The sequence below is a fragment of the Saccopteryx bilineata genome, chromosome 2, assembly GCF_036850765.1.
Source record: "Saccopteryx bilineata isolate mSacBil1 chromosome 2, mSacBil1_pri_phased_curated, whole genome shotgun sequence".
NCBI lineage: Eukaryota > Metazoa > Chordata > Mammalia > Chiroptera > Emballonuridae > Saccopteryx > Saccopteryx bilineata.
Genome location: NC_089491.1, coordinates 171685030 through 171745977, shown reverse-complemented (window position 1 = coordinate 171745977; position 60948 = coordinate 171685030). Strand labels below are relative to the sequence as shown.

General features: G+C 47.0%; 3 protein-coding genes and 1 non-coding gene across 7 annotated transcripts in view; 2 read left to right on the top strand and 2 right to left on the bottom strand.

Moving 5' to 3' along the window:
* Nucleotides 1-10072: 10072 nt before the first annotated feature.
* Nucleotides 10073-34879, top strand: COPZ1 (COPI coat complex subunit zeta 1). The gene is made up of 9 exons (XM_066258514.1): nt 10073-10165; nt 23710-23778; nt 26523-26604; nt 27210-27301; nt 28418-28473; nt 30487-30564; nt 30730-30781; nt 32342-32380; nt 33488-34879. The coding sequence occupies exons 1-9, from the start codon at nt 10148-10150 to the stop codon at nt 33533-33535; spliced, it is 534 nt and encodes a 177-aa protein (XP_066114611.1). The 5' UTR covers nt 10073-10147; the 3' UTR covers nt 33536-34879.
* On the top strand, nt 17436-17543 carry LOC136327933 (U6 spliceosomal RNA). Its single transcript, XR_010729986.1, has one exon. It is a non-coding gene; the product is annotated as a U6 spliceosomal RNA (small nuclear RNA).
* Nucleotides 34880-45393: 10514 nt separating the features above from the next.
* GPR84 (G protein-coupled receptor 84) lies at nt 45394-47478 on the bottom strand. The gene is made up of 2 exons (XM_066254863.1): nt 47294-47478; nt 45394-46812 (listed from the first exon to the last, which is right to left on the bottom strand). Exon 2 carries the CDS (start codon nt 46802-46804, stop codon nt 45593-45595), a length of 1212 nt encoding a protein of 403 aa, XP_066110960.1. The 5' UTR covers nt 46805-46812; nt 47294-47478; the 3' UTR covers nt 45394-45592.
* A 6917-nt stretch (nt 47479-54395) lies between these two features.
* Nucleotides 54396-60948, bottom strand: part of ZNF385A (zinc finger protein 385A) — a 26507-nt gene continuing 19954 nt past the window's right edge. For all 4 annotated transcript variants that reach the window (XM_066258510.1, XM_066258511.1, XM_066258513.1 and 1 more), the window contains 5 exons: nt 60669-60831; nt 57950-58192; nt 56165-56334; nt 55873-55968; nt 54396-55715 (listed from right to left, as the gene is read on the bottom strand). In XM_066258510.1, the coding sequence (XP_066114607.1) occupies nt 55485-55715; nt 55873-55968; nt 56165-56334; nt 57950-58192; nt 60669-60831 (903 nt within the window). In that variant the 3' untranslated portion in view covers nt 54396-55484. The remainder of the gene's footprint in view (nt 55716-55872; nt 55969-56164; nt 56335-57949; nt 58193-60668; nt 60832-60948) is intronic.

Below are 60948 nucleotides of genomic sequence, written 5' to 3'. Positions count from 1 at the left end.
ATTTCACTGTCTGAACACAAAGTACCTTTCCAGTTTTATCTCCGTTCCTTCCCCTATTTGAGTCCTATGTCTCATGACATCAATCTCTCAAAGATTTCTTACTCATCCTGAAGACATTCATTATGTTAAGTAAAATAAGCCAAACAGAAAAGGACAAATATATGATTCTACTTACATAGGTATTGGAATAGTCAAATTCATAGAAACAGCCTGACCAGGCAGTGGCGCAGTGGATGATAGAGCATCGGACTGGGATGTGGAAGGACCCAGGTTCGAGACCCCGAGGTTGCCAGCTTGAGTGCAGGCTCATCTGGTTTGAGCAAGGCTCACCAGCTTGAACCCAAGGTTGCTGGCTCCAGCAAGGGGTTACTCGGTAGGCTGAAGGCCCGCAGTCAAGGCACATATGAGAAAGTAATCAATGAACAACTAAGGTGTTGCAACGCGCAATGAAAAACTAATGATTGATGCTTCTCATCTCTCTCCGTTCCTGTCTGTCTGTCCCTGTCTATCCCTCTCTCCAACTCACTCTCTGTCTCTGTAAAAAATAAATATATAAATAAATAAATAAAATTCATAGAAACAAAATAGAATAGTGGTTACTCAAATGCTAGTGGGGAGGGGAGAATGAAGAGTTATTTTTTAATAGGTACAGAGTTTCAGTTTGGGATAATGAAAAAGTTCTGGAGATCAATAGTGATGATGGTTACATAACATAAGTGGATATGCTTAATGCCATTGAACTGTACATTTAAAAATGGTTAAGCCTGACCAGGCAGTGGCGCAGTGGATAGAGCGTTGGACTGGGATGTGGAAGATCCAGGTTTGAGACCCTGAGGTCGCCAGCCTGAGCGTGGGCTTATCTGTTTTGAGCAAAAGCTCGCCAGCTTGAGCCCAAGGTCGCTGGCTCCAGTAGGGAGTTGGAGGCCCAACTTGGTCTGCTGAAGGCCCGCGGTCAAGGCACATATGAGAGAGCAATCAATGCAACGCGCAACGAAAGGCTGATGATTGATGCTTCTCATCTCTTCGTTCCTGTCTGTCTCTCTCTCTGACTCTCTCTGTCTCTGAAAAAAAAAAACATAAAATAAAATAAAATCCCTATGACCAATAGGTTACACAATTTTTAAAAAATGGTTAAAATGGGCTTGACCAGCGGTGGCACAGTGGATAGAGCGTCAGACTGGGGCACAGAGGACTCAGGTTCAAAAATCCCCAGTCACCGGTTTGAGCGCAGGCTCATCTGGCTTGAGTGTGGGATCATAGACATGACCCCATGGTCACTGACTTGAGCCCACGGTCACTGGCTCGAGCAAGGGGTCACTCACTCTGCTGGAGCTCCTGGGTCAAAGCACATATGAAATAGCAATCAATAAACAACTAAGGTGCTGCAAAAAAGAATTGGTGCTTCTCATCTCCCTTCCTACCTGTCTGCTCCTATCTGTCCTTCTCTCTGTCTCTGTCACACATGGACAAAGAAAGGTTAAAATGGTAAATTTTGTGTTATATATAAGAGTTTTAAAAACTTGGTGTGGTGCCTGACCTATGGTGGTGCAGTGGATAAAGCGTCAACCTGGAAATGCTGAGGTCGCCGGTTCGAAACCCTGGGCTTGCCTGGTCAAGGCACATATGGGAGTTGATGCTTCCAGCTCCTCCCCCCCTTCTCTCTCTCTGTCTCTCCTTTCTCTCTTTCTCTCTCTGTCTCTCCCTCTCCTTTCTAAAATGAATAAATAAATTAAAAACAAAAAACTTGGTGTGGTGCCTGACCAGGCGATGGCACAGTGGATAGAGCGTCAAACTGGGATGCAGAGGACCCAGATTTGAGACCCTGGGGTCACCAGCTTGAGCGCGGGCTCATCTGATTTGAGCAAAAGCTCACCAGCTTGGACCCAAGGTCGCTGGCTCGAGCAAGGGGTTACTCAGTCTCTCAACGAAAAACTGATGATTGATGCTTCTCATCTCTCTCTGTTCTTGTCTGTCTGTCCCTGTCTATCCCTCTCTTTGATTCTCTCTGTCCCTGTAAAAATAAATAAATAAATAATAAAAACTTGGTATGGTGAACACAATATAGTATACAGATAATGTGTTGTGGATTTGTGCACCTGAAACTTGTATAATTTTGTTAGCCAGTGTTACTCCAATAAATTCAGAAAAAGGGAAAGGCCCTGACCAGTTGGTTCAGTGGTAGAGTGTTAGCCTGGGTGTGAATGTCTTGGGTTCAATTCCCAGCCAGGGCACACAGGAAGAGTGACCATCTGCTTCTCCACCTCTCCCCCCACCTCCCACTCTCTCTTCCTCTCCTGCAGCCATAGCTCTATTGATTTGAGTGCATTGGCCCTGGGAACTGAGGATGGTTTCATGGAGCCTTCACCTTAGGTGCTAAAAATAGCTCAGTTGTAAGCATGGCCCCAGATGGAAAGAGCATCGGCCCCAGATGGAGATTGTTGGTGGATCCCAGTGGGGGTGTATGTGGGAGTCTGTCTCTCTATCTCCCCTCCTCTCACATAAACAAACAAACAATTAAAAAAATTAAAAGGTGGAAAAAGATTTCTTACACAGCCTCCATACCTGTATTCCTACCAAACCCTATCAGCATTTAATCAATGCATGAATGAATCAAAATGTAACTCAATACCCTTTTTTCTCCTGGACTTTGACCCCCCCCAGGGATCACTCTCTTCTCAATTTCTATGCCTCTTATTTGGCACTTAATACTAAATTGCACTTTAACACTGCTCATTTGTCTTTGTGTCTTGCATTTTCATAGATGTTCATTTTATTCAGTAAACACTATTTGAGTGTTTCCCATTTGAGGGCTAGGTGCTAAGGAAATAAAATGAATGGGACAAAGTATGCCTCATCCAGATGGCAAGTCTGGTGAGTTAGACTGATGTGTGAAGGCATAGCTATGACCAGAATGAATGATGGCAGCAAAGAGGAAGTGTCCAACTCCGCTTGGAGAAGATGTTGATTTTGTCCTTTTAAAGAACAGCTGTGGCCTGACCTGTGGTGGCACAGTGGATAAAGCGTTGACGTGGAAATGCTGAGGTCGCCAGTTTGAAACCCTGGGCTTGCCTGGTCAAGGCACATATGAGAGTTGATGCTTCCAGCTCCCCCCCTTCTTTCTCTCTGTCTCTCCCTCTCCTCTCTAAAATGAATAAATTAAAAAAATAAAGAAAGAAAGAACAGCTGATTTTTCTCTTTTTAAAATAGCACACACACATTTTAGAACATCTAGAAAAGATGAAAACGTTGAATAAAGTCTTAGCACTTTTTTCAAGTCTTAGCACTGAAATACCATGGTTGCGGGTTTGATCCTGAGTCAAAACACATACTGGAAGCAACCAATGAATGCACAACTAAGTGGAATAATGAATTCTGTCTCTCTCCCTTTCTGTGTCTCTCTAAAATCAATCAATAGGCCTGACCTGTGGTGGCGCAGTGGATAAAGCGTCAACCTGGAACACTGAGGTTGCCGGTTCTAATCCCTGGGCTTGCCTGGTCAAGGCACATAGGGGAGTTGATGCTTCCAGCTCCCCCCCTTCTCTCTCTCTCTCTCTCCTCTCTTTCTAGAATGAATAAATAAAATCTAAAAAAAATATATTAAAAAAATAAAATCAATCAATAAAAACAACAACAACAAAAATAAAGTCTTAGCACTTTAAAACAGCTATTGGTTACATTTTGCTATATTTCTTTCCAGTCTGTCTTTTCCTCTACACATTTTTAATACATTTTTATAACCATTTATACATGACCTTATGGTGTGTGTGTGTGTGTGTGTGTGCGTGCCTGTGTGTGTGTGTGTGTGTATACACACACAGTTGACCCTTAGACAATGCTGGGGTTAGGAATACCAATACCCTGTGCAATCAAAAGTTCATGTATAATTCTTGACTTCCCCCCAACTTAATGTTGACCTTACTGATAACAGAAGCAGTTCATTAACACATATTTTGTATGTTATATGTATTATATACTGTAACCTAATAATAAATAAGCTAGAGAAAAGGAAACGGTATTTAGAAAATCATAAGGTGTCCTGGCCGGGTGGTTCAGTTTGTTAGAGGATCATCCCCATATGCCAAGGTTTGACCCCAATCAGTGCACATTAAAAAACATCAATAAATATACAAATAATTTGAACAACACATCAATGTTTCCCTCATGCTCTATCTCCTTTCTTTTCTCTCTAAAAATCAATCAATCAATCAATTTTAAAAGGAAGAAAAAAAATCATAAGGAGTGCTGGCTAGGTAGCTCAGTAGGTTAGAGCATCATCCTGATACGCCAAGGTTTGGGGTTTGAGCCCAGTCAGGGCACTGATGAGAATCAACCAATGAATGCATAAGTAAGTGGCACAAAAAAATTGATGTCTCTCTGTCTAAGATAAATAAATAGTTTAAAAAAGGAAAATCATATGGAAGAGAAAATATATGCACAGTATTTATTGAAAAACCCCATATAAATGAACCTGCACAGTTCAAACCCATATTGTTCTAGAGTCAACTGTGTGTATATATACTGCTCACAAAAATTAGGGGATATCTCAAAATGAATATGAAGCAATAAAAAAAAGAAGCATTTGATTTTTTTTTATTAAACAAGAACACAGAAAAGCAAAAGACAAGTCAAAGAAAGTTGTTTGATTATGCAAATGAGATTCAAAACTAACTTATTTCATTGGTGAAAATGCACGATACAAAAGGCTGAAAGTACTGGAGTATCTGCATGTTCCCTGGTCCCCTAATTTTTGTGAGCGTGTATATATATATATATATATATATATATATATATATGGCGTGGGGAACATATGGATTTTTCATTTAATTGGTTCTTAATGGTTTTCAAGTTGAAGGGGAGATGAAAGCAAAAGAAACAAGAATGATAAGTTCTCATTTTCCTTTCAGTTGTAGTCCAAAGAGGGTACAAGGACTTGCCAGAATTCTCCCACTTTTTTTTTTTTTTTTTACAGAGACAGAGTTAGAGAGAAGGATAGATAGGGACAGACAGACAGGAACAAAGAGAGATGAGAAGCATCAATCATTAGTTTTTCGTTGTGATACCTTAGTTGTTCATTGATTGCTTTCTCATATGTGCCTTGACCGTGGGCCTTCAGCAGACCGAGTAACCCCTTGCTTGAGCCAGCAACCTTGGGCTCAAGCTGATGAGCCTTGCTAAAACCAGATGAGCCCGCGCTCAAGCTAGCGACCTTGGGGTCTCGAACCTGGGTCCTCCACATCCCAGTCTGATGCTCTATCCACTGTGCCACCGCTTGGTCAGGCCAGAATTCTCCCACATTTATTTATTTATTTATTTATTTATTTATTTATTCATTTATTTATTTATATTTTTCCGAAGCTGGAAATGGGGAGGCAGTCAGACAGACTCTTGAATGTGCCTGACCAGGATCCACCTGGCATGCCCACCAGGGGGCGTCGCTCTGTTGCATCCAGAGCCATTCTAGCGCCTGAGGCAGAGGCCATAGAGCCATCCTCAGCGCCCGGGCAAACTTTGCTCCAATGGAGTCTTGGCTGTGGGAGGGGAAGAGAGAGACAGAGAGGAAGGAGAGGGGGAGGGGTGGAGAAGCAGATGGGCGCTTCTCCTGTGTGCCCTGGCCGGGAATCGAACCCAGGACTCCTGCACGCCAGGCCGATGCTCTACCACTGAGCCAACCGGCTAGGGCCTGAATTCTCCCACTTTTAAAGCAAAATGTAATGACAAGAACTAATTCCTCTCATCTAGTTAGTTGTCTTCTCCCATGCCACAGTTACTCAATAGGCTAGAGAGCTAAGAATCAGTCATCTTTTGAAACAATGTCTGCCTATTAAAACGCTGTATGTATGTCAGTTACTCCACAATCAAAGAAAGAGGAGCCAGCCTGACCAGGTGGTGGTGCAGTGGATAGAGCGTCGGACTGGAATGTGGAGGACCCAGGTTCAAGACCCCGAAGTCGCCATCTTGAGCATGAGCTCATCTGTTTTGAGCAAAGCTCACCAGCTTGAGCCCAAGGTCGCTGGCTTGAGCAAGGGATCACTCGGTCTGCTGTAGCCCCCCAGTCAAGGTACATATAAGAAAGCAATCAATGAACAACTAAGGAGCTGCAACAAAGAATTGATGTTTCTCATCTCTCTCCCTTCCTGTCTGTCTGTCCCTCTCTCTGACTCTGTCTCTGTCACAAAAGAAAGAAAGAAAGAAGAAAGAAAGAAAGAAAGAAAGAAAGAAAGAAAGAAAGAAGAAAGAGGAGCCAAAGTTCTCCCCCAAACCAACCACATAACACATTTTTCCTCCTCATGGTCCCTATTGATCATCTGGCACTGGTGTAGGGTACTTCAAGTAGAACCAAGATACTAGATAGGCTGTACCACAAATCAGAGGAGTGGATTGTGGGTAAAAACATGGTTTTAGAACCAGACCTCCTGTGCTCAAATGTATGTATGGCATGGGATGCCTAAGACCCAGGTTCGAAAACATTAGGTCTCCAGCTTGAGCAAGGGCTCACCAGCTTGAGCACAGGGTTGCTGGCTTCGCTGGAGCCCCCTGGTCAAGGTACATATGAAAAAGCAATCAATGGCCCTGGCCGGTTGGCTCAGTGGTAGAGCGTCGGCCTGGCATGCAGGAGTCTCGGGTTCGATTCCCAGCCAGGGCACATAGGAGAAATGCCCATTTGCTTCTCCACCCCCCCCTCCTTCCTCTCTGTCTCTCTCTTCCCCTCCCGCAGCCAAGGCTCCATTGGAGCAAAGATGGCCCGGGCGCTGGGGATGGCTCCTTGGCCTCTGCCCCAGGCGCTAGAGTGGCTCTGGTCTCGACAGAGCGACGCCCCAGATGGGCAGAGCATCGCCCCCTGGTGGGCGTACCGGGTGGATCCCGGTTGGGCGCATGCGGGAGTCTGTCTGACTGCCTCCCCGTTTCCAGCTTCAGAAAAAAAAAAAACAAAAACAACAATCAATGAACAACTAAGATGCTGCAACTATGAGTTGATGCTTCTCATCCCTGTCCCTTCCTGTCTGTTGTTCTCTTGTAAAAAAAAAATAAAAATGTATGTATGGTGGCCAATTCACACTTGTAAGGTCTTAATTAAATTATTTTAACTGCTCCCAGCTCCACCATTCTCATCTATTTCATAAGGTTTTTGTTTTTGTTTTATTTAACAAGAGGAGGGGAGGCAGAGACAGACTCCTGCATATGCCCCAACCAGGACCCACCCTGGCAAGCTCACTAGCGGGTGATGCTCAGCCCATCTGGGACATTGCTCTGTTGCTCAGCAACTGAGCTCTTCTTAGCACCTGAGGTGGAGGCCATGGAGCCATCCTCAGCGCCCATGGCCAGCTCACTCCAATAAAGCCATGGCTGCAGGAGGGAAAGAGAGAGAGAGAGAGAGAGAAGAGAGAGGATATGGGGGAGGGGTGGAGAAGCAGATTGGCACTTCTCTTGTGTGCCCTGACCAGGAATTGAACCCAGAACATCCACATACCAGGCTGACACTCTACCACTGAGCCAACTGGCCAGGGCCTCATGAGTGTTTTTTTTAAAAAGTATTAAATAATGCCCTGGCCAGATAGCTTGGTTGGTTACAGTGTTGTCCCAAAGCACAGGGGTTACTGGTTTGATCCCTGATCAAGATACATACAGGAACAGATTGTTCGTGTCTCTCTCTAAAATCAATAAAAATAAAAACAGTATTAGCCTGACCTGTTGTGGTACAGTTGATAAAGAGTCAACTTGGAACACTGAGGTTGCTGGTTCAAAACCCCGGGCTTGCCTGGTCAAGGCACTTATGGGAGTTGATGCTTCCTGCTCCTCCCCCCTTCTCTCTTTCTCTCTCTCTCTCTCTCTTGTAGCATCCACCGGGTACAAGAACAAACATCGGAGACTTTCAGGAGTATAGATGTAACTTTATTGGCCAGTTTTACCTGCGCAGGGGCAAATTCCCTAGGTGTCCAGAGACACTGTGCTCACAAGGAGCTGCAGATGGGAATAGCACCTAGCGCTCACAGCTAAATCTTTTTATAAGCTAAGCAAACAAGCCTAATACAGAAGCAGATGTGGCGGTAACCTATTTGCTAAGGGGGCTGCACATAGCATAGCAACAGGGGCTGGGGTCTAGCTCATTGGCGAATTCCAAACCTAAACTTCTGATAAGGGTCTTTTAACCAATAGAATGCAAATGTTTGTCTCTTTTTCTTTTTCTTTTTTTCTTCTCTCTCAGCCTCCCAGAGTCCCTATCTGTCTCTGCTTCTTGAACGACCTTAGGCATGTTATTCCTAACAGAATAGGAGCAGGACCTGCCTGTAACCCTTAAGTTCTCTGTTCCATTAGTGCCCTGCTTATTTTCTGATCTTCTCTTGGTCCTTACATCTCTCTCTCTCTCTCTCTCACACACACACACACACACACTCCCTCTCCTATTTAAAGTGAATTAAATACATATGTAAATGAAATATTTTTTAAAAGACAGGGAAAAACAGTATTAAATAATGTATTCAAAGATTTGGCATGTGCCTGACCCGATGAATAAATGTTAGTATTATCATTAAGCTGCCAAGTCAAAGACAACCTTGTGTTGCCAGGCACAGAGCTAAATGTTTGAATAACTTTGGAATAGATAAAGGCTAAGTCTTAGCTTCTTTCAGTTATGAGGCTTGTCACCTGGGATTTTATCAGAAAATCATATACTCTTCTTCATAGCAAATGATGGCTGTGTAATTTGTTTTGTATTGTTCTATACTTTTCTCTTAGGTCCTCTGACTGTACTCTAAAATTATTAGAAAAACTCCTGGGAAGGTTTGAATGTTCTTCTTGGAGAGCTCTTAAAGACATAATGTCAGAGACGGGAAGAAAAATAAATTTGGTGATAAGATATGGCAATAGAAATGTCCTTGACCTGAGGGTGTACGGGGAGGGACCAAGGAATAGAGGGGTAAGGGAAAGCTAAACTTCATCAAAACCCTTCCCTATTGTGAAATCCTTGCATTCGGTAAACTTTTTTCTCATTTTGCACCAGTTTCTCCCTGCTGGAGAACCACAGACCCTGTTCCCTGTATCCTTCCTTATCCTGGACCCTCTACTACTCTGTCCCTCCTACTCTTTTCCTCAACTCTGGGTCCTTCCCTGGGTTCAGCACAGCCTGGCACTCGTTTAGGGGAGATTATTAATGTAGCAATGAATTTGCTGGTGACTTCGGTTTATCTAGTTAACACTTTGGGCATCCCTTGGCTTTATTCTGTGGTTGTGCAGACTTTCTGTGAAGATGCTTAGTGACATGAGCTAACAGTATTTGCCAAATCAACCGTGGAGATCAGGGGCCTAATGGCAGCCTTAGAATAGGGATTAGGGTAGGGTTCCGGCTGGAGTTGCCAGGTGTTGGGGTTTTTTTTGCATTTTTCTGAAGCTGGAAACGGGGAGAGACAGTCAGACAGACTCCCGCTTGTGCCCCACCGGGATCCACCCGGCACGCCCACCATGGGGGGGGGTGCTCTGCCCACCAGGGGGCGATGCTCTGCCCATCCTGGGCGTCGCCATATTGCGACCAGAGCCACTCTAGCGCCTGAGGCAGAGGCCACAGAGCCATCCCCAGCGCTCGGGCCATCTTTGCTCCAATGGAGCCTTGGCTGCGGGAGGGGAAGAGAGAGACAGAGAGGAAGGCGCAGCGGAGGGGTGGAGAAGCAAATGGGCGCTTCTCCTGTGTGCCCTGGCCGGGAATCGAACCCTACGCTCTACCGCTGAGCCAACCGGCCAGGGCTGGAGTTGCCAGTTTTAAGGGCTAAGGAGACATAGTGCCCCCTAAAGGGAGTGCACATCGAAGCCGCTAAATCGGGCGGACGATACACGTGCTCTCCGCCCTGCCAATTGAAAATTAATATTCGCTTCCTCTGTTCCCCATGGAAACAATCCCTCCTGGACCTCCCGCCCAATCAGTTATGAGGTTTTGGCATTTTATTGAGTGTTTAAACTGACAATCAAATAACTGCGCTTTCTGGCTGGACACTTTGCTTCCGCTAAGCAAACTAGTACACTGATTGGTCAATAAAGTAATAACTGGCCCTTGGTAGTCCAATAATCCCCATCCTGGGCGGGGTGTAATGAAGACGTAAGGCCAATCAGCGGCGGCGTTGCGTTTGCGGCTCCACGTCGGCACCAGCTGCGGGGCAAGATGGAGGCGCTGATTTTGGTAGGAGCCGGGGCTGCTGAGTTGCTGCATTGTCCACAGGGGCTGGGAGTCGGGATTCAGTCTGACTGGGAGGGGATAGAAAGGGGAATTCCAGGTAATCTTCGGGGACCGAAAGTTCGGTCAGCCCCTGGAGTAAGCATGTGGCCTAGAGAAGGAACTAAAGCCTCGGTTTAGAGTAGGAAGCTTAGCTATGGAGAAGGCGAAATCGGTGGAAAGTTGAAGGGACCACATGGAGATCTTAGGGACGCAAAGGATCGTAAGCGTACTGGATTGGGGCTTTTCAGGTTCCGCTGATTCTGAGCATTGTGGAGGACATCCTGGTTTGAGTTGCCCCCAAAATAGAGTGCAGGTGTTTGTTATCACAGCCTTCTGTTGGTTGTCAAAATTTGACACTACATTGGTCATTGCCTGTCACATTCCTTCAAAACACGGTTTTCTTTTTACTTTGGTTTCCTATTAATCCATTTTATATAGAACGGTTATGATAACCAGTATTCCATCAAAGGTCTGGAATACCTGGTAGAGTTAGCGTAGATTGTGGAAGATTTCTCCAGACTCCTTATTCTGCTCTCCTTTCCCCTACCCATTTAACTTGAGGAATTCTTGTTGTATCTGGGATGCTAGCTCACTCTTTAGTTCTATGAGAGTTTTGGTGGTTAAACGAGTGTATAAGCTCCCTTGTCCATATGGTCTTTTTTGCTTGTTCAAACAACACCTTTAAAATTGGACCAGAGCATTTCTCTCAAAAATGTCCCATCTGTTTTGCATTTTGGAGATGTTAACATGGATGTGTCGGTAGGAATTTAGGTTGAAGCTACTTCTTTAATTGAGTTGAACTCTAGGGCTCGCTTTTCTTTTCCCTTCAGCTCTAATACGTGTACACATTCAGATCCTCATCAGGTAGAAGAGAATAACAGGTTTCGGCTTCCCTTTTTCTTTTCTTTCCCTTCCCTTCCGTTCTTTTCTTTCTTCTTTTCTAAGTGAGAGGAGGAGAGATGAGAGACAGATTCCCTCATGTGCCCTGACCAGAATCCACCCAGCAACCCCCGTCTGGGACAGTGCTCTGCCCATCTGGGGATATGCTGGCAACCCAGCTATTTTTAGTGCCTGAGGCAGAGGCTCCAGGGAGCCATCCTCATCGCCCAGAGCCCATGAACTGGAACCAATCGAGCCGAGCTGTGGCTGTGAAAGGGGGAGATAGAGAAAGAAGGGCGAGAAGGGAAAAAGCAGATAGTTGCTTCTCCTGTGTGCCCTGACTGGGAATTGAACCCAGGACATACACATGCTGGGCCAATGCTCTATGTACCACTAAGCCAACCAGTCAGGGCAAGCTTTTCTTTTCAAAATAGCAAGGATAGGGATGATTCCTCATATGGGTTGGTCAAGTCTAGACAGAAAGCTTAAAATTTGAGTTTTTAAATTTTTACTTATTTTTTTTAGTAGTTTTTAATGATATGTATTTCTATCCCAAGCAGTTCACCACTATTAACCAGTTAAAAAATTGGGATAAGTTCTAGGGAATTGGTTTCTTTGGAAGTTTTTAGAAATTTTAGACATTCCTACATCTGTTTAGAAGGGAGCCTGTTTATAGGTAGGGTGAGGGAGATGATACTTGGGGAGCTAAGTTTAGTGGTGAGTTGAGGGACTATAAGTAAAGTCTTTCACATTTTCTCTTACCTCAGTTCTTTATCTCTGCTTCCTCAGTGAAGTGTATTTCAACCTGTTTCTTTCTTATATCCATTTAAATCTCTACCTAAGATGCCACATTCGCCTGACCAGGCGGTGGCGCAGTGGATAGAGCGGGCGGACTGGGATGCGGAAGGACCCAGGTTCGAGACCCCAAGGTTGCCAGCTTGAGCGCGGGCTCATCTGGCTTGAGCAAAAAGCTCACTAGCATGGACCCAAGGTCACTGGCTCGAGCGGGGGGTTACTCAGTCTGCTGAAGGCCCACGGTCATGGCACATATGAGAAAGCAATCAATGAACAACTACGGTGTCGCAACCAAAAAAACTGATGATTGATGCTTCTCATCTCTCTTCGTTCCTGTCTGTCTGTCCCTATCTATCCTGACTCTCTGTCCCTGTAAAAAAATTAAAATTAAAAAATAAGACGCCACATTCACAGAGCCCTGCTAACCTGGTCAGGTGTCCCACCCCAGAACTTTGCTTTAAAAACCATAATGAGGCCCTGGCCGGTTGGCTCAGCGGTAGAGCGTCGGTCTGGCATGCGGGGGACCTGGGTTCGATTCCCGGCCAGGGCACATAGGAGAAGTGCCCATTTGCTTCTTCACCCCCCCCCCTTCCTCTCTGTCTCTCTCTTCCCCTCCCGCAGCCAAGGCTCCATTGGAGTAAAGATGGCCCGGGTGCTGGGGATGGCTCCTTGGCCTCTGCCCCAGGCGCTAGAGTGGCTCTGGTCGTGGCAGAGCGACGCCCCGGAGGGGCAGAGCATCGCCCCCTGGTGGGCGTGCCGGGTGGATCCCTGTCGGGCGCATGCGGGAGTCTGACTGTCCCCATTTCCAGCTTCAGAAAAATACAAAAACAAAACAAAACAAAAAAAAAACCCATAATGATTCAACCTGATCTATGATGGCGCAGTGGATAAAGTGTCAACCTGAAATGCTGAGATTGTGGGTTCAAAACCCTGGGCTTGCCCTGGGTCAAGGCACATAGGCGAGTTGTTGCTCCCTACTCCCCCCCCCCTTTCCTCTCTAAAAAATCTGTAAATAAAATCTTAAACAAACAAAAACCCACACATACTGCTTCTTTTTCATGATGAACCTATGTAGTGGGGTTAGGGGAAACCAAGGTATAGGAGAAAGGGCTTGCTTATAGAAGGACATTGTCAAAACTAGATTAGATTTTAATTCCTAACCCTGTATTAAATCTCTCTTTAATGTTACCTCCTCATCAGCTTCCACCTCTTCAATATACAAAATTGTACTTTGACCATCAGTTATATAATGCTTTTGTTGGGGACAAAGTATCAACAGGTATCAATTCTTGTGCTGGTCTCCAGAGTCCTTAGGATATTAAACTCTTATTTTCCTTTGTCTGTGTCAGCTCTTTCCAACAGATTTTTCTTCTTTTTACAGTTTCAATATATTTTGGGCTCCCAATTAAGAACTTGTATACCTCCTGATCAGGCATGGTGCAGTGGATAGAGCATTGGCCTGGGATGCCAAGGACCCAGGTTCGAAACCCCAAGGTCCCCAGCTTGAGCGTGGGCTCATCCAGCTTGAGCACGGGCTCACCAGCTTGAGTGCAGGATTGCTGGCTTGAGCGTGGGATCATAGACATGATCCCATGGTTGCTGGCTTGAGCCCACAGGTCACTGACTTGATCAAGGGGTCAGTTGCTCTGCTGTAGCCCCCTGGTCAAGGCACATATGAGAAAGCAAACCAATGGACAACTAAGGTGCCAAAATGAAAATTGATGCTTCTCATCTCTCTCCCTTCCTGTCTGTCTGTCCCTTTCTCACTCTCTTAAAAAATAAAAGAATTTGTAAGCCTTTACCACCATTCTAGCCCTTCTCAGCTGGATTTCTAGGAGAAAATTAAGTTTTAATGACCTAAGACATTCATTGCATGTAATGAACTGCTCTGTATCCACAGTGGCACTAGTTTTGTGCTATCTCTCAGAGGAGTGAGAAAACAGTCAAGTCACATCAGTAATTTTCAGCATTCAGTGGTTCAGATGAGGAACTCTTATTGGAAGTTAGGTGATATTTCCTAAGTGTTTTATTCTCTTCTCATTACCCTCACATACTGGCTCACAAAATTTAGCTCCATCTGATTCAGAGTCACCCACCCTCACTGTTCCTTTTAAATTCTTTCTTGTTTGTCTACTCAGCAGTATCTCCTGATTATTAGGTCACCGTCGTCATTATGAAAAGTATGAAGAATCCTTGGATCTTATCTTAGCTGTGCACTGAACTACAGAGTTTATTGTAACTGGATAGTATTCAACTCCTTAGGGAGAGAACTTCTAAAGATCATTTAGCTTCTTCCTTTCACATTTTTATTACCTGGTTTGACCAGACCTCTGGGGAAGTCTGATCAAAGCATATTCTTTCCTCACCTCTACAGGGCACATAGCCATAGAATATTGAGAAAAAGGGAGGGATAAGCTAGAGGACGTCAAGAAGAACTATCAATTGAAATTTGGTCTGATTATGGGTATATCTAAATACCAATAGGTTTCATTCATTTAAGGATTTTAATATGGGTCACCTTTTTTTTTTTTAGCAAGAGGGAGAGAGAGACAGACAGGGAGGGACAGACAGATAAAAAGGGTGAGAGATGAGAAGCATCAATTCTTTGTTGCAGCACCTTAGTTGTTCATTGATTGCTTTCTCCTATGTGACTTGACCCCGGGGGGGCTTCAGCCAAGCCAACGACCTTGGGCTCAAGTCAGTGACGATGGGGTCATGTCCATGATCTCACTCTCATGCTGGTGATCCTGCACTCAAGCTGGATGAGCCCGCGCTCAAACCAGCGACCTTGGGGTTTGGAACCTGGGTCCTCAGCATCCCAGGCTGACACTGTATCCAGTGTGCCACCCCCTGGTCAGGCAGGTCACATTTCTTAAATTAAGTAAGCCAGCCCCAGCTCTTAAGCACATTTATCTAATCTTTCTCAGGTTTTCTTGTAGTCTCTAAAGAAAGAGACACCTTTATCTCCTTCTGTTCCCAGTACTTAATAATGATGTTCCCAGCTTGCATCTTTGGACTTCGCCTCCTCTCACCTGCTGTTTTCTGCTGGTTATCTCTTCCTTGTGTATGGAGAGGGATGTTTGCAGGTCACCATCCTCTATTAATAACGTGTGGAATCTTAAAGATAATGGCTTATCCCCTCCCTCACTTGGTTTACTGTTTTTCTCAAAGCGGAATTACTCTAGCAGTCTAGATCCTTAGGTCCTTCATTTATCCTAAGCCTCTCTGGATTCACTGAGAGTGCTTTACTAGTGCTTATGGACCAGACTTCTTATTTGTATCCTTTCTCTTCTCTTAATATTTTTATCCTAAAAAAATGACCAAGCCTGACCTGTGGTGGCGCAGTGGATAAAATATACACCTGGAATTGCTGAGGTTGCCGGTTTGAAACCCTGGGCTTGCCTGGTCAAGGCACATAATAGGAATTGATGCTTCCTGCTCCTCCCCCCTTCTCTCTCTCTCTCTCTTTCTCTCTTTCTCTCTACCCCCCCTCCTTCCTCTCTAAAAAGAATGTATAACCCCCCCTCCCAAATTAAAACATTAAAAAAGAATTTTAAAAAAGACCAAATCCGCCTGACCAGATGGTGGCGCAGTGGATATAGCTTCAAACTGGGATGCAAAGGACCCAGGTTTGAAACTCCCAAGGTCGCCGGCTTGAGCGGGGGCTCATCTGGTTTGAGCAAGGCTCACCAGCTTGAGCCAGACGTCACTGGCTTGAGCGAAGGGTCACTCGCTCTGCTGTAGCCCCCCGGCCAAGGCACATATGAGAAAGCAATCAATGAACAACTAAGGTGCCGTAATGAAGATTTGATGCTTCTCATCTCTCTCCCTTCCTGTCTGTCTGTCCCTATCTGTCTCTCTATCTCTGTCACACAAATAAAAAATATATAGGATACATTTAAAAAAAAAAAAAAAAAAAGACCAAATCCTGAATTCTAAGCAGCCTTATTTAAACATCAGGGCATGCAAAGTGCATAAGAGTATGCATATATATGGAGGAGGAAACTACACAAAATACATCAATGACTTTTTTTTTTTTTCACATAAATGACTTAAAGGTTGATATTGCTCTGTGGCCTTTACTTCCTGAATCATCTTAATGGGGCTTTTGTTAAATTCCTTTGGCACTAACAGTAGAGGTACTTGGCCTAAATGATCCCTCTTCCTGCTCTGGGCAAAGGTATCAATTACATTAAGCCCCCAAAGCACTCCCATCTCCTTCCTGGCAGTCCCCAGTGCCCCTCTTCCAGCTGCGTCCTTGTGGGTGCCTGGCCCCTCCATTTCTTTAGGAGAAGGAGAAGCAATCTCCTCGTCCCTGCACTGTGGACATATATTTCTCAGCCAGGGTGCTAGTAGTGCCAGCACTGCCCCCGGTGAGGTCCCTGGCAGCCATAAAAATTTTTATTGTGATTATGTTGGTGTTGGGGTGTCCATCTGGGTTATTGCACACCTAGTTTAATTGATTGAAGTTTAATTTATTGACACTTCAAATTAAATGATCAGAATAAACTGTGCTGTTACTCTGGCCAGCTTGTTTTAATGGTTGATTACTGGAAGCAGACCTCGGCCTGAACTAAAACCCCTAAAGAGCAATTGACGCTGCTACTAACTCTCCAAGAAGACCTCGTTATAGATTTCCAACGTATTTATATTTACCCTCTCCTTCACAGTGGTGGGAAAGAGTTGGTCCCTGGCAAGGTATAAATTATGTCAAAGATCTAGGGAAGCTGTCACACAGTCAGAAGAGGAGGAGGGGCCTCCACTCGAAGAAAGCCAGACCCTTGAGAAGCCAGGTCTTCCCTGGGAGGTAAAGGATGAATGCAATTATCCAAATATTTGAGGGAGCATAGTGACAGATTTAGGATGTTTTTCATCTAGATATTTGCTACTGTTTTTTACTTTATACTCCACCAACATAACTTGGTTAGACAGGATATTGACAAACTAGTTATGGAAAACGAAACTAAAGAAGCAAAGGAAACAACAGGAGTAAAGAATCAGTGCCTAACTATCCATTTATGCTAGAGTGATTAGGAAGACAAAGGCAGAGTGCCCATGGGTAGGCAATGAAGGTGGATCAGAAAGTTCTTAAGTCCATGAGCATTTTAAGATGCCTCTATTGGTAATGACCTGCCCACATTCTGCCTTTCCTGATTCTGCACAGAATAGGCTTTCTTTTAGATCAGATTATTAGCATTCTCCTGTCTTTAGATTCTTTAGCCTATGTCATCTCTTCTGGTGTTTGACCACCCCATCTCTTCAGGAAATCTTTGCTGTTGTATAGCCTGAGTCTTACATGCTGCAGATGAAGCCTAGGTCTTCTTAATTTGGCTTTTTAATTTTCCCTCTACCCAGGCAGTTCATCTCCATTCAAAGCCATTGGCCTGTATAGCTCTATCTACCAATTTTCTCTATCCTTTTCTCTTTTTTGTATAGTTTTTAGAGGGAGACTGAAACTAGGGGAGAGGCTAGCAATTCTGCCTCGGGTTGATCTGTGGGAGCATAGACTGAAAGATGAATATAGACTAACAATTCAGTCTTTTAAAGGCTTGTCTTTTTGGTGCTCACTTGGACAGCACATAATCTAAAATTGGAACAATAACAGAGAAGATTAATATGGCCACTGCATAAGGATAACACACAAATTTGTGAAGTGTTCCATATTTTTTAAAAAAGTAGCTTTTTGTTTTCAGGAGCAGATGGAGGGGAGGTGTTGGGAATAAATTAGTATATGGATCATGACCAAGGACTCATCAGAAATAGATCTATCCCTATTTGATGGTTCCCTTTTTTGAGTGATGTTTAAGTGAGGGCTCCTGAATTACCAAACTGGGATGGCAGAATGTTCTAATGTTGCTCCCAAGCCTCAGGTGCAGAGTACTCTGATTTCTGCTTGTGCAATTTATTTCTCTTCCAAGTAAGTGCTGCTTGCTTTGTCCCACATTTCTGCAATTGTTTCACTTCGCTAATAGTAGTTGAAGAATTAGGGACTGTGTGACCTCTAGACATAAAATTCTCAAGCAGACTGGCTTTCTGAATTTTAATAAAGGACCTGAGATTTTGCATTCCTGAAGAGCTCAGGGGCTTGGTTATCTTTGTCCTTGCCTATCTGTTTTACAGCTGCCAAATTTAGTCATTGAAGCTGGAGGGGTGTGATGCTGTACTTGGCTCCCCCTGCTGGCTCTGTTAGTTTTCTCAATCATATTTACTAAACTTATGAAGGCCACACACATATTTATTGAAGTCATTTCTTGGTGCCAGGCAGAAGAAAGGGGATGATTTACAAACATCTCACTCATTTTCCCTTTTTTTCATTCCTTCTCCATATCATTGTATTATCTTCAGAGAGAATCTCATTTAATTCTAATTGTAGGTCTGTGAACTTCAAATCATAACAATTTGTGAATGTCTTTTTCTGTAACAGGTTTCATCAATTTCATAAGCTTATCAAAGGGGTCCTGCTGTACTTCAAAAAAGTATTACCATTAAAAAAAAAAAAAGTATTACCATTAACTAATCTAGCTCCGGTCTCTAATTTCTCCAGTGAGGAAGCTGAATCCTAGAAAAAGGCAGAACTTGAGGTAATGGCTGATCCAGACTAATATAAAGATTTTTTTTTTTTAGAAGTTTAGGGACATTTTATCCTGTAATGTCAGAATTCTTGGTGACTGTGCATTCATGTTTTATATCTATGTCAATAGGAAGATTCTTTCTAGATATCTCTTCAACTTTCAGTTCTTCCTTCCCAGGATATGTTCAGGAAACTGCTAGCTCCAGTTGTAGCAGAATGGAGAATTTAAGCAACATAACCAGTATTTGACTTCATGTCATCCACTTCTTTGGTACCTGTGGCTTCTATTCTTTACTGAGCTATACTTCTTGAATCTAAGAAAACCCCTGGGTAGTATGCAAAAACTGCTCGTTCCTGTCAGAGTCTTTACCTAAATTTTTTTCTTTTCATCTGAAGTCCCTAGGCTTGTGGCTGGCAAATTGTAGCCTTCAACCCCAAAAGTTTTTCATTTTCAGTAAGTTGGCACAGTCTGACCAGGCAGTGGCGCAGTGGATAGAGCGTCGACCTGGGACGCTGAGGATCCAGGTTCAAAACCCCAATGTTGCTGGCTTGATTGTGGGGTTGCCAGCTTGAGCATGGGATCATAGACATGACTCCATGTTTGCTGCCTTGGGCCCAAAAGTCACTGGCTTGAAGCCCAAAGTCTCTGGCTTAAGCAAGGGTCATTGGCTTGGCTGGAGCTCCCCGATCAAGGCATATATGAGAGGCACTCAATGAACAACTAAAGTACCACAACAAGTTGATGCTTCTCATCTCTCTCTGTCCCTGTCTGTCTCTGTCTTTTTCTCTCATGAGCTTAAAAAAATGTTGCCACAGAGTCAGGAAGCAAATACCTGCTTAGGCCATGTAGAGCTGTGTTTGGTATCTAGGAATTTCTCCTTCTAGTTTTTACTGTCTTGGCTTTACTTTATAAATAGAGTTGAGGGAAGAGCATCTTGTTTCTAGTTGATAAAGATCTACTGCCAAGCCAAGGTACTACTTTTTGGCATGGCCATAAAGATTTCTTTATAAGTAGGGAATGGAGAACTTTCTAGGAATCTCAACCAGATTCTTACTTGTGCCCTTTCAGCTCTGTGGATAGCGTCCTTTAACTGCACGAAGGCTTCTTGGTCCCCCTTCTCCAAATGAATCAAAGTAATTAGTCATAGCCCCCAAATACCCTGTCTGCCTTCTCCAAACAACCCCTCCCCAGACCTCTTCTGATGACATATGACTTACTCCAGAATTGTTCTCTTAGTATAGTAAGTAATGTATAGTATTATACATTGTGAACACTTAATTTAGTACTTTTTCAGAACCCATCTTTTCTAGTTTGGCTTACAAGACACACAAATAATTTTTATACAGAACTGCCTTTTTCATACTTTTTTTTTATATTAAATTTATTTTTTTTATTTTTTACAGAGACAGAGAGTGAGTCAGAGAAAGGGATAGACAGGGACCGACAAACAGGAACGGAGAGAGATGAGAAGCATCAATTATTAGTTTTTCGTTGAGACCCATTAGTTGTTCATTGATTGCGGGCCTTCAGCAGACCGAGTAACCCCTTGCTGGAGCCAGCGACCTTGGGTTCAAGCTGGTGGGCTTTTCCTCAAACCAGATGAGCCTGCGCTCAAGCTGTCGACCTCGGGGTCTCAAACCTGGGTCCTCTGCATCCCAGTCCTACGCTCAGTCCACTGCGCCACCGCCTGGTCAGGCGCCTTTTTAATACTTTGGTAATGACTGTAATCCTTAGTAAGCTGCAGGTCATCCGAAAACTCACAGGGGGCAACACTAGGAATGACTCTCTAATTCTCCGTGCTGGGGGAGGGGATACTAGGAGTTGCTGATTTTTTTACCAGGCTTCAGAATCCCCTGTTTGAGATCAAAGACTCCTTTGTAACAGGCTATTTGCTTGTTCAGTGTTGTTTCAGCTCTCCTGAGGAGTCCAGTCTCCGTTTATCTTGATAATAAAAAAGTACATGAAAATCTATCTGAGCCACCCAACCTCCCACAAACTAATCTGCCTACACATCATTTCCAGGCACCATTAGCATTTGAGGTGAAGTTCTGTTATACACTCAGGCTGTGGCTCTCTGAAAGTCAGTGCATCACAGAACTTTGTCTCGAAAGCTTTCTAGCAGCTACCCATTTGGGAATGGGAGGGCAAAGTAGACTTTTAAATTTCTTGAACATGGCCCTACAAGAAAGAAAGCTTGTAGGATCTTTCTTAATAATTAGCATTTAATGTGTTATAAGGTCAAGCCTAGTCCATTGTTGAGGAAGCTCGTTTCTCAATAGCTGAGAGTTATTTATAAACTTGCCCTTTGCAAAACTTAAAAATAAAATTACATTATCAGTAATAGCTTCTGAGACCTTTAAACTGACTGGTTTTACGGTGTGAGAGGAACCCCTGGCCTTCCCCACTCCTGAGAGGTAAAGGCCACAGGCTGGAGTGGAACCAGCTGCAGTCAGGAGGTGGCAGGAGAAGTAAAGGAGAAGCTGGCTGGCTCCAGTTGTAGCAGAATGGAGAATTAAAGCAGCATTTAAGCTCTCGCCTAAATTCTTAGGTTGTTTTTTTCGTGAGAGGGACAGATAGACAGGCAGACAGGAAGGGAGAGAGATGAGAGGCATCAGTTCTTTGTTGTGGCACCTCAGTTGTTCATTGACTGCCTTCTCATATGTGCCTTGTCTAGCCTAGCCAGAGACCCCTTGATCAAGCCAGCGACCTTTACGCTCAAGCCAGCAACCATGGTGTCACGTCTATGATTCCACACTCAAGCCAGCAACCCCATGCTCAAGCTGGTGAGCCTATACTCAAGCTGGCAACCTAGGGTTTTCAAACCTGGGCCCTCTGTGTCCTAGATCAGCGCTCTATCCACCGTGCCACCGCCTGGTCAGGCAAATTCTTAGTTTTATCTAGTGTAGTTATTCCTTTGAAAGTTTGAAATGGCCAGCATTTTCTTTAGTGCCTTGTCCCTTTCAGAGCTGTCATTAATCAGATCTGGTCTTCTCCTTACCTTCCTTTGCCTGTCTTTTATCCTTCCCAGGAAGAGCCAATATTTTTATTTTGGGGGTTTCCTTGATACCATCTTCTAGAAAGCTAGTGAAAACAGCCAAGAGCAGAACCCAGAAATCTGTTTCTCTTTTTTGCCAGCTGTTTTAGGCACTTACACTTCATTGGCCACAAAGGACATTGATTCTCCTCGTTGGCAGGTAGCCATAGGGTTTTTCTTTTCTTTGGTATCCCATTCTTTCTAGGGATGCCAGACACTATGGCTGCAGTTACCTATGCCAGCTCAATATCTAATTTATGCCATTAGGAAGCTCTCGGAGGTTGCTGTGAATATGGAGAGAGAAACAGAGCCAAAGATTTCCAGGGAATAGATTGTGGGGGAAAATATTTCTTCTAACTTCCTTCCCTGTGGATTTTTTCCCCCTCTGTTAAGGAAACTCATTCCCATTGGTGTTTCTCTTTTGGTGAATTGAGGGTGCCAGTTGCTATAGAACTGAGCCTGCTTTGTGGGAAGATGTCTCTGTAGGGACTTATGAGATTAGGAGTTAGGAAAACTTTTTATTGATGACCTATTAGATGAGACTCTAGAGACTTCCCTCTGCTAGACACAGAGGTTCTTCATTTGAGAGAGGAATTTCTCATGTCTTGTTTATTCCAGAGAGTAATGTATATAGGGGTGGGCACTCTAAGGAGTGTTTATCAGAGGAGAGATAAGTTGATAGTAATATCACCCAACATGGCCACACTAGATAATCTACTTATATCTGGAAGTCTAATTATAAGAGGGTCCCTAGACATATGCCACATCAAAACAGTTTTACTTTATTCTGAAGCTAACTATTCTCATAATCATTCAACAGATACTGAGAGTTTAGTATGAGTCAGACATTGTTTTGGACACTGGGATAAATCAATGAACAACAACAAAAAAATTGCTGTCCTCAAGAATTCAAGTGGGGAAAGCTTACATTCTTCATCTGTTGTTAAAAGACCGAGTTTCCTTTATTCTCATTCTTAACTCCTTGAGCTAGGGTTGGTTCTTCCCATGGAACCATAAACCTCCTAGAGCCTCATGGGATAGTTTTTACCTTTATAGACACTGCAGTTGCTGCTCCTTGGTAATGATTCTTTTCTCCTCACTCTTGGGTCTTTGTTAAACACATACTTGGAGAGTATATTTGACTCCTGTGAGGACTGTGGGTTTCCTGAGTAAGCCAGGAAAGGGAGGTAGCAAAGCAACAGTCATGTTTTATAACAAAGGGGAGGGATAGCAATGTTAAGTAAAGTAATACCGATTAGAAAATCAAGGAATGTGAGCCTGCAAACACCTGTACACATACCACTGCCTCCCCTCCCTTCTTCTTCCTCTCCTGGTTAGCTGATTCTGTAGAAGTTGCAAGAGTAGAGGAGCTTTTTGCAAAGTGATATGCTTTGTAGCTATTTGAGTTCAAGTGTAACTATTAAGACTAAAACTGCAGCTCATTTATGAGAGACAGTGTACTCAAAGTTTGATTCTTGATAGTGTAGAAACATCCCCCCTGCTATTCTTAATCTCCAGGCCAAAGAGTGTTTTCTTAGATGGATCCTCTTCTCATTGCTTCTTAACTTCCCCAAAATATAGATTGTTTTTTGTCCCTGCAAGTTAAGTGATGGTGGTTGGGGTGTAGTTGAGGAATTGGAATAATAGGCGAAGTCTTGGGAGATGGATGTCTCACTGGGCTGCACTCAGACTGGTTGTATATGTGTGTGTACACACTGCAATGACATTTCCCTCTGCTCAGTGTGTGGGTGGTTTACGAAAGGCTTGCTTTATGCCTCTGCATTGCTGCTGCATTGGGACTGCAGAAACTTCCAAGTACATTAGGGCATTCAATCCTGTTTTCAAATAGCCTTGTGTAGTGCCTGTTAATTAATCTGACCACATTTCATACTCACTTGTTCGTGGGAGACCAGTGAAGGGGAGTAATTTGGAAATAACTGTAGCATAATATTTGGGAATAACAGCATGATCTACCTTGATTAAGCACTCTATGGGTCTGGCTCAGAGAAACTGTTTATCTGATGCTGCTTTGGAGCCCTTTATTAAAATGCCTCCCTCCCTCAATTTACTTCATTTACCACTTGGTCATTCTCAGTGGAAATGTCAGTATGTAACCAGGTTGGGATAGGGGGACACACACAGCATCCCAGTGGGACTAGGAGAAAATATCTGGTTTGCCAGTGATGGAAGGAGCCTTCAGGACTGAAGGTATGTTCATATCTCTTCAGGAACCCTCTCTGTATACTGTCAAAGCCATCCTGATTCTGGACAATGATGGAGATCGACTTTTTGCCAAGGTAAGATTTCCTTTCAAGTTAGTTTAGGAGCAAGACAAAGACTAATTTTGAGATTTGAATTTTGTATCTTACCCTATTAAGTCATATTCCTTGATAATGTAACTGAGAATTCTCCCATCTTTCCCATGCCTACTACAGATAAAACCTAAACTGCTTCTTTCTTAGTTGCCTGTCTCTACTTGCTATATCCTCAGATTTTGACCTCCTTTGTTATCAGCATCAGAACAGAGAACACCTTTTTAAAACTTATTATTCATTGAGAGGAGGGGAGGTGGAGACAGACTCCCGCGTGAACCCCTACCAGGATTCACCTGGCAAGCCCAGTAGGGGGTGATGCTCTGCCCATCTGTGGCATTACTTGTTGCTCAGCTACCAAGGTCTTCTTAGCACCTGAGGCGGAGGCCATGGAGCCATCCTCAGCACCTGTGGCCAACTCGCTCTAATCGAGCTATGGCTGCAGGAGAGGAAGAGAGAAAGAGAGAGAGAGAGAGGGAGAGAAGCGAGAGGGAGAGGGGTGGAGAAGCAGATGGGCGCTTCTCTTGTGTGCCCTGACCGGGAATTGAACCCGGAACTTTTTTTTTTTTCAGAGAGAGAGAGAGGGATAGACAGGGACAGACAGACAGGAACGGAGAGAGATGAGAAGCATCAATCATTAGTTTTTCATTGCATGTTGCAACACCTTAGTTGTTCATTAATTGGTTTCTCATATGTGCCTTGACCGCAGGCTTCAGCAGACCAAGTAACCCCTTGCTAGAGCCAGCGACCTTGGGTTCAAGCTGGTGAGCTTTTTGCTCAAACCAGATGAGCCCGCGCTCAATCTGGTGACCTCGGGGTCTTGAACCTGGGTCCTCGGCATCCCAGTCCAACGCTCTATCCACTGCGCCACCGCCTGGTCAGGTGAACCCGGAACTTTCACATGCTGGGCTAACGCTCTACCACTGAGCCAACCGACCAGGGCCAACAACTTTGGAACCTTGGTTTCTGAACAAAGCAGTGATGTGAGAAGCAGCCTGCCTGTGCCCATCAGTTCTGTCCCTTTCCCTTCTACCTTGTCACCAGCCTGGGTTTTTCCAAGGAAATTTCTTGTAGTTCCAGGCCCTAGGCCTGCAGTTACCACCAAGGTTATTACCTCCTGGCTTTCCCAGTGTGATGTTTCTAACTTTGAATCTATTTAAAAAGAAAAGACAGGACACTCCTCTGCTCTCCTTTTATATTCTCCCCCTCCTGTAGAAATTTTTTCTGTCCCTGATGTATTAACTCCGGGTAAGCATAGCATAAATCAATCAGCAGGTAGAGATTAGTTTAGCATTCACCAGCTGTTCCTCCCTGTAATTGGATGTAACTATGCAGGACACCTTTTGAAACAGTTGATCCAGTTACTAAATGCCAGACCTGTCATAGGTCTTCAGCTGACTGCAACGGATTAGCCCCTAAAGGGCTGAGCGATTTAGCAGCCTGCATCTCTGCCCTCTTGCCGGGGAGAGCTTGGGAGGGGGCTCAGCAATGTGCTAGATTGCCTCTTCCTTTGAATTTACAGAAAAGAAAGCTCAGATATGAGAGAGCATAGGGTAGGGTTTGCCTTTCTTTTATTTTTTTCTTTTTAGAAAGAGACAGACAGGAAAGGAGAGAGATGAGAAGCATCAACTCATAGTTGCAGCACTTTAGTTATTCATTGATTGCTTCTTGTATGTGCCTTGATGGGGTGGTGGGAGGCTTCAGCTGAGCCAGTGACCCCTGCTCAAGCCAGTGACCTTAGTCTTAAGCCAGTGACCTTTGGGTTCAAGCCAGGGACCCTGGGATCATGTTGATGATACCATGCTCAAGCTGGTAAGCCCATGCTCAAGCCATTATGAGCCTGCACTTAAGCCAGCAACCTTGGGGTTTTTAATCTCAGACCTCAGCATCCCAGGTCAATAGTCTTCGGTTTGCCATTTATTTATTTATTTGCTATTTATTTGTTATTTATTTATTTATTTTAGAGAGAGGGAGGGAGAGAGAACTCACACGTGTATGTGACAGGAACATCCATCTCCTGACCAGGGATCTAACCAGCAGCCTCTGCGTTCCTGGACAATGCTCTAACCAACTGAGCTATCCTGGCAGGGCCCGGTTTGCCTTTATTTTTGTAGCCTTTCTCTATTCGTTAGCATCGTACAGTGAATAAGGGTCTGCAAGAAGTGTTCTGTGCTGTTAATGCCTTTTGTGTTCTCTAACACTGCTCCCTGACACAGGGTAGCTTCTAGTAAGCTCTTGATGAGAGTGATCCCATGATTGCTCTCCTAAGATACAGGCAGGGAAGAACATCATTGTAGTACTTATAAGGCCTCTGTCCTTATAGTCTTAGAAATGTGAATGTAGCCCTGGCCTGATAGTTCAGTTAGTTAGAGCTTTGTTCTGAAGCTCAGAGTTTTCTGGTTCAATCCTCAGCCAGGGCACATATAGTAACAGATTGCTGTTCCTGTCTCTCTAGCTCTCTCCCTTCTCTCTCTAAAATCAATAAAAATAAAAAAATAAAATATTAGAAATGTGAGGTGGAGTTGCTTAGAGCAGGGTCCTTAAAAATTTTTTTTTGGTTACTTACTGCCCATTTCCTGTCTCTGTAGTTCTTCCTTCTTCATGTCAATATTTCTCCCTTAACCCATGCCTTGAAATAGAGAAATCCAAGATCCAGGGCATAACACAGTCACTAATCATTCTGGGCTCTCAGCTGTAATGACCCAACCCGTTCCTTTCCCTCTGACCAGTACTATGACGACACCTACCCCAGTGTCAAGGAGCAGAAGGCCTTTGAGAAGAATATTTTCAACAAGACCCATCGGACTGACAGTAGGTCATTTTCCTTTCACTACTCCTGTGCTGGGGAACCGTGGTGGGAAGGGGGTGGCAGCAGGACTGCGGAGAAAGATAAAATGACTGCCTCCTTTTTTTCTTTTTTCCTCCTCCCCTCACATAATAAACTCTTCAGAAATGTAATGGGGAGGTGAGTGTACCTCACGCGGGAATACCATGCTGGAAGGTTGGCTGTTAGCTACCTGTCTAGTCCCTGGATTTATGAGCCTCACTTGACAAATTTAACTGCAGCTCTGCTTATTGTACCGCATCCATTAGGGCAGGTAAATGGAAGTCTGTAAAGGTGACCGCTCTGCATTTTCACCTCCAAAGGATCGACTAGTATCCTGTCTCTTATACAAAGAGGGAAATAAGAGTAGTGGGGGGAGGGTGCTTAGAGGAGAAGATACATTTAAACTTCCCCAAGTTTATACTTCCCTTCTGCTGCTACCTGAAAATAAAAAACAGGTCAACTTCGATCTTTAGGGGCCATTGACCTATATTATCTGAGCCCAAAACAGCTGGATACCAGGAGTTCATGGTAACTCCTATCCTACATCCTTGTCTCAGACTACCCACCGTTTCTACCTTTCCCCCTCCAGGTGAAATCGCCCTCTTGGAAGGCCTAACAGTAGTATACAAAAGCAGTATTGATCTCTATTTCTATGTGATTGGCAGCTCCTATGAAAATGAGGTGAGAATCCCCACCCCTCTTTGCTATTTCTGATCCCATTACCTAAACCAAAGGCAGGACGTAGTACTGTTTGTGGCCTTAGGAGTACCACATCCCTTTGGCTTCTGACTGGGCTAATGAAGTTGTCATATATTCCTACTGGCTTCACAAATGAATCAACCTAGAATAGAAGTTTTTTCCAGAGCTTTATCTCCATGTAGGAGATACCACATGTATTTTAATACATATTAACATACAACATCAGTGACCTCCAGATAGTGTGTTTTAAGATGGATTTCTGGGGTATGGTCAAAGTGGGGGGATGCTTGCTCCTGCTGTGATGGTTCCACACCTGACTGACTTTCTGTCAATTAGCCAACATTCTGAATGGCTATATCCTTGAGACTTGTACACTCTGGAAGATTGGGTGCTTCCTCTGCATAGGAAAAGTTATTTACCTCAGGTAGGAAGTTCTAGGAAGGAGAGTAGGTAAGAAAAAATAAGCCCCTACATAATTTGAGGCAAATGTAAAAGTTTGAGAGAACCAGCTCTTACGGAGCTCTTATTATTATAAGTGCTTTGTAAAGTACATTGTTATTTAAATCTTACAGCACTTCTGTGAGTTGTAGGCATTGGTGTCCTAGTTCTGTAGATGAGAAACTATATGAAATTACTAGTATATAACCACTGTTGAACTACAAAAGTGGCAGTTTCATGTGGTTCAACCTAATTTTCCCAGGCTTACACATCTAGAAAATGGCTCAGCTGGGATTAAGCCCAGATCTGTCAGACTCCAAAGCCCATGGTCTTTCCACCAAATCTCTGATCTCAGCTATTACTTGATTAATGATTTCTCTACTTAAGACATCCAGTAACACATACAGTTGGTAAATACATGTAGACGACTCTGACAGGAAAGCTCTATTTGAACAGTCTGGTCAAAGAGAGACAACAAATTGTGGGATCATGTGGCAGAATCTATTTCTGTTTTGCTCTCACTTCCACCTTATGCTTTTATGCTTTTGGTCTTTTGTTAAAGTCTTTGTCTTTTGAGGGTTAATGAATTAGAGGCTTTTGTTTTCAGGTAGCAGCTTTCAGGGCCTTGAACCTTATCCTTCTGCTTCTGTCTCCCAACAGCTGATGCTCATGGCTGTTTTGAACTGCCTTTTTGATTCGTTAAGCCAGATGCTGAGGTGAGCAGTCCATTCTTGCCATCTGTTTTGTAGAAAAAGTCACTATTCTTCAGGCCCAGGCATTTGTGGGTCATCAGCAGAGGCTCTGGGGTGCTGATTTACCTTGAGAAGTTGGGCTTATTATTACAGAGTAATACACACTGATGGGAGGACTGGATGGAGGGGAGAGTATGTCCCTTTGGAATAATTCTCCTAAGAAAGGGAATTGGCAGGGAGCAGAATCTTCAACTCGATGTCTACTCTATTCCCCAGTGGCTATGTCAGAGTACTAAACATCCTCAAAGTACTGCCCTGGATTTCATTCTTTACCTTAGAGGTAGGAAAGGGGCAAACCTAGGGAAATGTCCTAGATAAAACATTAATACCTTGGGAATGGAGGCAACGCTCCTAATTTTTCATTTTGAGCCCTAAGTTTTTCTCTTCTGTAAAACAGGAAGAATATGCCAATTACCCTCTCCTCCCCTTCTACCACTCCACCAGTCCTCTGTTCCCACGTAGATGAGCAGTAGAAAAGATAAGAGGCCTGGCCAGTTGGTTCAGTGGTAGAGCATCAGCACAGCATGTGGATGTCCTGGGTTCAATTCCTGGTCAGAGTACACAGGAGAAGTACACATGTTTCTCCACACCACCCCTCTCGCTTCTCTCTCTCTCTTTCTTCCCCTCCTGTAGCCATGGCTGAATTGGAATGAGTTGGCCCTTGGCACTGAGGATAGCTTCATGGCCTCTCCTCAGACACTAAGAAGAGCTCCATTGCTGAGCAATGCCCCAGATGGGCAGAGCAGCACCCCCTAGTGGGCTTGACAGGTGGATCCTGCTTGGGGTGCATGTGAGAGACTGTCTGCTGCCTCCCCTCCTCTCACTGAATTAATTAATTAAACAAACAAATAAATAAATAAAAGATACTTTTCCTGAAAACATACAGAGCTCTGAACTTCATTCCCCTAGCAGCTCCCAAGTGAGACCAGCACAGACAGCCATTGGAGAAAACAACAGGCATTCTCAGCCCCACAAAATCAGCAGGGTGAATGGCTCAGATTTCCTCAGGAAAGGGGTGATTTATTTCTTAGCCAGGTGAATGAATAGACTTTATTTCAGGTAATCTAGTGAAAGAGTAAGACTGATGGATGTGACTGGCCACAAGCACCAACCATCAGATCTGAGGCTGGTGGATGCAGGCCTTGACTGTTCCCAACCCCTTGTTGGGTTTCTTTTCAAGATCTGAGGAGAGCTGATGAGAGGGGGGATGGAGGGGAACAGTGAGAGGCTTAGAAGGTTTGTCAGGGCTTGAGTGCAAATAGAGTTTGCACTCATCCGTCCCCATCTCCTACCACCTCCAGATTGAGTTTTAGCTCCGTTTATTTCTCTTTTTTCTGCCCACTGATGTCAGCATTTATGAGCAATGTCATGAGCAGCATCATGGTGGGTAGGAAAGAAGGAATAGCTCTGGATAATCAACACTTGAATAGTCAGACATTAACTGTATTTTTCCCCCTCTTTTTGTGCAAGAAGGAAGGGCTTAGGATAGAAGAAACAACAGAACAACTAGGCAGGGCTGCTTTGGCTCTCTAGAAAGGTTATGGGAAAGAAGTGAGCCAAGGTGGGGTTGCTGTCAGCTTACTGGAGAGTCAAGAGAAAGGGGGCCTTGGGGACAGGTTGAGGGTTTAGCCCGGGATGAGCTGCTGCTGCCCATTGCTCCCTTGGTTGGGAGTCTTGTGGGGACCGTTAGAGTTTAGGAGATGCATGTGGAAGAAAAAGGCTCGGGAGTGCTCCCGGGAGGGAGGGCGTGTGCTTAACTGCATTGTTTGAATCTGTTGACATTCCTGATCTTTTGTCAGCAAATAAGAGTAGGAAGGGGTTTAGAATGGATTAGCTAAAAAGTTCTTATTTACCTTATTTACTTCTTTGTGTGGTTGATGGAGACATTTATTGGTCTAGTGTAGAATCCCAACCCAGACAATGTCTTAGGAATCCTTTCACACATGGGCTGGTTTTTCTTTTTTCTTGGGTACTCAGAAAAAATGTAGAAAAGCGAGCTTTGCTGGAGAACATGGAGGGGCTCTTCTTGGCTGTGGATGAAATCGTAGATGGAGGGTGAGTTCTCTGACTTGCCTGGATCTCCCTGGATTCAGGGTGTGTGGGGCTGGGGGTGCGGGTAGCTGCCCATCTTAAGGCAGGTGGACTGAGTGGCCACAGTAGTCCCACAGTAAGTTGGTCCTTCAGGAGAGAGTGAAAGATGGTCTGTTCTTTGTCTTGTAGGGTCATCTTAGAGAGTGACCCCCAGCAAGTGGTACACCGGGTGGCGTTAAGGGTAAGCAGGAGTGTGATCCTCTGTATCCCTCCATCTACTCACTCTCCAGGGCCAGACTTGCTGAGTGTATCTAAGGGTCTGGGCTTGTAGAACAAATACAGTCTTCTCCTTTTTCAAATTCTCATCTCAAAAGAAGAGAAGCAGAGGAACATTATTTCTGCCCCTAGCCTGGCACCTAGCACCTCATACAGTCTTTGCATAGAGTGAACATTTAACATATACTTATTGAATTAATGGTGAAATAAAAGAAATTTTAATATTGCTGGTCCTGAAACTATACAGGAACTTAGAGTTGGCTTATTTTTCCTTTGGGGATGGATTGCAGTCATTTGAGGCAGAGGAGTGTCTTCCTTGTCTTTTAAGGTCTTGTAAAACTGAGGATACCGCCTCTCCATAAAGAACTCCTTATTTGCTAAAACCTTAGTCCTCTTTGGTTCTAGTGATATCATAAAGGTGTGGGGAGAGGACCCTCTGACCCTGGCGGGATAGCTCAATTGGTTAGAGCAGTGGTTGGCAAACCACAGCTCGTGAGCCACATGCGGCTCTCCACAAAATACCATGTGCAGGCGCTACCTCAATAAGGAATGTACCTACCTATATAGTTTAAGTTTAAAATATTTGGCTCTCAAAAGAAATTTCCATCACTGTACTGTTGATATTTGCCTCTGTTGACTAATGAGTTTGCCGACCACTGGGTTAGAGCTTTGTTCCAGTGTGCAGAGGTTGCTGGTTCGATGACTGATCAGGGCAAATGCAGGAACAGATTGATGTTTCTCTCTCTCTCTCTTACTTCCTCCCTCCCTCTCTCTCTAAAATCAATAAATACATTTTAAAAAGGGGGGAGCCTGGAGTTAATGATAGAAGGTGCCAAGTCTGCTGGGGAGGTAATGATGGGTGCCCACCAGCAAATTGTGGGGGTGCAGATCTGTCTGATCAAAGCAAATCTCCCCATTCACAGAATGGCCCAGCTCTGACCTCCATAGAGTGAAGGCTGACAGTGCTGGGTAATGGGAAATCTTCTCTCTTAACTACCATGGGCTCAATTTGCATAGTTTAATCTTCTCCTCTAACATATGTCTCTGTGTGGCAAGAGAGAGGGTCTCCCCCACCAACTCCCTCCTTCCCCTTCTCAGGCTGCTGTTACAGCAGTTTATTTCTTCAAATTAACATGCTGTTGTTACCCATGAGGCTTTGCAGGATCCCTGGCTCCCCTCATCCTTTCCCTAGTGATATTGATATTCAGGGAAGGTCTTTGCTGACTGGGGAATCAAGTCCCCCTAAATTGTGGATCACATAACCTGCTGATTACTTGGAATGGAATAAATCTTTTAAGAAGTCCTCCTGCCTTTAAATAGAGGATGGATGAAATGACCGTTTTTTGCTCACAGTCCCTCTGGCCAACTAAAATTGTGGCTGTATTTGTTTCTAAAAGGGACTGAGAAGTTTAGGTTTCTGCCCTTTGCTTCAGTTTAAAGGACCAACTCTTCTCCACTGCCAAATTTCAGTCAGCTCTTACTCCGGCTTTCTCCCACACTGAATGCTTTTTTCTCTGTGCTGTAGGGTGAAGATGTCCCCCTTACAGAGCAGACCGTATCTCAGGTATGTCTTTCTCCCTCCTTCCTCTCCAGATGGGTTGGGTCACTAAAGAGGCTAGAATAGCATTCCATCCCAACCTACCAAGTCTGAATGAGACTAGAAACTGAAGACACATCTTCTTTGGCCCCTCCTATCATAGAGAACCGGGACTCTTATAGCCACATGCCCCTTCCCAACCCAACTCTCGTACCAGTTTCCTGTGGACAGTGGCTGTCAGCCTTGGCATGTACCCTTCAAACCCTCCCTGTCTGATGCCTCATTCTGTGATTTATTCTCCAGCAGAGGCTTGCCTTAAGCAGATAGTCTATGTGCATACACGTACCCACACTCATACACATTCACACTTACTCAATTGAATGCTAAACTAGAAATGCATATTCTAGAATATGCAGGTTTTACAGATCCATCCTGCTGATTGGGGGGCCTGGGGCAGAGGGTGAGGGAGAGGTTTTATTTTCTACCCATCTGGATGTAGTAACACAAACACACCCCTATAACATAAGTCCAGTAACCCCCAGTTTTTTTCCTTCCTCTCAGGTATACCTCTTCTCTCTTCATCCTACCAATGGATTTGAATTTTTTGGCAATTTCCCAAACTGACAATCCTCTAGGCCCGCAGGGGTCCCCAAACTACGGCCCGCGGGCCACATGTGGCCCCCTGAGGCCATTTATCCGGCCCCCACCGCACTTCTGGAAGGGCACCTCTTTCATTGGTGGTCAGTGAGAGGAGCATAGTTCCCATTGAAATACTGGTCAGTTTGTTGATTTAAATTTACTTGTTCTTTATTTTAAATATTGTATTTGTTCCCGTTTTGTTTTTTTACTTTAAAATAAGATATGTGCAGTGTGCACAGGAATTTGTTCATAGTTTTTTTTTATAGTCCGGCCCTCCAACGGTCTGAGGGACAGTGAACTGGCCCCCTGTGTAAAAAGTTTGGGGACCCCTGCTCTAGGGCCTTAGAGACATTCTTTGTATTCCTCTAGCCTTGGGGATTTTCTAATTGCCATTCTTCTTAGAACAGTTAAGACAAGTGAGGGGAAGGAAAGCCCCAGACACCATCCCCACTCTACCTCCCAGCAAACCCCTCAATGCTGCCCTTGTCCCTGCAGGTGCTGCAGTCAGCCAAAGAACAGATCAAGTGGTCACTCCTTCGGTGAAGACCCCCTGTTCCTGGCTCCTCACCCCCTCAAAAAACCCACATGTCTGCTGCGACTTCTCATCCAGTCTCCCAGCTGATGCTCTCAGGGTCATCTCCGGGATCACTGAGATCCTTAAATCTCCACCCTGTCTATGGTTGCTCTCCCCAGACCCCTAGGTACTTCCCATCCCTTCTCATGGTTTTTATAGTTCTGGGAGTAGAGCTCCCAGCAGATTGGGATGCAGGGCAGGGGAAGCAGTCTTCTTTTCTCAACTGGATTATCCTCCCGTGTTCTCCTACCCTGCATTATTTCTTTTTAACTTCTGTGCCCATGCTGCAGCTATACTTCAGATCAAAGCAGGAGAAAGAATGTGCTGAGTGTTTTTCTCCCTTTACCTTTACCCAGCCTTCATCTCAACAGTCCATATGTCCAGCAAGGGGAGGGGAAGAGAATTCTTTTCTGTAGAATGAGTGGGGGTTGGGGAGAGGTATACCTAGTCTCAGCCACAGCCCCACTTACTGGCCTCAGCCATTTTCTCCCATTCCTTCTTACTGCCCCGTTCTCCAGCCTTGGAAAAAACATTGGAACAGCTCATAGGCAGGGGACAGAGTGGAAGAAGCAGTAATTAAAATTTTACTGGATAGGGCTTATAAAATTCTGTATTCCAGTTGCAGTGCATTCTTTAGCCTGATTCTGGCTTATAGTTTCAAAACTGCTGTGGTCTGTGAATGTTCATTGCGGGAGTGTCGATCTCTTGGTCTGATACCTTAACTCAGTCTTTACCACCCTGGGATCTTTGCCTGGTTTGTCCTCTCTGTGCCCTGGAGGGAAGCTGGTCCCTGAACTAACACTGCATTCTAGTCTTGGGAAGAAGAGCTTCTGCTCAGAACTAGGGAGGGGTGGAATTTATGACTTGCTCTCAGTGCTGTTTGCTCGCCCACATGCTTTTCACTCTGCCTTGGGTCTGCAGTCTCTGTTGCTTACCCGTCTTCTCTCTGCCTCAGCCTTACATCTAGGCAGTAGGTCTGGGCTCGTCCCCTCCCTAGATTGTTGAGAGAGGTGCCTTTCTTCAGAAAACCTTCAGGATTTGGATTTCCCCAGGAAGATGGAGGATGGAATACCCACTCTTGGGTCTAATCTTTTCCCTTGACCCAAAACTTCCCACAAAAATGTCTCAAAAAACCTTCCTGAGATTTAGCGTTCTGCCCTACCCACTAATTGCCAGTTCTCCGAGACTGAAGTGTGGTGCATAACTAGGTATATTTGAGGAGGCATTTTTGTGTAAGACATGTATGGAGTCAGGATATATCCACCTTCATATACTGCTCTGTGCAAAGAGGAATAAAACATTTTTTTTCCAAACTGCCTTTGTGTGATGTTTCTGTTCCTTTTCCTTTTTGGCAGCTGCTCCTATTCCTGTAGCATCCCCCTCATTCCCCGTCTTACAATATTTCTTACCTCAGAGACTTCCCAGCACTCCCCCCACCACTGCCATCAGTAATTTACAGGCCTGTTTGCCTCCTTGGCATCGCTCAGTCCCCTTGCCTGGAAATTGGCGCCAGGGGTGGGGTGGGGATGGTATTTTCTCAGTGGGAGTCCCAGGGAACTGACTTCTCCCCCACCACCCCCAAAGCCAGCTGTTTGCTTCTGCCTCAGCCATTAGTAACCCAGAAATGCACACCTGCGTGGGGCTCTCCTCCAGACCCTGCTCCCTTCCTGCACCTCCCACGCCTGCTCTGAAATGGCGCTGAGCAGGTTATTTATCGGAGCCAGTGCTGCTCCAGAAGGTCAGGATGGTGGTGTAAATAACCTCTTCTCGCCATTTCCCCCGTCCCTCCAGAGCCTGCTCCCCTCCTCCTCCTCTACCTTTTTTTCTCACAAATGAATGTGGCTGGGCTGGCGCAGAGCCTGGCCCTGCATCTTAATGGGGCGGTGAGCTCACAAGATGGATTTAGCTGGGGGTTTTATGGTTGCTGCGGAGACAGGAGAATGCTTTGGTTTTCTTTCCCCCTTCCTCTGCAGGATTTTAAAGGACAGGGAAGTGTGGGGAGCCCTCCCCTGCAGTGCAGTTTGAAAAGTCTCCTCATTCACCTCCACTGCTCATAAGATGGGCTTGCAATTCCAGGTTTCAGCAAGAGAGACTGCATTTTGGAAAGGATGAGGGAAAGAAGGTAATGACAAGAGCCTCTCCAGCATCAAGACATGAAACCTGGAGTTGTCCAGTCTTGCCTGCTGTTCTGTGAGAACCTGGCAATTAAGCTGAGTAGCTGTGGGGCACCTGTGCTCATGGCTCCTCTCAGCAGACAGAAAAAGGAAAAGTGCTTGGGTATACCATCCATGCAGTCCTGCATTGAAAATTGGGATATAGGGGCCTGGATGAGGGCTAGGTATCTGTCTTTGCCTAGCTGCATAGGGAAAAAGCAGTGTCAGGCATTACCATCCTGATCTTTCTACTCCTCACTCAGCATTGACCCTGGGTAGGAGACATGTCAGTGTGAGAATAGGGAGATGCTGATCATTGACAGTGTGGACAATAGAGTTCCATCCAATTCTCAAATTTGTAATTCTCCGAGCTTATTTCCCCAGCCTGGCCTGGTTTGAACTTTCCCTGCCTTCTGTTTCCCAGTAGGAAGGGAAATCTGGTGCCCTGAACTACCCAGGCCTCTGGCCAACCATTTTCTTTCAAGACTATGTGCAAACCCTCCCTAGCACCAAAGCAGAGACTGGGGAGCAGGCTCTGATTATCTCCCTCCTTTGGTGTCTTTTCTGTCTGATTCTGGCCTCTGTCTCTGTGAGCCAGTCCCTCTTCTCCAGAGGACCCTGGGAAGCTCCTCCTCCCCTCACCCCCTTCCTCCTTTTTGGCTGGAAAAGTGCTGCCCCAACAGTGCCAGACACCTGCCTGCCAGATGTGGCGATTCCCCATTCTTCTCTTCCCCCTCCCCAAATGTCTACCCTTTCCCCACCCCACTGAGCTCAGGCAGAGAGAGCCCCCCCCACAGGGTGATTTAGTGCTGCAGCCCTTCTTCCTCAACTGCCCCCTCCAGCTTCCTCCCCCTGCTGCCCATGCCTCTCCCTCCTTTTTTTTCACCGAGTCCTGAGTCCTGCGGAGGCCTTACTGATACTGCCTCCTCCCACTCCCACCCTGGGGAGCCCGCTTAGGTAAGCCCCAGCTCTTGGACTGGAGAATGAATGGGTAGGGCAGAGGTGATTGGCCTCCGTTTCACCCATGGGAGACTACATCAGCAGGGCTGAGGACAGTGACAGCCAGAGCTGATGTCATTCTCACTGGTGGGGAGGGGAGAGATTCAGGGAGGAGGATGGGAGTGAGGAGGGAACCAGCACTCCAAGACTGCAGAGGAGAAAGAGGTCTGACAGACTCTCCCAGGTAGACAAAAGAGCTCAGAATTGTGGCTGCCTGGTGGACATTATATCTTTGTTTCTCGGGCTGGTTTCCAGATCTTGCCTCTGGATCTGGGTCTCAGTATGACTCAGTAGATCAGTAGATGCCCCTCAGCAACTCCCCATCAGACTGACCTAAAACACATGCTTCAAGGGAACTCTTTTTTTTTTTTTTTAATTTATTCATTTTTTTTTAGAGAGGAGAGAGAGTCAGAGAGAGAGAAGGGGGAGGAGCTGGAAGCATCAACTCCAATATGTGCCTTGACCAGGCAAGCCCAGGGTTTCGAACCGGTGACCTCAGCATTTCCAGGTCGATGCGTTATCCACTGCGCCACCACAGGTCAGGCACTTCAAGGGAGCTCTTAAGAAGTCCTTACCCTTTTCTCTTCAGTGTCTCTTCTTTATTAATCTCTTTTTCCTCCAATTTCACCCCTCCTCCCTTAGTTGAGCTCTCCTTGGCTTCCCCCAGTGACTTTCATCCCATATCATAAAACAATATGATCCCAGACCGCCCACTAAGGCAGGGACTCATTCAGAGGCTCTTTTTTCCATCCCATCCTTCCTTGGAACCCGACTGTCCCCATGGGCCAGACATAGGTCTCTGGGGTGGCAGAGAGATAGGAGATGGCTGGGCGTAAGAGGGCAGAGGCAGAACAGATGGAGAGTTCAATGAAGTAGGAGAAGGGAGAGAAGTAGGACAGGAAGATGGGAAGAGAAGTGAAGTAAGAGAGAAAAAGTGACTGAGAGACAAAGGGATAGAAGCTAAAAGTTAGCAGAAAGCCAGCTAACAAGCTGGGAGAGTGAGAGAAAGCCACACGAAGAGGGCAGCAAGACTGGGAGGAGAAAAAGAATGGAGAGATAAAGACAGGAAAGTCACAGCAAGAGAAGAGAGCTGGGAGGAGCTGGGCAAGGGGCAGGCTGGCTCTCCTGGGCTCTCTTGTGCCGAAGGGCCATAAATCTTGTGTATGTGCATGTGTGTCTGTCTGTGTGTGCACACACTTCACACATATGCAGGGGTCGGTGGTGGGCATAGGGATGGTTCCCACAGTATCCCTATTCTCCAGTTTCTTTCAGGAACCTTCCGTGAGGCACCCCACACCAACCTTTCATTTCCCAGTATACCTGATATCAGCTCAAGGGGCCATTCCCAAGGTATTTCCACATCTCAGGAACCCTGGCTTTCTCACTTGGAAAGCAGACCTGATGGAATGTGCAGTCAAGATTTGTAGAATCAAGAGGCCCTATCCTCTCACTGCCCACCCCCATGCCTGCTCACCAGCTGCTCCTGTCCATCTTCTCCTCCCACTCTCCTTGTATCTTTCCCTCCTCATCAGTGACCCCTCCCCCAGCCTCTTACCACTAGCTGTCTGGGCCCCAAAAAAAGGAGGGGAGACAAAGCCAGGATTTATCACCAGGATAGAGAAGCAGCCGGAGACCAGGGCAAGAGCAATGACTGACCTCCCTGGGATGGGAGGGAGTTCTTAGCCAGATGATGGAGGCTGGAAGCCTGGGTTCCAATGGCTCATGCTCACAGCCTCCACCTTTTCCCATCACGACCTTACTCTCTTCCTTGACCCTGAAAATGTAGGAAACAGAGAGAGCATGGCCTGAGCTGATTTTAGGACTCTGAAGGAAAACCTGAGAGGAGATCAATGTCATAGGGTCATTCTCTTCTGGATACAGAGGAGGATTTGGAAACCACATAGCAATTGGGCACCAGTTAGTTCCAAGACTAGAAAAGAGTTCAGGGTTAGCACTGCAACAGATAAGATGGAGAGGAACTTCCTCTAAAATAGAAGAACTGGCCCAGGCCGGTTGGCTCAGAGGTAGAGCGTCGGCCTGGTGTGCAGGAGTCCCGGGTTCGATTCTCGGCCAGGGCACACAGGAGAAGCACCCATCTGCTTCTCCACCCCTCCCCCTCTCCTTCCTCTCTGTCTCTCTCTTCCCCTCCTGCAGCCGGGGCTCCATTGGAGCAAGGTTGGCCCGGGCACTGAGGATGGCTCCATGGCCTCTGCCTCAGGTGCTAGAATGGCTCTGGTCACAACAGAGCAATGCCCCAGATGGACAGAGCATCGCCCCCTGGTGGACATGCCGGGTACATCCCGGTCGGGCGCATGCGGGAGTCTGTCTGACTGCCTTCCCGTTTCCAACTTCAGAAAAATACCAAAAAAAAAAAAAAAAAAAAAAGAAGAAGAACTTCTCTCAAGAACAGGCCCTGATTGCCAGCCGAGAGACAGAGAAAGGTGATTATTGGTCCAGAAAGATGGGAGACACGGTCTTATCTGGAACTAAAGGAAGAAATAGAATTCCCCAAGGGTTTCTACCTCCAGCCCCCATGAGGCAGCCTTCCTTCCTTAGATTCCCCAACTGCCTCCTGAGGTGTATGAGGAGCAGCTGGACCCTGCTTTACAGTAAATAGACTATTGACCTGAAATTCTCTACTCAGCAGGCAGGGTGTGTGCTCAGACAGGGAATGGTATGATCCAGGAGTTTCCGAGAAACCAGACCATATATCTTTCAGTGGACAGCTCCTGTAGTTTCCCCAGCTGTCCTTGGAGACCCACCAGTCCCTCCAACATCTCAGTGTATCAGAAGCCTCCATAAACTCAACTCTGGAGCACCTGTGCCCCTTTTGGCTCCTGGCACCCAATATCCTGCTTCCTGCCTTCACCCTACTGTCCTAGGAGAAGACTGCTCAAGTTCTCTCCAAATGAGAAGAGGGTGGAGGGAAAAGAAACTTAGGCAACTGAGAACTTCCAGCCTACCAGTCTCACCACAATCCTACCAACCCATTCCTATTCAGGTCTGGCAAAGGGAGACCTTCTTGTGGTTTCCTTTTAAACTCTTCTAAAAACGGAAACCATTCCTTCAGCTCCTGATGGAAAGCCAAAATTTGGATTTTTTTGAGTGGGAAGGGGTTATGGATTAGGGAAAGGAGACTGAGAGAGGACAAAAGAGTTGGGAAGAGGGGTGGTGCAGAGTAAGGAAAAAATAGGAAAACGGAGAATAGAGCATTTAATTTTTCCTCACTCCCACTTCCCCCAATTGAGAAGGCAGATTTACAGCCTTGGATTGGGGTGGGGGGTGGTGAGCATAAGGAAGACAGATCTGCAGTTCTGCCCTCTGAATGTCTGGGTACTTAGCTTTAACTCCCCCATTAGCATCAATCCCCATCTTGCTGCCAATCCGTCTTCTGACATCAGCTCCTTCCCCTTTCTGTAGCCCAGGCTTTCTGACCCTAAGAGGCTCTTAAAGGGCCAGTCTACACCCTTCTCTCCCTCCTTTCTCCACTCTAAGCAATGCAGTCTGGGGCTGGGTGTGTGTGTGTGTGTGTGTGTGTGTGTGTGTACACACACACTGTGGCTATCCTTGCTTGTGTGTGCTTGGGGGGGAGGTGAGCTCTTCCCTAGCTCTCTCTGGTCTCTTTAGACTCCCCCTTATATCACGGACACCATTTTTGTTCACTACCTAGCCAAGTTCAGAGCAAGCCCCCCTGATTGGGCTGGGAGTCACAGATACATGGCTCTTGATGCTGAGTGCTGGAGAAGGCATGTGGATCTGCAGACAGATCCTCTACCCTCCTTCTTTTCCTGGAGGCCCAGGGCAAAGGTATTTAATTCTCAGTCAGCAGTAAAGGTGGACAGGTTGGGAGCTGAGTCTCTTAGGATCCCTGAGCCCCACATTCCTAGCTTCGTTTTCCCAGGGACTCAGGCTGTGGTGTGTGGGGGGAGGGGTTCAAATTTTCCTCTCCCTGTGAGGGAGGTGACATGCCAAAGAAACCTGCCTCTGAATTTTCTGGCAATTTCCCTATTCCTCAGCACTGAGCTTAGGGCAGCAGAGGGGAGACTGGGCTTTTCCCCATTTCTCAGTATGTTCTGCAGAAGTACCCTAACTGCACTCTAGGGTTATGTAAATGCCAGGATGCTTGGAAAGTTCCTCTCCCATCTGCCTTCAATCCTTTCTGCTGTAAAGATCTGTAGTCCTCTGAGGGGCTCTCCAGGACAGCCAACCCCCCCCCCCCCCCCCCCGCCTGATATCTGAAAGTCACTTTCCACCTCCCTCAATGCTCCCTTCTCTGGCTCAGGATGAGATGGAAATGGTGGGTGGGGGCCTTGGGAAAATGGCCACACTAGAAATAGGAGCCCCCAGCTGTACTCCTTCTTATTTATCACTCTTGAAACCTCACTCTCAAAGAAGCATAAATATTCCTAATTTCTGAAGGTCAGCCCTGAACTCATAAATTTGACTGCGGAGGTGGGCAACGGGTAGTGTGGTATAGGGAATGGTGAGCCTACTGCAGCCTTGAGGAAGTAGAACATCTCCTGAGGGAAGCCCTTGACTTGTCCTCTTGCCAGCACCCATGGGTCTCCATTGAGAGGAACAGGAGTTGTTTTTCTCAATAGTTCCTCTAGGGTTTAGAGACTTTTCTCACTACCCACCCCCAAACAAGTAAAAAACTTTAGTTCTGTCTTCTCTATTTTGTCCTTCATCATTCTCCCAACCTCTTTTCTTTGCTATTACCTTCCAGTTCTTTCCTGCTCCTCTCTCACCTCTATATTGAATAAGCCTTAGCCCTTTTTAAAGCCATTGTCTGAAGAGCAAATTTCCCGTCTTATTCAATCTGGATAGTGATGTTTGAAAAGAAGTCTCTCTCAGTTCCCAGGATCTCTCTGCTTCAGCCCATTTGCCTCCTCTAATGAGCTTTCTTTTCAATGTCCCCTTCTTCTCTTCAGATCACCTCCTTTTTCACTCCCTCGGTCTTTTCTCCTCAGCCTTTTTTTTCCCCTGTCACCCTTTTGACCTCCTCAGTTTCCCCTTAGCTCTCCAGTTCAATATCCTCTCTCCCTCTTAGCCCATCTCTTATCTCTCTACTCTACCCCCCCCTCCCACTCCTTAGATTCTCCACCCCATATTTACCCCCTCAGACCCCATCCTCGGCACCACGCCCCATTTTCCCCTCTCTGGGTGAAAGAGAAGGGAGGAGGGGGTTTGACGAACAGGTAGAGGGAGTGAGGTTCCTTTAGGGGAGGGAGAGAAAGGGGAGAAATGCAGGGGAGAGGGAGACCTAAGCTGTGGCGATGGAAGGGGCATCCTCACTCCCCAGCTGCGGCCCCCTTCCTCGCAGCCACTGAGCCATAAATCAGGGCCAAGGCAGTTTGGCCAATGGTAGAGTGACTCGTAAATCGGCTTGTCAAGCTCAGCCAATGAGAGGCGGCACTAAATCAAGTCCTGTCAGCGCTTGGCCAATGAAAGGCCCTGGGTTGACCATAAATCTGCCTGTAAGAGACAGCGGAAGAGAGAGAGAGTGCTAGCGAGCGAGCGAGAGCTGCGAGGGTGGGGGGCTGGGGAGGGGGCGCAAGGAGAGTGGACCGGGAGGAAGGAGAGAAGGAGCTTATGAGAAAAAAGGCGATAACAGAGGTACAAGAGATGAGGACAGCCTACACTGGACAGACGGACAAACGCAGAGACAAAGAGAAGCCTTGGGCGATAGTGTCAGAAAGTCAGCCGTAGAGCTCGGGCTCAGGTGGGAGACTGACAAGGAGACAGACACTGATTTAACACTCAGGAGGGCCCCCAATGCACGTACTCCCTGGAGACACACGTGGGCTCTGCATGATGAAGGACTTCATGCGTGGGCACACGCGCGCCATGCACTCTTGCAAGAGAGAGAAAGCCTGAGAAAATTATCCGACTCTCTTTTCAACCACTCAGCCCTAACAGAAATTAGGGGTGGGGGTGGATATATGTGAACTGTGGAGGGTGAGAAAGGAAGGGGTTGCTTTCTTGCTAAAATCTGTCCTCTCAGGCCTCAGACTCCAGGGTTTCTTCCTGTGTCCCCTTGAGTCATTTTTCCAGCCACTGAAAATTGGGAAGTCCTTCCAGAAGTCTAACTTCAATCCTTATTGCTGCTCATCTCTACTTTTTAACTTTTGAATTGCTTTCAAGGTATATGAAAACTGAACCCTTTTACAATCCTTCAGAGAATTGTCAACTTTCAGAATCTTAGAAGGTCTGATCAGGAAGGACTTTTAAGTATCAATTGGTCACTTGATTCTAGTTTTAGAATGGCTGCTATCCTGTAATGGACATCTGGGCTGGTACTGAGGTCAGACTCTGCTCTCAAATCATGGTCATACAACTTACTAGCACTTTGATTTTGGACAAATTGCTTAACCTGAAGTGTGCAGCTTCTTCTTTTTCTTCTTCATCTTTGTCGTTGTTGTCTTCTTCTTCTTTTTTTTTTTTGTAAGATATTATAATAGATACCTTATGGTAAACTTTGTGGGGTTTACACAAAATAGTATATTTACAGGATTTAAGACAGCACTGGGTCACATAAGACTACATCTCACCTCCATCTTTGTACAGATAATAAAGCCCAAGGCCCAGAATGATCAAGGATCCCGCTCAGGTTCACAGAACCTTGACTGGAATCCTGGTCTCTACACTCCTAAGCACATGTTCTTTTTTTCTTTTTCTTTTTTGTGACAGAGACATAGAGAGAGGGACAGATAGGGACAGACAGACAGGAAGGGAGAGAGATGAGAAGCATCAATTCTTCATTGCAGCTCCTTAGCTGTTCATTCATTGCTTTTTTTTTTTTTTCATTTTTCTGAAGCTGGAAACAGGGAGAGACAGTCAGACAGACTCCCGCACGTGCCCGACGGGATCCACCCGGCAAGCCCACCAGGGGGCGACGCTCTGACCACCAGGGGGCGATGCTCTGCCCATCCTGGGCGTGGCCATGTTGCAACCAGAGCCACTCTAGCGCCTGAGGCCACAGAGCCATCCCCAGCGCCCGGGCCATCTTTGCTCCAATGGAGCCTTGGCTGCGGGAGGGGAAGAGAGAGACAGAGGAAGGCACGGTGGAGGGGTGGAGAAGCAAATGGGCGCTTCTCCTGTGTGCCCTGGCCGGGAATCGAACTGGGGTCCTCTGCACGCTAGGCTGACGCTCTACCACTGAGCCAACAGGCCAGGGCCTCATTCATTGCTTTTTCATATGTGCCTTGAACGGTGGGCTCCAGCCAAGCCAGTGACCTTGGGCTTCAAGCCAGCAACCTTTGGGCTCAAGCCTGTGACCATGGGTTCATGTCTGTGATCCAACACTCAAGCCAGCGACCTCGTGTTCAAGCTACTAAGCCCGTGCTCAAGCCAGTGACCTTGGGATTTTGACCCTGGGTCCTCTGCATCCCAGTCTGATGCTCTATCCACTGTGCCACCAACGGGTCAGGCTGTTCCTTTTGGTCCTGTATTGTTCACCCCAACTGTTTGGGCCCCTGCATCAGTAACCTGAACTTGATTCACTTTAGGATGCTGTGATTTTTGTGGAAGAAGACACTTTAGAAGCACATGTTCCAAATTAGGAGGCAGGATTCCTGGGCCCTGAAAGTATGTTAAATGTGAGAATATGTGTCCACCCCACTATAGTTCTCTCTGTCCTTGTCTGAATCTCTCTGGATTTTACTTTTTCCTCTCAAATCATGGACTTGAGGGCAGGGAGGGAACAGCTGCAGCCAGAGCACTACTATTACTGTCAACATGACTCTCACATTCCGTCCCCAGTGCCAGCACTTGGCACACTCTGCTCCACCACCCTAACCAAGTAGACAATAAATACCTCATAAATAATCAGTGTATAATTCTTCACTTTTTTTCCTCAGTTTCGGAAAAGAGAGGGGTACAGATACCTGGTTCTTCACCCCTGCTGGCTGGGAGGGATGGGGGTATCTCTAGACTCCCAGCCCCTCTGACAACCTTCTGTCCTGAACAAGGAAGACAGAAAAGAAATACAGAGAACTAGCATCACCTAGTGGTCACATGTGCTTTAAATTCACATATGACAGGATGTTGGTCAGTCTGGAGGAAGGGAATGGTATGATCTCCCTTCAGGGGCCCCTGAGTCCTCTTAACTAGAGTCTTTGTACTGCTTTCACAACTCAAGGATGAAAAGAGCAAGCCTAGGTGAAGCGAGGGGTTAGGTGAATTAGCTCCAACCAGTGTGACCCTGCCAGGGGCAAGTAGAATGCCTCTCTGTCATTGCTTCAGCCAAGTTCAGTTCCATTTCTACAGAGCAAGAGTGCTCTCCTATGACCATTCTCTTTGGATAAGGCAAGGGTTAGGGGGTAGCCATACTGAAGTGGTTATTAAAGCTGAGTTAAAAAATTTTTTTTGTGCTAAGAAACAACTGTTTGAAGGGACAGGAGGGTCCTGGCAGTAGTAATTAGGGATAGGGGATATTTCTGGGAAGTTAAACCAAAATTCTGGCTAATTTTCTTTAACAATTCACATATTTTATATCCAGAAACCCCTTAGTTGAAGGCTATATCCCAGGCCCACTGTTCCTGTTTCTGTTCTGATCTGGGCTCTCCCCCCCCCCACACCCCCCAAACCCTCCGCTATTAAGTTCTAACTGCAAACTAACACTGGCCTATTTCTATCTTCCCCAAAGACCACACCTGAGCATTAAAAGGGTAGAATTCATTTATTAATAATTAATAGTGCATCTTGAGCAGCCTAGGGTTGAAACATTGAGCAAGGGATAGAGAAGCCTGGTTTGGGGTTAAGGGAATGTTGTCTGTGAAAATGCCCACAGGTATTACTTTCATTTACTCCCATACCAGCTGGCCACTCTAGTTCTGGTGAAACATCCGCGATTCTAGTGACTGAAACACAGTTCTAACGGAACCTACGGAAACTGTGAAGCCTACGGAAACTCTGGGGCCCTCGTTTTAAGACGGAGCCATACGCTTGGCGGAACTGGCGGTTCATGGCTGCATAGAGCACAGGGTTGATGCAACCATTGAGCCAGGTGAGGTTGGCAGCAAGCATGTGGATAACCCGGGGAGCCTTGACCATGGCATCCAGGATGTTAAGCAGCAAAAAAGGGATGTAGCTCAGGGTAAAACAGAGGAACACAGCAAAACACATCCGAGTCACTTTCCCAAACTCTGATGGAGAGTCCTGAGCTTTCTGGGCTCCTTTAGTTGGCTTGGCCTTTGCTGGTGCTTCTGGAGTGCTTTTTTTGTCTGCCATCTGCTTAGATATCTTGCAGTTGCTCTGGTCCCCCACTTCTGATCGGTCTCCTTCCAGGGTCTGGGTGGTGTCAGCACTGACTGGCTCAGATGAAATCCCCTCACTGGGTCCCCCTGATGCCATCCCGCTGTCCAGCTCCTGGAAATGACCAGGCATGGCTTCATCTGTCCTAGCCACATGGTTGGAGCGGACACTTGCCTGGTGCAGCTTGTATTTATCCAGTGCCTGTGCTGCTTGCTTCACCTGACGGTGGATAAGGCAATAAAAGATGCCAACGCTGCTGAGCCCAAGCACAAAGTAGATGCCCATGAGGATGGTGCTGTAGGGTCGGCCTCGGATGCGGTCAAAACTGCAGGTGCAGACTACAGGCACCAAGGTAAAGACAGACCAGAGGGGAATAAAGCTGGCCACACCCACCACCCAGGTGCCTACCAGCACCAGCACTATTCCCTTGGCAGTGAACACTTGGGGAAAGAGCTTAGGGTGGGCAATGAGGAGGTAGCGTCCCAGGGCAATGAGGCAGAGGGTGAGGATGGATACAGAGTTGGATGCAAAGAGGAGAAGCCCAAAAACCCTGCAGAAGGTGGCACCAGTTCTCCAGTGCAGGTGGAGGTAGGTGTCCACAGAGAAGGGCTGGAGAAGGGTGCAGTAGAGCAGATCAGCTATTGTGAGGTTGGCGATGAGCAGGTTGAAGCGGGTACGGAGCTTAGGCTGGATGGCCAAGGCCAGCAGGGTAAGCACGTTGCCTACAGTGCCTGTTACAGCTACCACTACTCCCCAGGTAACTGCCACATAACGATAGCCCAGCACAGACTCATGGTAGCAGGAAAAGTTGACATCAGAGGTGTTCCACATGATGGAGCCTGAAGGGGAATGGGTAGGAGAGGAAGGCAGTCAGAACTTGACTTTGAATTTATATCTCTTGCACAACGCTGGGTCCCTGGACACCTGAACTCCTCTGGGAGTTCACCAGGCCTCTTCATCCCAAGATTCCCAATCCTCTCCTTAGGCTCTCTTAGTCCTTTCCCAAGTTCCCAAATCTTTTCTCAAAGATTTTCCCAAATTCTTATCTATCTCAGTCTTTGTCTACTGCAAACTGCAGGCCTCATTCAATCTCCATCCAGATACTCTCAGTAACCCCAGTGCCCTCCAACCTTTTAAATTCCTGTTTCCAAAGACTACCCAAGAGTCCCCGCTTTGTATCCATGATGCTGCTATAGTTCTCTTTGGCCTACTTCACTGCACACACATGCTGGCCTCAGTTGTTGTTTTCTTGTTTGTTTTTACCACCTGGGATATGAAGACATAGAGAAAGAAAAGTACACCCACCACAAAATTACTTACCTGAGTCTCCCAGCCTTCAATTCTCTCTCTAGTGGAAGAAGAAATCAAACTTACTAAAGGGCAGTCCTTTCTAATGAGCAGTGAGGCTTCAAATAGAATGTACCCTGCTACCCTGCTTTCATGTCTCTTATTATACAACTAGACTGAAAGAATAAGAAACTCCCCAGTTACTTCATCTTAGCCACTTCCTTCCCTGTCTCCAGTCCTACTTGTTCTGCTTTGGCTAGTGAAACCTGGGCTTCTCTGTTGAAATTCTTCTGCTACTTACCCCAAAGCCATTTCATTTCTTCTTTCTCCTTTCTGATACCCAAGCTCGATTTCCTTCTTCTCTTTGCATAGCAGAATGCCTATAAGACCATTGCTGAGAATTGTCGAGGCAAAGAGACAGAGTATCAGAATATCTGGGCCACTTCTCAAGGAGCCAGAGGACAAGACCAAGTTCCAGGAGCAACTCTAGGCACCCCAGAAACCTTCGCTTTGTTTGGGGGGGCATGCCTTCCTTCTCTCCAGGACTTGGAGATGGTTCACATCAGAGCGTCTTATATGATATCCTAGTCCATCTGAGGAAAGGAGTCAGATGAAGAAAGGTGGGAATGAAGCAGTTAGGATTCTGGCTTCACTCCCCACAGGGCTCATTCAACCAAATCATTCATCCACTTACTTAAAAAATATGATTTGAGTGCCTACTATTCACTGGACTCTGAACTAGACACTGGGGTATACAAGGAGTCTTGGTACACGGGCTTGTGCAGAGTCTAGTAGAAGAGACAGACACGTAAATATATAAATGCTTCATTGGTTCTCTAAAGCAGGGATCAGCAAACTTTGGCCTATGGGCCATCTGTTTTTGTGTGGGTCATAAACCAACAATGTTTCTTCCATTTAAAAATCGTTACAAATTTGCCTGACCAGGCAGTGGCGCAGTGGATAGAGCGTCGGACTGGGATGCGGAGGACCCAGGTTCGAGACCCCGAGGTCGCCAGCTTGAGCGTGGGCTCATCTGGTTTGAGCAAAAGCCCACCAGCTTGAACCCAAGGTCGCTGGCTCCAGCAAGGGGTTACTCGGTCTGCTGAAGGCCCGCAGTCAAGGCACATATGAGAAAGCAATCAGTGAACAACTAAGGTGTTGCAATGCACAATGAAAAACTAATGACTGATGCTTCTCATCTCTCTCTGCCCCTGTCTATCCCTCTCTCTGTCTCTGTAAAAAAAAAAAAAAAATAATTTAAAAAATGGTTACAAATTGAATGGTTATATAAATACCTACATAATATCCTCAGTTTTGCTCTTTGCCAGCACAACCTAAAATATTTACTATTTGACCCTTTAGGAGAAATTGGCAACTCTTGCTTTAAAGTGTATCAGGGGCTGGTTTAAAAGGAGCTAACTGGAGCGTCGGCCTGGCGTGCGGAGGAGACGGGTTCAATTCCCGGCCAGGGCACATAGGAGAAGCGCCCATTTGCTTCTCCACCCCTCCGCCGCGCCTTCCTCTCTGTCTCTCTCTTCCCCTCCGGCGGCCAAGGCTCCATTGGAGCAAAGATGGCCCGGGCGCTGGGGATGGCTCCTTGGCCTCTGCCCCAGGTGCTAGAGTGGCTCTGGTCGCAACATGGCGACGCCCAGGATGGGCAGAGCATCGCCCCATGGTGGGCAGAGCGTCGCCCCATGGTGGGCGTGCCGGTTGGATCCCGGTCGGGCGCATGCGGGAGTCTGTCTGACTGTCTCTCCCTGTTTCCAGCTTCAGAAAAAAGGGGGGGGGGGGAAAGGAGCTAACTGTTGAGAAGGTCAGGAAAGCATCCACAGAGATACTTGTGCTGGATTTTTTTTTTTTTTTTTTGTATTTTTCTGAAGTTGGAAACAGGGAGGCAGTCAGACAGACTCCCGCATGCGCCCGACCGGGGTCCACCAGGCACGCCCACCAGGGGGTGATTCTCTGCCCATCTGGGGCTTGCTCTGTTGCAACCAGGGCCATCTAGTGCCTGAGGCAGAGGCCATAGAGCCATCCTCAGCGCCTGGGCCAACTTTGCTCCAATGGAGCCTTGGCTGCGGGAGGGGAAGAGAGAGACAGAGAGGAAGGAGAGGGGGAGGGGTAGAGAAGCAGATGGTCGCTTCTCCTGTGTGCCCTGACTGGGAATTGAACCCCAGACTCCTGCACGCCAGGTCGATGCTCTACCACTGAGCCAAATGGCCAGGGCCACTTGTGCTGGATTTTAATGATGAACAGGAATTTTTTTTTTTGGAATATAAAAAGGACATTCTAGACAAAGGGCACAGGATGCATAGAGTCATAGAGGGTTACATAGAGGTGAACAAAGAGTGTGAGGTAGGGAGCAACAGAGAAGATCCTAGAGAGGTGAGCGGGCTGAGATCAAGGAAGGCCTCATATATCATGCTGAAGAGCTGGGGTTCTATCCTGAAGGCGATGGGGAGACAGACACTGAGATAGCTGTGAGTAGGAGGGAAAGCATGCAGGCCAGAAATGAGAAAGAGCAGTAAAGAGGCATCATTCAGACAAGAGACAGGCAAAGCCTGAGTTAGGGCCAGGGTCAGCTGCATGGGTTATGTTACCTATGTCTTTACAGAAGGCCAATGTCCAGAGTTTGCTTTAATGTTCTGCAGTCCTGGTTAGGGCAGTGATTATGGGAATAAAGAACAGTGATCAGGATCTATATAAGTTGTTAAGTCAAATAGGCCTGACCAGAGGTGGCACAGTGGGTAAAGCATGTGCTGAGTTGGCTTTTTTTTCTTTTTTGGTGAGAGGAGGAGAGGCAGAGAGTCAGATTCCCACATGCGATGGGACAGATATCCATCTGGCAAGCCCACTAGGGGGCAATGTTCTGCCCATCTGGGGCTGTCTGAGCCATTTTTTTTAGGCCTGAGGCAGAGGCCACAGAGCCATCCTCAGCGCCTGACCAATGGAGCCATGGCTGTGGGAGGTGGGAGGGTGGGGGGGAGAATGGTTAGGGGGAGAGGTGGAGAAACAGATGGGTGCTTCTCCTGTGTGCCCTGACCAGGAATCAAACCTGGGACTTCCACACGCTGGGCTAATGCTCTACTGGTCAAAATGCTGAGTTTTAAATCCCATGTTTGCCCAGTCAAGGCACATATGAGAAGCAACTACTATGAGTTGATGTTTCCTGCTCCTTATCCCCTTTTTTTCTCTCTCTCTTAAAAAAAAAAGTCCAATAGGATTTATTTAGTGAGTCATTAGATGAAGGGTTGAAAAGAGAAAAGCCTAAGATGAATCCCAGTTTTCCAGGTGGTTGGTGTTACTCTTAATGAGAAAGGAAACATGGACCCTGGTGGGTTGTCTAAGTAGATAGAGCATTGCCTTCATGTGGGGACGTCTCGGGTTCAATCCCTGGTCGAGGTGCACAGGTGAAGCAACTATCTGCTTCTCTTCCCCACCCTTCTGGGCACATGTGGGAGTCTGTCTCCATCTCCCCTCCTCTCACTTAAAAAAAAAGAAAGAAAGAAAAAGAAAAGATAGGGAATGTGGGGAGTAGGAAGTACAGCACATTTAGGAAAGGGGTAAATCATGAAATCAGCTTTAGACTAGATTTGGGGTAGTTGTGGGGCATGCTAGTATCCCAGCTCCTCTAACCCCAATTTCTTCTAGCCCCTATGTCTCCACACATGTGACTCAGCCCCTGCTTTTCTCCACTCACTCTACTATGAGGCCAGAATTCTGGATCTCCAGTCTCTGCCTTTTTTTTTTTTTTTTAGCTACAAAGACCTGGAAAAATCGAACAAACCCCAAATTTCTTCTTGGCTTCCATTTCTGAACCCACCGTGAACTCCAACCTGCAACTTCACAGTTGACAAACCCAGGAGGCCCTAGTTCCCTCTCCTTCCTCTTTAACTGCCAGCATCCTCCCTTCTCTTTTCTTCTATAAGACTGCGAAGTGAGTAGAGAGGGGGAAATGAGCAAAGAGGAGAACCCCACAGGGATTCTGGGTTCAGGTCTGGCCTTTCTTGTTTGACCTTTTAGCCACTTAGCTACCTAGAGGGAGGGTCACAGAGTCACTGGCTGCTCTTGGGAGCATGTGGTTGAAGTTAATTCTGGAAATAAAGAGGTCTCTCTCTCACATCCCCACCCCCCATTATGTGAGAGAAAAGAGTGTGCTCTTCTATCCCACAGACCATTTGGAGGACCAGATGAGAAGGTATTCTAGCATATGATAAGTAGCACTGTCCCAGTTTTTTTGGTCTTGGATACATGAAGTCTGAATACATTTTTTAAAATTTATTGATTTTATTTATAATTATTTTTAACAATGAGATGATTTAACAAATTTTTATTAATGGATATTTAGAGAGAGAGGAAGGAGGGGAGAAAGAGAGAAACATCAATTTGCTCCTATATGTGCTCTGCTGGGCGATCCAAAGATGCTCTAACCCAGTGGTTCCCAACCTTTTTTGGGCCATGGACCCGTTTAATGTCAGAAAATATTTTCACGGACTGGCCTTTAGAGTGGGACGGATAAATGCACAAAATAAAATTATGTGACCCAGGCCTGACCTGTGGTGGCGCAGTGGATAAAGCGTTGACCTGGAAATGCTGAGGTCGCCGGTTCAAAACCCTGGGCTTGCCTGGTCAAGGCACATATGGGAGTTGATGCTTCCAGCTCCTCCCCCCTTCTCTCTCTCTGTCTCTCCTCTCTCTCTCTCTCTCTCTCTCTCTCTCTCTCTCTCTGTCTCTCCCTCTTCTCTCTAAAATGAATAAATAAAAAAATAAATAAATGAACTTTGAAAAAAATTATGTGACCGGTGTAAAAACTGTGGTATTTTAAAATATATATAATTGTCAAACTTACGAGGCAAGCGTCAAGAGTGAGTCTTAGATGGATGTAACAGAGGGAATCTGGTCATTTTTTTAAAAATAAAACATCATTCAGACTTAAATATAAATAAAATGGAAATAATGTAAGTTATTTATTCTTTCTCTGCGGACCGGTACCAAATGGCCCACGGACCAGGACTGGTCCATGGTCCAGGGGTTGGGGACCACTGCTCTAACCAACCAAGCTACCAGGCCAGGGCTCAATAAAAAATTTTAAAATTGCCTGACCTGTGTTGGCGCAGTGGATAAAGCATCAACCTGGAATGCTGAGATCGCCGGTTCGAAGCATTGGGTTTGCCTGGTCAAGGCACATATGGTAGTTGATGCTTCCTGCTCCCCGCCCCTCTAAAAATGAATAAATAAAAAAAATCTTAAATTTTTTTTTAAATTTATCATATTTTTTAATTAAGTTTTTTTTATGGATTGATGTTAGAGAGAGAGGAAGGGAGAAGAGGACAGAGAGAGGAGGGGGACAAACAGAAACATGGATTGGTTTCTGTATGTGCTCTGACTGGAGATTGACAAGGGCAACCACTGTGTTTGGGGAGGACGCTCTAGCCAGTCTGGCTATCCCGTTAGGGCACAGGGTTCAATAACTTTTTATTTTTTTTTATTCATTTTTTTTAGAGAGGAGAGAGAGAGGGAGAGAGAGAGAGACAGACAGAGAGAGAAGGGGGGAGGAGCTGGAAGCATCAACTCCCATATGTGCCTTGACCAGGCAAGCCCAGGGTTTTGAACGGGCGACCTCAGCATTTCCAGGTCGACGCTTTATCCACTGCGCCACCACAGGTCAGGCAACTTTTTTTTTTTTTAAGTTGGAAACGGGGAGGCAGTCAGACAGACTCTTGCATACGCCTGACGGGGATCCACCCGCACGCCCACCAGGGGGCGATGCTCTGCCCATCTTGGGGCGTCGCTCTGCCGCAATCAGAGCCATTCTAGCGCCTGAGGCAGAAGCCACAGAGCCATCCTCAGCGCCCAGGCAAACTGCTCCAATGGAGCCTTGGCTGCGGGAGGGGAAGAGAGAGACAGAGAGGAAGGAGAGGGGTAGGGGTGGAGAAGCAGACGGGCGCTTCTCCTGTGTGCCCTGGCTGGGAATCGAACCCAGGAGTCCCGCACTCCAGGCCGACGCTCTACTGAGCCAACCGGCCAGGGCCTCAATAACTTTTTTTTTTTTTAATAACTTTTTAATAGACTCAAACCTGTTCATTTTACTCATAGGGAAACTGGGGTCCAGAGAGGGGAAGGACTAACCCAAGGATTACTTTATATAGGGCCAAGCAGAGGTGGAGCTCAGATTCCCAGGCCCTGCCCCCACTTCTTCTCATGCCTTCTGTGTCTCTGGCATGGGTTTCCCACCAGAGGTACAAAAGCCTGATTCTTTCCTTTGTCCGAGACTGGGTCTGGACCTGTCTTCCTAGAATCGTGAGACACACCGCAGGGGAGTCTTAGCCTATGGGAGACTCCTTTTTCGTGTCGTTGGCGCCGCCTGGTGGACTTGTGGAGAATTCTCAGCAGCTGTGGCTGCAGTCCAAGACCTGGACTGGGATTCCCCACAGACATCTTTACACTTGAGCTAGACAGGAGTGGGGGTGAGCGACGTGGGGAGTCTCTGTTCACTTTGCACAAGCCTCAGGTCTGCCTCCTCCCACCCTAGTTTCCCTGGCCCCCTTTCTTCTGGTTCCCTTTCTTGTGTGTCCGTCTCCCTCGCTGTACAGATACATATCCCAATGTTATTGCTCCCAGCAGTGGGCTAAGTGGTTACCAAGAGGAGGAGGGGATGGGAGAAAGAGGGACAAATATATGGTGACAGAAAATGATCTGACTTTGGGTGATGGGCACACAATGCAATCAACAGTTCAAATGCTATAGAAATGTTTACTTAAAACTTATGTATTCATATCCTCTTACTGATCAATGTCACCCCATTAATTTTTTTTTTAAGTGAGAGAGACAGACAGGAAGTGAGAGGGAAGCATCAACTAGTAGTTGTGGCACTTTTAGCTGTTCATTGATTGCTTCTCATACATGCCTTGGCCAGGGGGCTCTAGCTGAGCCAGTGACTCTTTGCTCAAGCAACCTTGGGCTTCAAGCCAGATGAGCCCACACTCAAGCCAGTAACCTCTAAGTTTTAAAACTGGGTCTTCAGCATCCCAGGTCAATGCTCTATCCACTGACCTACCACCTGGTCAGGCAAATTTAATTTCTAAAACAAATAAACAAACAAAAGCAGCGAACAAAGAGATTGAGAGTGAGTCTGAGGGACAGAGAGAAACGAATCCAGACTTTATTGTCAGGGAGAAAGAAGGAAAAGGGAAAGGCATGGGTTGGGAGCCAGGATTGCTACATCATTAAGCAGAAAGAGTTGATGGGGAGGGAAGGCCAGTAGGCCGTTCCCCTCTCCGGTGGGGGGTTGGAAGGGCTGACAATACTACAGAATTCACAGGGTGTGGGGGAGGTCACGCCCCCTCCCGAGTTGTACTGTGGAGTCTGGTGGTTGGGGACAGCCATGAGGTCTAGGAGCTGGTATGGAGAGGCTACAGACTCTGCGAATCTTGCGGAAAGGAGAGGGGCAGGGGCGAGGCTTCTATTGCTTTTTGCTCACAGTTTTGCGGAAGGCGAGGAGGGGGTGGGCTTTGACTGGACACCCCTTGCCCCCCTCAGTACCCCTAGGGCTTTGGGTGCTGGTGAAAAGAATGGAATCCGAACTGGGGAAGAAGGTGAAGGGTCTATAGAGGCATCTACTTGGTCCCACCCAAGTGCCAGAGTGCCTCTAAGTGCTGTCCCCTGCTGTGGACCCAGCTAGACCTGGGGCAGGGGCTTGGTGCGGGCGGGCACAGTGAGGTTGCAGGCGGTAAAACCAAAGTGCTTTTAAGGGATCCCGCCTGTTCCCCTCCCCCTGTGGAGGACGGGGGTGTTCACGGAAGCGCTTCAATTTTGGGGTAGAGGGCCAGAGTACCAGAGTCTGCTTATTGCCAAGAAAATCCATTTCTGCCCCCCAGGCCCCGACCATGGCTTGTGAACCCCATTTTGTGCTAGGTTTGGGGGGAAGGGGTGGATGGACATGGCTTTTGGGAGGGGGGTGTCTCCAAGGGGGCTCGGGGTGAGACGGCCCCCCTTTCCTAGGGGAGAAGGGCAGGGGGTGGGGTTCCCTGAGATCTGGGGTGTTCCCCCCCTTCTGAAGCCCCTCTCCCCCACTACCCCTCCCCTTTCCTAGACCCCCTACCTCGGGTGGAGGGGAAGGAGAGAGATCATTCAGGGAGTGCCGGGAGGAGGGGCGGGCTGGGAGCCCATAGGCCTGAGTCCCGGCTAGAGGTGCGGGCGTTGAATGGGCGGTGGTTCAGGGTTCAGGTCAGTAGGGGGAGAAGAGGATGGGTCCATGCGCCGTCCGGATGGGCCCAGGGGCTGGATGGAGCAGAGGATGGGTGATCGGCGGTCCCTGGAGAAGAGGTGCTGCTGGAGCCGGGCGCAGGGACAACGGGGAGCCTGCTGCCGCTGCCATTACCGCAGCCACCGCTAGGGGGCTGGGGAGCAGGCCGCCGGTCAGGGACTTGGGCAGCTCCTTGGAGAACGTCAGAGTGCCCTGCAGCCGTGGAGGGGAAGAAGGAGGGAAGAGAGAGGGAAGAAGTCATTCTTTGGTCCTGCAAACCCAACCTCTCCTCAGGTGGCCCTCGTCCCTTTCTCCTCCGCGCACCGATTCCCCCATTGCCGAATTTTCCAGCGCCCAGCCAGGGTCTTACCGCTAACTCTGCAGCGCCCCGAGGCTTTTTGTGACGGCTCAGTAGCGGGTTGGGCTTCCCAGCCACGCCATCTCGGTGCCGCCGGCTGGAAATGTGCTGCAAGGGTGAGTGAGTAAGGGGCTGTAAGGCGACTGCTAGGAGGCAGGGCATAAGACAAAATCACAGCCCAAGTACCTGCCCCTGTCCCTTGTGTGGAACCTTGTATAAGAGCCCTTACTCAAACTCCCTGTTCTCCCTTCCCAATTAGCAGGTGGACCTATTCAGAATTCTTGGGAAGAGCCTTGGGACCCACCTGTTTCAGCTGGACCTCCGAGTTGACCTTGACATTGCAGATCTCACAGTGGAAGGTTCGGTCCTGGGCAGGGGCCTCTGGTTCCCCAGGAGTGGTAGGCCCTAGCCGAGGGTAAGCTTTGATGGGGCCCAGCCCACTTCGGGCCTCCAGAATTGTCTTGTGCTTAGTACCTGAAACACACAGAGGGAACGAGGTAAGGAGTGGAGGGAAAATTCTCCAGGCCTACGAGGCCTCAAATACCCAATTCTTTTTTTTTTTTTAATTTTTAAAATTTTATTTATTTTATTAATTTTAATGCAGTGACATTGATAAATCAGGGTACATATGTTCAGAGAAAACATCTCCAGATTATTATTATTATTATTATTTTTTTTTCTGAAGCTGGAAACGGGGAGAGACAGTCAGACAGACTCCCGCATGCAACTGACCGGGATCCACCCGGCACGCCCACCAGGGGCGAAGCTCTGCCCACCAGGGGGTGATGCTCTGCCCCTCGGGGGCGTAGCTCTGCCGCGACCAGAGCCACTCTAGCGCCTGGGGCAGAGGTCAAGGAGCCATCCCCAGCGCCCTGGCCATCTTTGCTCCAATGGAGCCTTGGCTGCGGGAGGGGAAGAGAGAGACAGAGAGGAAGGAGGGAGGGGTGTGGAGAAGCAAATGGGCGCTTCTCCTATGTGCCCTGGCTGGGAATCGAACCCAGGTCCCCCGCACGTCAGGCCGACGCTCTACCGCTGAGCCAACCGGCCAGGGACTCCAGATTATTTTGACATCTGATTATGTTGCATACCCCTCACCCAAAGTTAAATTGTCTTCCGTCACCTTCTATCTGGTTTTCTTTGTGGCCCTCCCCCCCTCTCCTTCCTTGCCCCCCCCCCTTTACCATCACATTCTTGTCCATGTCTCTGAGTCTCATTTTTTTTTTTTTTTTTTCTGAGTCTCATTTTTATGTCCCACCTATGTATGGGTTCATATAGTTCTTAGTTTTTTCTGATTTACTTATTTCACTCAGTATAATGTTATCAAGGTCCATCCTATGTTGTTGTAAATGATCCAATGTCATCATTTCTTTCTTTCTTTTTTTTTTACAGAGACAGAGAGCCAGAGAGAGGGATAAACAGGGATAGACAGACAGGAACGGAGAGAGATAAGAAGTGTCAATCATCAGTTTTTCGTTGCGCATTGCAACCTTAGTTGTTCATTGATTGCTTTCTCATATGTGCCTTGACTGTGGGCCTTCAGCAGACCGAGTAACTCCTTGCTCGAGCCAGCGACCTTGGGTCTAAGCTGGAGAGCTTTTGCTCAAACCAGATGAGCCTGCACTCAAGCTGGTGACCTCCGGGTCTCAAACCTGGGTCCTCAGCATTCCAGTCGACGCTCTATCCACTGCGCCACCGCCTGGTCAGGCCTGATGTCATCATTTCTTATGGCTGAGTAGTACTCCATAGTATATATATACCAAAGATTTTTAATCCGCTCGTCCACTGACAGACACAATACCCACATTCTTAATTACAATATGAGAGGCATCAAGTGCGGGGTTCCCAAGCCCCTCAGGACCCTCCCACTCAAGCATAGGATGGGTCAGAGGAGAGCCATAGGCACAAGATGTAAGGTGGGGAGAACTGAGGAAGTAAGGGACTAAGGGATGGTGGACATGATTAGGAAGGAAGATAAGTTGGTAGGTCTTAGAGGGTACAGAGATATTAGGAGCCAGGGTAGCTAGGATGCAGGGAATAGGAGTGGGCTGAGGACAGGGGAAGTGGGGGTGTAGGGCAGGGGAGTCCATACCTTTGTTATGCGCCTCAAGCTGGGACAGGGAGTTCACTGCCACCTTGCACAGAGCACAGTAGAGCAGCCGCTTGGCCTTTTCCTCCTCTTCCTTGCTACCTCTAGGAAGGGCAGCTGGGGCTGGAGTCACTCCTTCACCCTTGGTTGCACCCTGACCAGTCTCAGGAGTGTTAGGAGGGGATGGGGAACCAGGCTGTTTCTCTGGGGATCCTGGGGCTGGACCCAGTCCATTCTCCATGGAAGCTGTTGTTGGGGGAGAAACACAAGGGTCACTCTAGATGGCTTTTGGAGAAGATTCTTTATGTGGAGGAGACCCACCTCCATTTCCTGGAGGGCAAGAGCCCAGGAATTCCCACCCTGTGACAACATGAATGCTCTCATGCCCTGGGCCAGAGCCAGATGTGGTCCAGCTGCCGCAGGCTGGGTGTGAGACTTCAATGCCTGGCTCACTCTCCATAAGCTGGGAAAGGCCAGGGGGTAGAGGAGGGAGGTCCAGCCCATGGTGTCCCCTTCAGGGTGAAGCTGGTAGCCAGCCTAGCCAGGGGGAGAGGTATGGAACAAAGATTTACCCCTCAGTGGCCTGCCAGCCAGCCTGGGCTTCCTGCCTGGCCAGCCCCTTCCCAGAGTCCTGTCCAGTCCCCAGGGAGGCAAGCCAAAGAACTCTAGGAAGTCACAGAGGCAGGACGAGCAAGGAGAGATTGAAAGAGACAGACACAGAAATAGCAAAAGAGAAACAGAAACAGCAGAACCGGAGAGGGAAGAGACAGGGATGCGGGCTGCTCTATAATTCATGGCTCGATTAAAGATGCACAGGCCCTAGGCCTCAGCGCTGGGTTCTGGCCTCCGTTCAGGGGAAACTCTAGCACTCCCATTCTTGCTCCAGCAGCCGATCCAGTTTCCGGGTCATGAGGAGGCTGGTGGTGGGGGTGGGGAGCTGGTGGGAGGGGACCTCCTGACCCCTGCAGGTGTCCATTTGCTTGTCCATTGTGTGGTATTTTCCTTTATTTCACTTACTCATTTCTGACATCCTTTATCTCCATCTCAATCCAGACAGCACACTCACATCTCATTCTGGATAGGACTTCATGGCTTACAAAAGCAGGGCAGGTATCACTATTTCCTTAGAGAGATACCATAGGAACTAAATGAGGTAATATGAATAAAGCACCTAGAACAGCGCTATTGAAGAAATGTTACCTACCACCACCATTATCCCAATTTTACTGAGATGTTATCAAATTAACCCAGATGATTAGGCTAAGAAGCAACTGGAGCACAGTTAGAACTCAGCTCACCTGCCCACTCTATCTGCATCCCTGAGGGATGGTGTGTATGTGTGTGTGCTGAGAGGGGCGGCCTGGTTCACAGGCTGGTGCTGCAGATCCTTGGTTCTCATTCTGCTTAGGGTAGGGCAGTAATAACAGGCAAGGATACAGAGGAAATGGGCTGTTGGGTCTCTCTGGAGTTGGCCATGACTGACATCTGATGTAGCAATCCCAGGATGGGGGTGGCTCATATCTTCCTGTCTTAATAGTCCTTCTTTCCAGTTTCTTGGCTGGGAATATGGTTAAAGATGGCCAGTAGCCATGAGGGAGAAAGAGTTTCAGAGTTGCCTTTTGTAAACCCAGAAAAGACCTCAAAGGTCTTAAAGTTTTACTCCCCGCTTTCCCAGGAAAGAAAAAACTGGCCCAGAAAGGTCAAAAGATCTACCCAAGCCTGACCAGGCGGTGGCGCAGTGGATAGAGCATTGGACTGAGATGCCAAGGACCCAGGTTTGAGACCCCGAGGTTGCCAGCTTGAGCGCGGGCTCATCTGGTTTGAGCAAAAGCTCACCAGCTTGGACCCAAGGTCGCTGGCTCAAGTAGGGGGTTACTCGGTTTGCTGAAGGCCCATGGTCAAGGCACATATGAGAAAGCAATCAATGAACAACTAAGGTGTCGCAATGCGCAAAGAAAAACTAATGATTGATGCTTCTCATCTCTCCGTTCCTGTCTGTCTGTCCCTGTCTATCCCTCTCTCTCTGTCTCTGTAAAAAAAAAAAAAAAAAAAAAAAAAAAAAAGAAAAAGAAAAAGATCTACCCAAGCTTGTGTTGGCGCAGCAGATAAAAACCTCCACCTGAAATGCCGAGGTCACCAGTTCAAAACCCCGGGCTTGCCTGGTCAAGGCACCTACAAGGAGCAACTACTAGTTGATGCTCTCCAGTTCTCACACCCTCCCTTCTCTCTCTCTCTCTCTAAAAAATCTATAAATCTAAAAAAAAAAAAAAAAGGAAGATCTACCGAAGATTATCCAAAGAGTTGCCTGGGTTTCCTAGACTTTCAGTCTTCCCTGAGGGGAGCACCATTGGGTGGACCCTCAGATGTCCTAACTCCCTCCCCTGCCCCTCTTCCCAAGATGAAGGGGCCTCTCCCTGGATTCCATGGTTCCCTTTTTCTTGAGGAAGTTTGTCAGGTGGCCTCACCCTCGCCCCTCTCTGACTCACTGGGCGGTGGGGAGGACAGACAGTGGGAGTTCTGTTGAGAGGAGCTGGGGTGAGGGGGAGATGACAGGATGGAAAGTTTGCATCACTGTGCTTGGCTCCAGGACTCACCTTGGGTGGGGGTAGGGGTAAGGTAGGGGCTGAGGAAGAGAAAGATGAAAGCAGAGGAAAATTCTGGGAAGTGTGGAAAGAAGAGAGGAGAAGAGATCAGTTTAAGAATGTGGGGGGCTCAGATCTACCTGGACGAGGGGCTACAGCATCCCCATTCTGGGGGGTGCCACCTGGGGGAGCTGTGTCTCCAGGTTCCCGGACGCCAGGCTCCCTGCCTCGGGTCTTGGCGGCCTCGATGCCTTTGACTCTTCGGGCATGACGATTACCCTTGTAGTGTGCCTCAGCCTGGCTCTGCGGTGATGGAGGAAGAAAATGGAAACCAAGATCACCTTTCATTGAACAAATCTCCCTGTAGGGCTCTTTCAGGTCCAAGGTGGTCTCAGCAGGATGCAGTGAGTGAATCTCTCC

Bases quoted from the DNA above. Each gene is read 5' to 3' on its own strand.
- COPZ1 (XM_066258514.1), top strand. The intron at 26,605-27,209 runs GTAGGTCATTTT...TTCCCCCTCCAG, and splicing joins CAAGACCCATCGGACTGACA to GTGAAATCGCCCTCTTGGAA. The intron at 32,381-33,487 runs GTATGTCTTTCT...TTGTCCCTGCAG, and splicing joins CAGAGCAGACCGTATCTCAG to GTGCTGCAGTCAGCCAAAGA.
- GPR84 (XM_066254863.1), bottom strand. From the start codon at position 46,804: ATGTGGAACACCTCTGATGTCAACTTTTCCTGCTACCATGAGTCTGTG.